Raw genomic sequence first — 53,051 nt, 5'->3', positions numbered from 1 at the left:
CAGACCTCCAGAGCACAGCTGACCAATGTTCTTCTCAGCCCCTCTCACCAGTGCATTTCTCATCGTTTTGGTAAATGGAGTGTCCTCTAAGGCCTCTTACAGAATATAAGCAGGTGAGTTTCCCAGCCTTATGTAGTACAGTTATCCCTCAGTATCCGAGGGGGACCGGTTCCAAGACCCCCAATGTATACCCAAATCTGCGGGTGCTGAAGTTCCTTAAAATGACAAATTATTTGGCCAGGCGCAGTGGCTCACGCCTGTAATCCCAGCACTTTGGGAGGCCGAGACGGGTCGATCACAAGGTCAGGAGATCGAGACCATCCTGGCTAACACGGTGAAACCCCATCTCTACTAAAAATACAAAAAATTAGGCAGGCATGGTGGCGGGTGCCTGTAGTCCCAGCTACTCGGGAGGCTGAGGCAGGAGAATGGGGTGAACCCTGGAGGCGGAGCTTGCAGTGAGCCAAGATGGTGCCACTGCACTCCAGCCTGGGTGACAGAGCGAGACTCCATCTCAAAAAAAAAAAAAAGACATACTATTTGCACATAACCTACACACACCCTTCCATATACTTTAAATCAGCTCTAGATTACTTATAATATCTAACATAGCATCAATGCTATGTAAATTGTTATACTTTTATTTGTATCTTTATTGTTGTGATTTTTATTTATTTATTTTCCAATATTTTTGATCTGCAGTCAGTTGAATCCAAGAATACAGAACCTGTAGACACAGAGAGTAGACAGTGTGCCCATTCTAGCAGGCCTATATTTAGGTGCCAAGCAGAGAAGAAGGAGCGGTTGCTGAGGTGGAAGGAAAACCAGAAGCATGGATGTCGGTGAGCCTCGAGAAACAAGTGCTCAAGAATGAGAGGAGGAAAGGCTCACATGAGGGCCATTAGACCTAGCAAATTTTAGTGAAGTGTTAAAAATAAGAGCACAGTTGGAATAGACTGAGAAGAAAATGGAGGGGTAAAATACTGACGCTTTACTGTGTCAGGGAGCGGAGAAATTAGACTATTGCTGAAGGGGAACCAAGGCCAAGAGAGAGTTTTTTTTTAAAGACAGGGAATATTATATTTGTCTGTTGATGTTCAAATAATGAATTAGAGAAGTAGAAATGTATTGTGAGGGAGAAAAGAGGGGGCTATTTTCAGAATCTCATGTCCTTGAGCAGGAGATGGGATCTAAACCACAAATGCTGGTTGGCCTTTGATGGGCCTCTAAACATCGTTTTATTGTAACTGAAAGGACTGATGGCTCATACCTGTAATCCCAGCACTTTGGGAGGCCAAAGTGGGAGGATTGCTTGAGGCCAGGAGTTGGAGACCAGCCTGGACAACATAGCAAGACCCCATCTCTACAAAAAAAAAAATTCGCTGGGCATGGTGGTGTGCCTGTAGTCTTAGCTACTTGGGAGGCTGAGGCAGGAGGATTTACTTGAACCCAGGAGTTCAAGGTTACAATGAGCTATGACTGTTTCACTGCACTCCAGCCTGGGAGACACAGCCAGACCCTATCTCACAAAAAAAAAAAAAAAAAGGCAGAGCCTGAGCACAAGGATGCAAGTAAGTGGGGGGTCTTGTGGTGACTGATCAGGTAGTTATGACTTCATCTGTTCTTTTCTATGAAGTATGTGCTGGGGAAGGATTGGAGGCCTTCCTAAGTGAGGAGGTGGGCTGGAGAGCCAGCACTCCCTTTAAAGTCGTTCTTATTTCTTGTTTCCTTTCCCATAGTGCCCTCTTTTCATAAGGATTATAAAGGAGTTTTTTTCCTTGGAGGTATAGTTCACAAAAGCTAATTCTTTTTTTTTTTTTTTTTTAGCCCTTGCTACATGAAAGAATGCTTAAGCGTTTGCTTATATATAATAAACATAATGTTTTTGGGGTTTTTTACTCAATGTTTTTTCATTTCTTATTAGGTTTACAATAAAACGGGTTCAAATTTATGGAGGAAAGATGTGACTTGTAACAACACTATACCTTCATTGATTCAACAAATACTTACTGAGTTCACACTGGGTATCAGGCACCCTTCTATAACATTAAGACACAAACTCCCTGGCCACAAGATGTTCACAGGTGACCAACAGGAGACAGGCTGAACTATATTGTGAGAGGAGATAACCAGTACTATGAACAAGAGGAGAACAGAGGGAAATGGAGAATGTGGGGGCAGGAGGGTCGGAATTTTAAAGCAGAGGTCAAGGTAAGCCTCACTGAGAAGGTGACAGTTGAGCAAAGATTTAAAGGACATGAGCGGCTGGACGCAGTGTCTCACATCTGTAATCCCAGCACTTTGGGAGGCCGAGGGGAGGGGGGTGGATCACTTGAGGTTAGGAGTTCGAGACCAGCCTGACCAACATGGTGAAACCTCATCTCTACTAAAAATACAAAAATTAACCGGGCATGGTGATGGGTGCCTGTAATCCCAGCTACTCCGGAAGCTGAGGCAGGAGAATCACTTGAACCCAGAAGGCAGAGGTTGCCATGAGCTGAGATTGTGCCACTGCACTCCAACCTGGGTGACAGAGCAGGACTCCATCTCAAAAAAATAAAATAAAGGACATGAGGGAGTTTCTCGGCCACACAGTTACTTGGTGGGGGTATAAAAGAACAAACACTAGTACTTAACAAACACATTTGTGAGTGATGTGGAGGGAAATCTTAAGTAATCAAAGGGAAAGAATCCTCTGCTTTTACACATTCTAAGGGAATGAAATGACAGATGTGGAGAATCAACTACGGATTTGTCTGAGGTCTATGAAGGAGAGTCACCAGGATATGGAATATTCCCTGAAAAGAAATCCCTTCAAAGAGATTGGTGCAGACATGGGGAAAGATTTGGAAAGACTTAAATAAATTAGTAAACGGAATTCATAATTCCATAAATTAAGGATTGGAACCAAGTAGGGCAGAGAGCTCTGGGTGGGCACCAAGGAAAAGCTGCTTATTACGGGAAGAATGTGGATCACAGTGATGCAGAATTGGTGAGCACACTGGTCAGGGTGAGCCCCTTACTTCCTTGATCACAGCTGTCATTTTTTAATACTAATTGGACAGTCACACAGGTCTTCTGTTTTCTGTTTACATGTTATTTTCCCTAAATTCATCACATCAGTAATATCTAGAGTAGGCACACTTTATTTTTCCTGTTGTACCAATAGTAGCTGGTTGTGTAAAATTCAAGTCCCAAATAAAATCCGATAGTAATCGATTGATGACATCATCATTGGAGTGGAAGTCACAGGTTAAGCCTAAACTAAATTATCCTTACATGTTCAGGCTACGTCTAAACATCTGAGAACCGGTGAGACAGACCTACTAGGAATCTCTTTACCATAAAGAATGAGACGTCGTCCCCTTCAGTAATCAGTCCTCTGAATGGGGAAAGCAAGCCAGTAAGACACGGTGGTGCCGTGATGGAGAGCAGGTGTGATTTTGAGTACAGCATGAAGTCTGTAACTTCACCATCTATTACAGTTCCCATCAATTGTTTCTGGTGTTAGGAGAGAGTAGCAAGTTAAACAGAAAGATGTATTTGTCAAAACACCTGTCAGAGATCAACAAGCTCAGAGCAGGTCTCATTTGAAACTCATGAAAGGGTGCCTCAAAGTAGGGGAGGGAGATTATGCTGAGTCAGTGGAGAACTCTGCAAGGTACAGTCACCTCAAAGCAGGGACAGCGGCCCTGGTAGCTCTGAGAGGTGACAGCGTGCTGGCAGTCCTTGCTCGCTCTGGGGGCCTCCTCGGCCTTGGCGCCCACTCCGGCAGCGCTTGAGGAGCCCTTCAGCCCGCCGCTGCACTGTGGGAGCCCCTTTCTGGGCTGGCCAAGGCCAGAACCGGCTCCCTCAGCTTGCGGGGAGGTGTGGAGGGAGAGGCGCGGGCGGGAACCAAGGCTGCACGCGGCGCTTGCGGGCCAGCGCGAGTTCAGGGTGGGCGTGGGCTTGGCGGGCCCTGCACTGGGAGCGGCCAGCCGGTCCGGGCAGTGAAGGGCTTAGCACCTGGGCCAGCAGCTGCTGTGCTCGATTTCTCGCTAGGCCTTACCTGCTCCGCCGTGGGGCAAGGCTCGGGACCTGCAGCCTACCATGCCTGAGCCTCCCGGACGAGCGCCACCCCCAGCTCCACAGCGCCCAGTCCCATCGACCACCCAAGGGCTGAGGAGTGCTGGCTCACCGCGCGGGACTCGCAGGCAGCTCCACCTGCAGCCCGGGTGTGGGATCCACTGGGTGAAACCAGCTGGGCTCCTGAATTTGGTGGAGACTTGGAGAATCTTTCTGCCTAGCTGAGGGATTATAAACACACCAATCAGCACTCTGTATCTAACTCAAGGTTTATAAACACACCAATCAGCACACTGTATCTAGCTCAGGGTTTGTGAATGCACCAATTGGCACTCTAATCTGGTGGGGATTTGGAGAATATGTCTAGCTAAGGGATTGTGAATGTACCAATCAGCACTGTGTCTAGCCCAGGGTTTGTGAACACACCAATTGACACTCTGTGTATAGCTAATCTAGTTAGGACATAGGAGAACTTTGTGTCTAGCTCAGGAATTGCAAACACACTAATCAGCTCTAAAATAAACCAACCAGCAGAATGTGAAGCTAAATATACGGGAAAAAAAAAAGCAGGCTGCCTGAATCAGTGGCAACCTGCTCAGGTCCCACTCCAGTGTCCAGAATTGGGGGCTCATTAGCCTTACTGACTTAAATAATGAAGCTACAGACCCTCACAGTGAGTACTACAGTTCTTAAAGGCAGTGTATCCGGAGTTTCTTCTATTCTGGTGGGCTTGTAATCTCACTAGCCCAAGAGTGAACCTGCAGACATTCACAGTGAGCGTTACAGCTCTTAAGACACCATATCTTGGATTATTCATTTTTCCTGGTGGGTTCGTGAATCTTCCTAGCTTCAGGAGCGAAGCTGCAGACCTTCACAATGAGTGTTATAACTCATAAAGGTGATATGAGCTTAAAGGGCAAAAGAACAGATACTTTCACAGCATGGAAAAAAATTAGAGCCCGTTGTCGCTGCTAAGTTCAGGGCAGCCTGCTTTTATTCTCTTATCTGGCCCCACCCACATCCTGCTGATTGGTAGAGCCGAGTGGCCTGTTTTGACAGGGCACTGATTGGTGCGTTTACAATCCCTGAGCTAGACACAAAGGTTCTCCACGTCCCCACTAGATTAGCTAGATACAGAGCGTGGACACAAAGGTTCTCCAACGTCCCACCTGAGTAGCTAGATACAAAGTGACGATTGGTGCATTCACAAAGCCTGAGCTAGACACAGGGTGCTGATTGGTGTGTTTACAATCCCTGAGCTAGACATAAAGGTTCTCCACGTCTCCACCAGACTCAGAAGCCTAGCTGGCTTCACCCCGTGGAACCCGCACTAGGGCTGCAGGTGGAGCTGCCTGCCAGTCCCATCCCTGTGTGCCCGCACTTCTCAGCCCTTGGGTGGTGGAAGGAACTGGGCACCGTGCAGCAGGGGGTGGCGCTGGTCGGGGAGATTCCGGCTGCACAGAAGCCCATGGGGTTGGGGGAGGCTCAGGCATGGTGGGCTGCAGGTCCCGAGCCCTGCCCCGCGGGAAGGCAGCTAAGGCCCGGCGAGAAATCGAGCACAGCAGCTGCTGGCCCAGGTTCTAAGCCCCTCACTGCCCCCCGCCCAGCCCAGTTGGCCGCTCCCAGTGCGGGGCCCGCCAAGCCCACGCCCACCCGGAACTCGCACTGGCTGGCAAGCACCGCGCGTAGCCCCAGTTCCCGCCCGCCCACGCCTCTCTCCACATCTTCCCCGCAAGCTGAGGGAGCTGGCTCTGGCCTTGGCCAGCCCAGAAAGGGGCTCCCACAGTGCAGCGGTGGGCTGAAGAGCTCCTCGAGTGCCACCAAAGTGGGGGCCCAGGCAGAGGAGGCGCCGAGAGCGAGCGAGGGCTGAGTACTGCCAGCATGCTGTCACCTCTCAGAAGCTTTGTTTTTTGCAATAAATCTTGCTGCTGCTCACTGCCTTTATGAGCTGTAACACTCACTGCGAAGGTCTGCAGCTTCACTCCTAAAGCCACCGAGACTATGAACCCACCAGGAGGAATGGACACCTTAACAGCTGTAACACTCACTGCGATGGTCTAGTAGCTTCACTCCTGAGCCAGTGAGACCACGAACCCACCAGAAGGAAGAAACTCGGAACACATCCGAACATGATGAAGGAACAAACTCTGGACTTTAAGAAATGTAACACTCAGCACGAGGGTCTGCGGTTTCATTCTTAAAGTCAGTGAGACCAAGAACCCTATTCCAGACACAGCTCTGACATAGAGTGGCAACACTGGTAGCGTGCACAGGAGCAGAGGCAGCAGCAAAGTCTGAGGAGGCCCTCCACTTATGCTGGGCGCCCTAGTAGCAGCAGCAACACAGCAGCGGTGCCACTGGTGGCCTGGCAGAGTGGAATTTGGTTGATTCAGCCCAGCACCATCAGGCTGTGACTTTAGCAGACTGTAGGTAGTGGTGGCAGTGGGTCCAAGCTGCATTTACAGCCCCCAGGACAAGGAGACCTGAAGCAGAAACAATGCAGGAGTAGAACAGCAAATGTCCTAGGTCAGTAGTGTATGGAATCTGGAAGCAGATAGCCTCGTTCAAATCTTGCATCTGCCGTTTGCTAGCGTTTTGAAGCTTTGAGTAAATTACTAACCTCTCTGGGTCTGTTTTCTCCTCAGTAAATAATATCCAGCTCATAGAGATGTTTAGAAAATTAAATGAAAAAGCACAGCTCTAAGGAGGTGATTGACAATAGTAAGCATATGATTTATTTCCTTATCTTTATGACATCTCACACTGGTCCAGACCAAGATTACCTAATATTCAGATTAATTTCATGAACTGCTATATTACTCCAGCAACTCAAATCCAAAATAGATGAAAAGGAAACTAAAGAAAACTGGACAGCCATTGCGGCACCTATTGTATAGTTACAAATGCTGACTACATACCAAAACACTGTTTAGGTGACTTATAATTCTGGAATGTCACATACGAATTTAAGAATTGCTGGCCAGGCGCAGTGGCTCACACCTGTAATCCCAGCACTTTGAGAGACCCAGGCGGGTGGATCACCTGAGGTCAGGAGTTTGAGATTAGTCTGGCCAACATGGTGAAACCCCCGTCTCCAGTAAAAATACAAAAATTAGCCGGGCGTAGTGGTGCGCGCCTGTAGTCCCAGCTGCTTAGGAGGCTGAGGCAGGAGAATCGCTTGAACCCGGGAGGCGGAGGTTGCGGTGAACAGAGATGGTGCCACTGAACTCTGGCCTGGGCGACAGAGCAAGACTTCGTCTCAAAAATAATAATTTAAGAATTGTCATTACTTAACCATGGGAGAGGGTGTGGGCAGACAGGGGACAAAGATTTTCCACTGTGTATTTTCATGGTTTTTCCTTTGAACAATGTCCTCTCTTCCAACAAAATTTTTTGCTTTTAAGTGCCACATAAAGGCAGCTCATGTTCCTTACATCGCCGTTATCAAGAGGCTCGTCATTCAAATAAAGTAACCACTGACAATGCTAATTAATTGGAAGTAAAGAACTGGGCGGAAAGAACGGCTAACCGCAAGCTGCCGGGTCGCAACTGCGGCGGAAGGCGGACTCTCGCGGGAGCCACAAAGAGGCAGCAGCCGGCCACGTGACTTCCCGGTGGCCTGCTCTCCCCACCTCTCCGCGCTGAGCAGCCACGTCGGCGGCGTTCCCTGGTCCAGGGAGGGGCGTGGCAAAGGCCCGTGCGTGGTACGTGTCCCGCCCCTCGCTGCCCGGAGCCCGGATGAAGAGTAACGCCATTACCGCCGGAGCCGCCGAGACCCTTAGCCGACGGAAACTGGACACTGGACCGGCAGCGCCATGAGACTCCTCCCCCGCTTGCTGCTGCTTCTCTTACTCGTATTCCCTGCCACTGTCTTGTTCCGAGGCGGCCCCAGAGGTGAGGCTAGGGGAGTGTGCGGAGGGGATGGCCAGGAAGGAGATGCCAGTGATGGCAAGTTTGAAGTTGGAGGCGGTGGCCGCTCCGGGTCCTGGGGTCCGCGTCCACCCCGCTGGCCTCTCTCCGCCCTCTCCCCAAGCCTAGGCTCGTAGCAGCAGGGGTCCCCGCGGGCGCTGGAGACCCCGCTGCGGCCTGCCCTTTGCACGCGGAGCGCGGGGCCGTGCCCGGGCGACCTTGCTTCGTGGCCGGCCGAGGGCTGGGCTTGCTCCTCTTGCCCTGGACCCTCGCCTGCAGGAGCGGCCAGAACTGGAGGGTCCTCGGCTGCAGGAGGAGGCGCTGGACACGGCTGCGCTCCGAGCGCGCCGCAGCCGGGCTGTTTCTTTTGGCCGCCTCCGGCTCCGCTCCACCCCCAGCCCCTCGCGCTCAGGGCTGACGTGTCTTTAGCTTCCACGCCGGGAGTCCGTCTTCATTCATTTGCCAAAACCCTTGTTTTCTACACATCTAAGCCATCAGAGTGTCTTGTTCAATGGTTATCTGCCTTGTTCACGCCCTGCTTGACCCGTATGTGTTACTAGGAGGCTTGATTTCAGAAAAACTACCCCATCGTCACCCCCGTTATCCGCCCCTGCTGCCAAGCGGACTGAAGAATCCCTGTGGGATGTCTCCCTTCTGCCTTCTTCCTCTCCTTTTCTTTCCATGGAACAATTTTTTGTTTGTGGAAACATCGTATTGTGCTGAAAAAATGTGGCCTACTTCGAGTGTTTTTAATACATAGATTTATTCTTTCAACAATTAACCCAGCAGTTAAGTGTGAAAATAACTTAGCAGAATATAAAAATATGGCAACTTGACTTCCTGCACAGGTTTTGTCATGAACTTCGACTTTCTGATTTGTAAAGTGAAATAATTAGTCTGACTAAGCAACTAGAATTCCCTTTCATTCTGTAAGTTTAAGCAAGCTGTGTGTCTTAACGGTAGTGACAGGTATTCACGAGTTGTTTTGCGATGAAAAGTGAAGTGACTGGCTTCTGTTTAATGGCTAGAAAACCAAGTGGGAGAATTAAACAACTGTTAATGAGTTCATCTGCAGGTTTAGCAAGATTTTTAACTTTAGGAGTCGTTTGCTGGTACTCTTTAAGCTTTTTAAAAGAAAACTTGACAAATGTAGTTTTAGTTTTAGAACTATTTATAACTATTTTCAAGTTGTAAAAACTTTCAAGAAGCATCAATTCATTATCTAAACTGAATTAATATCTTGTAAACATTTTTTGTGAGTAACGGTTTTTGTGTTTGGTTTTTCCAGTTGAATGAAGACTGTTAGACTTCATGGGGACAAAATTGTTATTGGTTAACATTAAAATAATAAAATTGTTTAATATTTATGAAAGACCTTTATATTCTAAAGTGCTCAAATTTAACCACGACTTTAAATTACTGTATCAGACATGGTATTTTTCTTACTGGTTTTTGAAAAGGACTTGTAAGTTATGAATGCACTATTTTAGGCTTTGTTCAGCAGGCAGTGAAATCTCTTTAGTTCATAATGCATGGTTCAGTGTTCTTTAATATTTTGCAATAAATCTTAGCAGCCAGTGAGAACTTAAAAACATGGAAAAGACTGCAAATGCATGGTCCTTAACTGTTTCTCCTGGGTAAAAACACGCTTCCCTTCCCATGTTTTTTATCCACAGAATTGCCACATCATCATTTTTTCTGAGAGATGTTGGAAGACACTAGAACTTTGAAATTCTTTTTATGGTCTTGCCTGAAATAGATATAATGTGACTTACTTAGAGTACTATTGTCTATAAAACTGTGATTTACCTTTTTTTTTGCATTATACCTGTACTTTGTAACACTAAGTTTGAGAAAAAATATCTTAAAACATGTTTGAAGCCACATGCAAAAATAATTGGATTCTTTCTTTGCTATCAACCCTGAAGCTACCAATACAGTTTTTACTAAACAATGTTTTTCATGCAAGCCAGTTTTTACCATGGATATGATTACAGATATTTGTTCCTTGGCTTACAAACTATCCAGTTCTAAGAGTTTCAGCTGTAGTCACCTCTGATAACAGTGTTTCCTACATAGAACATTAGAACTTAAGAATGCTTTATTTTTTATTTTTTTTTTTTTTTTGAGACGGTGTCTTGCTGTGTCGCCCAGGCTGGAATGCAGTGGTACAATCTCGGCTCACTGCAACTTCTGCCTCCTGGGTTCAAGCGATTCTCCTGCCTCAGCCTCTGGAGTAGCTGGAACCACAGGTGTGTGCCACCACACCCAGCTAATTTTTGCATTTTCAGTAGAGGCGGGGTTTCTCTGTATTGGCCAGGCTGGTCTTGAACTCCTGGCCTCAAGTAATTCACCCGCCTCAGCCTTCTAAAGTGCTGGGATTACAGGCATGAGCCACCGCGCCCGGCCAAGAATGCTGTTTTCTTTTAAACGTGAGGGTTGTTTAGTTTGCTTTGTATGGTTAATGACAGGGATTACATTTAGAAGTTTCTTATCTTTGCAAAAAATTATTTTCCTTAATTTGCTTAACAAAGTTGCTTGAAGTTCTTTGTGCTTCAAGGCATCTTTAGTTTGTGCCATTCATTTTTCCATCTCTTGGGCACTTTTTGAAGTTAAACCGCATTTCCCATTAAAAATAACATGGAAGGCAGGGAACAGTGGTTCACGCCTCTAGTCCTAGCTACCCAGGAAGCTGAGGTGGAAGGATCACTTGGGCCCAGGAGTTCGAGGCTGCAGTGAGCTATGACTGCACAACTGTACTCCCAACCTAGGCATCAGAGCAAGACCCTGACTCTTAAAAAAAAAAAAAAAAAAAATTGATATGCAGTTGTTAAGACTACTAGTAAACTAAAATAGAAATATTCTTCGGTGCATTGTAATTGGCATCATTCAGGTGAACTGGGAGATTCTGTTAGTCCAAGGGAAGTTTTTTTTGCCTATACCTGATGTTAAAAAAAGAAATTAGTATTTCAGAGTAAAGGGTAACTGCTTTTTCTGTATTTTATCATTAGGCTCGTTAGCAGTGGCACACGATCTTACAGAGGATGAAGAAACAGTAGAAGATTCCATAATTGAGGATGAAGATGATGAAGCCGAGGTAGAAGAAGATGAACCCACAGATTTGGTTAGTGTTACATACTATTTAATATATGTAAAATGTATGTAATTGTATTCATCTGTTCTCATGCTGCTAATAAAGACATACCCAAGACTGGGTAATTTATAAAGGAAAAAGTTTTCATTGACCCATAGTTCAGCATGACTGGGGAGGCCTCAGGAAACTTACCATCATGGCAGAAATGGAAGCAAACATGTCCTTCTTCACAAGGTGACAGCAAGGAGAAGTGCAGAGCAAAGGGTGGGGAAAGCCCCTTATAAAAACCATCAGATCTTGTGAGAACTCACTTTCACGAGAACAGCATGGAGGTAACCGTCCCCGTGATTCATTTACCTCCCACCAGGTTCCTCCCACGGTGTGCAGATTATGGGAACTACACTTCAAGATGAGATTTGGCTGGGGACACAGCAAAACCGTATCAATAGTACATCTAGAATTTATCCTTACTTACTTATTTTTAGAGACAGAGACTTGCTCTGTTCCCCAGGCTGGAGTGCAGTGGCATGAGCATAGCTCACTGCAGCCTCGAACTCCTGGGCTCAAGTGATCCTCTTGCCTCAGCCTCCTGAGTAGCTAGGACTACCGTCATGCCCCAACAAGCCCGGCTAATTTTTGTAATTTTTTTTTTGTAGAGACAGGGTCTTGCTATGTTGCCCAGGCTAGTCTGAAACTTCTGGGCTCAAGTGATGATCCTCATGCCTCAGACTCTGAAGGCACTGGGATTATGGGCATGAGCCACCACACCTGGCCTAGAGCTTATCTTTATACAAAAATTTAAAATCCCAACTTTTAGAGGTTTGTTAATGTGATCAAAGTGAATTGAAGTTGGGAGAATAGGCACCAGTCATTGAGAACAGAGCATAAGTATTTTCTGGAACAGGGAAGGAGACATGAAATAGTTAACAATTCAGGATCATGGTGACATGAGTCTAGAAGGGTAACAACATAGTAGAAATGGCACTGGACCTCATGGTTTCATAGATTTGGAATACCTGCTGCTTACTTTTCTGACTTATCTCTGTGGGTCTCAATTTCTTTTTCGCTTGCTTGCTTTTACTCTGTTTTTATTCTTTTTGCTTGCTTGTTGTATTTCTGAATCCTTATGTGCCAGGCACTGTTCTTGGTGCTGGATGGGCAAACCAGATATTTTCTCTGCTCTTTCAGACTTTGTTTTTGGGGCAGTTATATGTGTTTTAATGGCAGGGGGTGAGAAGCAGACAACAAACAGTATGTAAAATATATCTGGTGAAGAATAAGGGGGTTAGAGAAGATCTCTTAAAAGTTGTTCAGCTCTGAAATGTTTACTATGTAATACAACAGTAAGAATATTGGGCTGGAATTGGGATCATTGCAGCATGCATCTAGTTAATTTTATTTCCTCTCTGGAACGACTATAATCCATCCTACACAGCTTTTTTTCTTTCTATTTTCGTGTCATACTTGAACCTGGAACCTCTCATGATTCCAGATTTTGTCATTTCCTTCAAAATTAAACCACTAGTTCCCTATTTTCTTATTTCAGTATCAAAATATTTATTCTTATATATAGATTTCTGCTTCTTTTTTGACTTACTTTCATTTTTATGGAATATGTCTTCCAACTAAGCAAATCTGTTGCTATTTTATTGGTGTTTTTGAGTTATCATTTTTATGCTTCTGCACCTACTGTTTTATCTGGATAGGATGTCCCTAGTAATTTGTGAACTCTCCTAATTTCCCCCTCTTTAGGAACTCCTTACTGATTATCTGTGAGTCAAGCCTTTCATATGTATGTATACACATACCTTTAGGGTTTATGTTAAGACTCCACGTCTTCAACCCAGCCTGCATTAAGTGAATAGCTTTAACTAGATTAATACATTTCTGCTGCATTGTTGTTAATAAATATTTGACTAGTTGTGGTAAGATAACTTAGAGTGATGGTTGGAAGGGACTCCATCTAGGAATTTAGGATTAAAGATGGTATTTGGGGCACTGAAATTTGGGCATGTACTGAAATTTATTGATGAATTATATCGTTACCAATTATATGAAATTACTTGTGCTCTCTGGCACTAGAATGTACTTATTGTGGAGGAAGAGGGTAGAAGAGAGATGCTGAACGCTGTGAGGCACGCCTGTAATCCCAGCACTTTGGGAGGCCAGGACAGGAGGATCACTTGAGCTCAGGAGTTTGAGACCGCCTGGCCAAAATAGTGTGACACCATCTCTACTAAAAAAATTAGCTGAGTCTGGTGGCTTGTGCCTGTAATCCTAACTGTTGAGGCAGGAGGATCACTTGAGCCCAGGAGTTCAGTGTTACAGTGAGCTATGAGTGTGTCACTGCACTCCAGCCTGGGTGATAGAGTCAGACCCTGTCTCTAAAAAAAATTAAATAAATAAGTAGAGGGTAGGGAGTAGAGAAGGGAACTGTTAGATCCTTGATAGCCTTGTGTCGTTGACCAGAACTTTTCCATATCTTAATTTCTCCTGTCTTGAGAACCATTAGAGGAAAAAGAACAACTCTGATTATCCACTTTCTACCCTGGCCAATTAGTACAGAAGTGTTAGTACCCTCTGCTTTGTTACTTATCTCAAATCAGAAAATAATTAAGATAGATTGAAATAGAAAGGCAGGAAAAGTATTACCTTCCATTGTACTAGACCACACCAGCAGGGGTAGGCTTGTGTGTAGACTGTCTAAGAAAGATGGGCCCTCAAAGGCAAGGCTGCTACAGAAGTCACCTCCAGAACTGAATGAGCTAGAAAGTTCACCTACTGCTGCTGTTCCCAAGATTTCTTTATCACCCTATACTCAGCTGCCAAGGCATCAAGGAATTGGGAGATATGGAAGGATCCTTTGCCACTGGGCCAGTGTCCTGGAGTCAAGTGAAGGAAAAGGGGGTTTTTCATAAGATCTAAGATATCAACAGCTGGTTTAGACACAGGTTATTGGTTTAGAATTTTTGAGGGCAAACCTTTTTTTTTTTTTTTAAGTCACCTTGGGCTTTCCCCCACCCCCCCACCACCCAGACAGAGTCTTGCTCTGTCGCCCAGGCTGGAGTGCAGTGGCGTGGATCTCCGCTCACTGCAAGCTCCACCTCCCGGGTTCACGCCAGTCTCCTGCCTCAGTCTCCCGAGTAGCTGGGATTATAGGCGCCCGCCACCACACCCGGCTAATTTTTTGTATTTTTAGTAGAGACGGGGTTTCACCATGTTAGCCAGGATGGTCTCGATCTCCTGACCTCGTGATCCGCCCGCCTCGGCCTCCCGAAGTGCTGGGATTACAGGCATGAGCCACTGCACCTGGCCTAGTCACCTTGGGCTTTTCTAACCCGTTGATTATTCTTTTACTCTATAAAACTGGGTCGCAATGGAACTTGCCATCATTCCTGAAAGGTTTTTTTGTCCTCCCCATAGAAATGAGAGAGGTTTTTGTTTTAATTTTTATTAAAACAAGAGCTGTAGTAGTAATAACACTAACTAACTTAAAAAAAATTATTTAGCCAGGTGCAGTGGCTCACGCCTGTACTCCCAGCACTTTGGGAGGCTGAGGCGGGTGGATCACGAGGTCAGGAGATCAAGACCATCCTGGCTAACATGGTGAAACCCTGTCTCTACTAAAAATACAAAAAAATCTGCCGGGTGTGGTGGCGGGCACCTGTAGTCCCAGCTTCTTGGGAGGCTGAGGCAGGAGAATGGCGTGAACCTGGGAGGCAGAGCTTACAGTGAGCTGAGATTGTGCCTGGGCACTATACTCCACTACACTCCAGCCTGGGCAACAGAGCGAGACTCCGTCTCAAAAAAAAAAAGTTATTTAAAGTAGATGATATATTCAAATGGCTCAGAACTTACAAGGTACAGAATATATGATGAAAAGTTTCCCTTGTGTGCCTTCCAGCCATGAAGTCATCTCCCTGTAGGCAAGCAGTACCACCAGTTTCTATACTCTCCTCTGGAGATTGTTTGCAATAGCTGAAATATTCTGGAGTTTTACCGGGTAGCAGATACTAAGCGTTATACATCTTACATGCTGAATAGCTGTAAGATAAATGAGTTACTTAGTTTTCCACAATCAGTGTTCCAAACATTTGCCATGTTTAAATCCCTGAATGAGTTTTCAGTCTTGGCAGCAACATTGCCTTCAGTGTCAGAAAGTGAAGAAGGCCATCAAGCATGAACTCTATCAGATTTTGTATTTTCTACTTCCAAATATATTATTCACCCATCGTTCTGCATTTTCTTCTTAATAATGAGTTGTCCTTGTTCTCTTCTAAGGCTAACCCTTCCACCTGTGTTCATCTCTTCCTGCGGAATTTTGTTACATTATTCTTTCCTTTTGTTACGTCAGGCATTAATCCTCCTCAGTGATTTGATTCTGTTAAGCCACACATCTGCTTATACTGTTCATCCACATTTGCTGCACCTACTTATCTTTACCAACACCGGTGGCTTCTTGAAAGAGAAACAGGGACAGCTTTTCTCTTCTGCTCACTTCACATTTATTCTCTATCATGGTCTGGTCCCATATATCTAGTAAAACTAGTATTGCTAAGGTCACCAGCAACCTAATTGCCTAATTCCTTGTTTTCCGTTGTTATCCTGTTGTAGCTCTTTTCCAGCTCTTCACAGGATAGTTTCATCTGAATGCTCCATAAGTACTTCACATTTTATATGTCCAAATCTTTTGCCATGTGTCCTATCTCCATAAACTCTTTATTGTTTTGATATGGCTCCAGTGATTCAAGCTGTTGTCCTGTTACTTCTTCCGTTTGTTTTTATTCCAAAACCCATTAATCAGATATCAGGGATTTCTCTTGCTGAAATATACCCTGTTCCTGTCTATCCCTGTCATTTATGGTTTCAGCCTCTCTGTCTCTGTTCTCTTTTCCTACTTATGGGTCTCTTTTCTCAGAATAGAAACTTACTCTTACTAAATGAATGAAATCATTAAGGATACTTAAAATATAACTTATAACACAGTTTCACAGTCATTGAACAAGTGTGTTTGAGTGCACTCTCTCTTAAGTGCATGAGCTGGATGGTGGAGGATTTTTAAATTATGAGATAATCTTTGCTCTTGACAAGTTTTATCTATTGGAGGAAGGAGTATTTTATGTAAGTGAAAAGTTAAATGCCAATAAACAATGGCATCCTGAAGCATCTCAATTTATTAAGAGTCTGGATACTTCAAAGGTGTGACTGTCTCTAATCCATATTGATGCCTGGAGAAATGATGCTGCACTGTTTAAAGTTTTAAATAAAATTTGTTCACATTTTAAAAAAATTTGTTGAGATACAGTTTATGTATCATAAAATTCATCTGTTTTAAACATACACTTAGTAAATTTACCAAGTTCTGCAACATAAATTCAGTTTTAGGACGTTTCTATCAACCCAGGAAGATCTCTGGTCACACTCTTTTTTTTTCCTTCAAAATTATGTGACTGATCCTCACAGGAAAATTTTGTTAATTAGAATGGAAATCTCTGTAGGCTGTTAACAAGGTACTTGAGAGCAGGGGTGGGCATAATGTGGTTGCAAGCCACATCTAGCGATCCCCATTCATTTACGTATTGTCTGAGGCTGCTTTCACACAGTAGCCCCAGAGTTGAGTTGAATAGTTGCAAGAGAGGTCTGCAAGGCCGTATTTGCTATTTGGCCATTTACAGGAAAAGTTTACCAAACTCTGTTCTAGAACCTTGGAGTTCACAATATGGTCTGAATACCAGCAGCTTTGGCATTTTCTGGGTGCTTGTTAGAAAGAGAATGATAGGCTTTGCCCTAGACCTGAATTAGATCTGCAACGTCCCCAAAGAATTGGTAGGCACATTACTGTTCAAGAGGCACTGCTCCAAAAGTTCTGTTTTAATTAATGAGGTATGATGAGATTCTTATTGCTAATCCCAGCAAAGCTGTAGAGAAGCAATATTTCTTCCTAACATAAAGTGAAGTCTTTATTGGGGCAATCTCAGCTCATGCAACCTCTACCTCCCGGGTTCAAGCGATTCTCCTGCCTTAGCCTCCCGAGTAGCTGGGATTACAGGCACGTGCCACCACACCTGGCTAATTTTTGTATTTTTAGTAGAGAATGGGGTTTCGCCATGTTGGCCAGGCTGGTCTCGAGCTCCTGACTTCAGGTGATCTGCCTGCCTCGGCCTCTTAAAGTGCTGGGATTATAAGCGTGAGCCACCGTGCCCGGCCAAATCTTTATTTTTAAATAATGATTTTTTTTTCTCCCATAGTAATCTCCTCTTAATTGTTCTTTTTCTTAGGTAGAAGATAAAGAGGAAGAAGATGTGTCTGGTGAACCTGAAGCTTCACCGAGTGCAGATACAACTATACTGTTTGTAAAAGGAGAAGGTAATACAGAAGTATTAGTTTTAATTCAGATGTAGGCATTTTAAAACGACGAGCTTGTTCATATATATCTGAATACCCATATCTGTAAAGTAATATTGTTGGCATTTAAAGGGAATACGTAGGTGATATAGACACAATAAAAAATAAACCAAGGGGAAAAAATAAAATAAATACTACCTAGTTTAACTAGAAATTGACTGTCCTTTTCAAAGATTTTGTTTTTGAGACAGGGTCTGGCTCTGTCACCCAGGCTGGAGAGCAGTGGCCCCCTCTCGACTCACTGCAATCTTCACCTCCCAGGTTTAATCGATTTTCCTGCCTCAGCGTCCTGAGAAAGATGATGTTTTAAAACTTTTTTAAACTGCCACAGCAAAGTAACTTTGTCTTTTTTTTTTTTTTTTAAGATGTAGTCTCGCTCTGTCACCCAGGCTGGAGTGCAGTGGTATGATCTCGGCTCACTGCAACCTCCGAGGCCTCCCGGTTTCAAGCGATTCTCCTGCCTCAGCCTCCTTAGTGGCTGGGATTACAGGCACGTGCCACCACGCCTGGCTAATTTTTTGTATTTTTAGTAGAGACAGGGTTTAACCATGTTGGTCGGGCTGATCTCGAACTCCTGACCTCGTGATCTGTCCGTCTCGGCCTTCCAAAGTGCTGGAATTACAGGCATGAGCCACCGCGTCTGGCCCTTTGTCACATTTTGAGTGTTAACCATTAATGAGATACTTAATTTTTCCAATATGGTCTAGGTTAGAGCCTAGGTTTTTTTTTGTTTGTTTTTTGAGATGGAGTCTTGCTCTGTTGCCAGGCTGCAGTGCAGTGGTGTGATCTCGGCTCACTGCAACCTCTGCCTCCCAGGTTCAAGTGATTCTCCTGACTCAGCCTCCTGAGTAGCCGAGACAACAGGCACGCTCCATCACGCCCAGCTAATTTTTGTATTTTTAGTAGGGATGGGGTTTCACCATGTTGGCCAGGATGGTCTCAATCTCCACCTCATGATCCGCCCGCCTCTGCCTCCTGAAGTACTGGGATTACAGGTGTGAGCCACCACACCCGGCCAGTGCCTAGGTTTTATTAAAAGAAAATAATTATGGCTGATAATTTATCGAGGGCTATATTCTCCATACTTGGCATGTATTATTTAGTTCTGACAAACCCACTGAGCGTAGTCATTGTCGAACTGAAGTTTGGAGAAGAAACTGGTCAGGGCTCCCGGTTCATAAATAGATTGGAGAACACAGGATCCAGACCTAGATCTGTTGGCCCCACAGCCTGTGCTGTACTCAGTGAAACTCAGCTTTGTAGACTACCGTATAATTATTGAAGACTTAATATTGAAAGTTATGGATTTTCTTGGTCTTCTTACATTTTCTGTTTTATTCTCATGTGCTTTTGAACTTTATGCCTGTAGGAAGTATAATTTTATTATGCTTTTTTTCTTCCATTTTTGTAGCTACATCCTTGGGTCTTAACCTTCAAATTTGCATTTTGATTAATTGCTTAACGTGGATTGGGATTGCCTGATTAATTTTTATGTTCTAACAGATGCTAGTTTTCAGATGAAACTCTTGGACTTTATCTTTTCTTCATTCTTCTCTCTATTTACCTGCACAGATAACACTAAGCTGGAGGTGAAGGTGACTTCACCAACACACGTAACCCTGCTGCTTGATTATTTCACTGCCAAAAATACGCAACTCTTTTTTACCACATGATTTGGATGTGATCTGGTCTGAAATTGAGACGCTTATTTGAATGCTTATGTGGGAGTGCTAGCGTACAGACAAAAGGGTTTCAGCCTATACAGCAACTTGAATCAATTTCTAGTTAGTGGGTGACTGGAGTGCTCTATTGGAAGGGATTCTGACACCAAAGTCCACATGAAAGGGTGCCAGAATCCATTAGTAATGCCTTTTTAAATATTTTGTGCTCTTTCCATGTGTTCTAATTTTCTTGTCTCTATTTTGTTTCTCAGATTTTCCAGCAAATAACATTGTGAAGTTCCTGGTAGGCTTTACCAACAAGGGTACAGAAGATTTTATTGTTGAATCCTTAGATGCCTCATTCCGTTATCCTCAGGACTACCAGTTTTATATCCAGAATTTCACAGCTCTTCCTCTGAACACTGTAGTGCCACCCCAGAGACAGGCAACTTTTGAGTACTCTTTCATTCCTGCAGAGCCCATGGGCGGACGACCATTTGGTTTGGTCATCAATCTGAACTACAAAGATTTGAACGTAAGATCCTCTAAACCTTCTTTTTGTTTAAGTTAGAGATGGATGGGGGCGGTGACGTTGTTTAATAGAATATATCTGTTCATTCAGTTGCCTGTTTTGTGGTTGAACCTGTGATAGCCACCAGGGAAGCAAAGATAAATTGCACGTTTCTTCTTCAAGTCTAATCCAGTGGGGGAGGCATATGAAAACAGGCACTAGAACATGCTGATAAGTGATGCATACTAGAGATAAGGGGAATAAGGTGCTATTGTGTGGGAGTGGAAGTGAAAATGGAGATGTAAGTAAAGCTATGAGCCGGATCTTAATGGGAAAAGGAGCAGTAAGACACACAATGGAGTCTACAGCTTATTCAGATGTTAAGATCTGTAGCTGGGTACGGTGGCTCACACCTGTAATCTCAGCACTTTGGGAAGCTGAGGTGGGTGGATCACCTGAGGTCAGGAGTTCGAGACCAGCCTGGCCAACCTGGTGAAACCCTGTCTCTACTAAAAATACAAAAATTAGCTGGGCATGGTGGCAGTCGCCTGTAATCCCAGCTACTCGGGAGGCTGAGGCAGGAGAATCACTTGAACCTGGGAGGCGGAGGTTGCAGTGAGCTGAGATCGCACCATCGTACTCCAGCCTGGGCCACAGAGTGAGACTCCATCTCAAAAAAAGAATAAAAGATCTGTCAAATAATTTGTTTTGTACCTCCTTTTGTTGCTTGCATTTTGCCCATTTTACTACTTCTGTTTGTAAATTTAAAGACTGTCTATAACTGTTTTCCCATCATTTTATGTACTCATAGATAAAACAGAACCACATATTTTCAATGTAGTTTCAGCAGCAAGGTTTATCATTTACTTTTTGATTTAGGAGAACCAAATGTCCTAATATAAGCTCTGATGCCTTATGATTTTTAATAGTGTATATATATATCAGTCATCAATGACTGAATGAGAGAACCCTAGTAGAAATAGGTCCTCTAAATGAGAGCACATCTAAACCATTCCTCTGTCAGAAAGTTTTCAGACGAGGAAATTTTATTTTCTCTTGGAAGCTAATTCAACCTTTTCATTACCCTGGTGTTAACATGTTTACCTTGTGTCTGAGTTAAATTTCTAGTGCTGCAATCAAGTTTTCTTTTTTCTGATTACTTAGTAGAGAAAAGGAAGTATTTTCATCCTGTCCTCAAAATAATAACTTACAGTTATTACTTAACTCTATAGTTAAGTTGCTTAAAGAATTACTGATTTTAGCTTGTTTTTGAGTAGAATAAAATTTAATCCAACAGGTATATATGTAGTTTTAGTTCCTTCTTTTAAATTCACCTGTACCACTTTTTTTTAATCTGTGTATTATTCCTGAAATTATCAATAGAGGAATGCAAATTGAAGGATCTTGAAGTAAAACTTACATAATTACAGTTTAGCAGTAAGTGACAGTTTTGACAATGTACTACCTTTGTGAAGAATAGCTATGTATTGCCCCAGTGAGTCTAATGCATTTGAAAACTGAAATTGTGAACTGATAAAATTATTTCAAGATCACAGCATAAAAATATTTTCATACCTAAAGTGACCATCCCATTTATTATGAAGAAATTGGTTTCCAGCCCACTGTCTTTTTTTTTTTTTTTTTTTTTGAGGTGGGAGTTTCGCTCTTGTTGCCCAGGCTGGAGTGATCTCGGCTCACCGCAACCTCTGCCTTCCGGGCACAAGTGATTCTCCTGCCTCAGCCTCCTGAGTAGCTGTGATTACAGGCATGCACAACCATACCCGGCTAATTTTGTATTTTTAGTAGAGAGGGGGTTTCTCCATGTTGGCCAGGCTGGTCTTGAACTCCTGATCTCAGGTGATCTGCCTCGGCTGGCCTGCCAAAGTGCTGAGATTACAGGTGTGAGCCACCGCACCCGGCACCACTGTCATTTTAGAACATGAATTTAACTTTTGTTCCGATCCAGTTCTTAAAATGACCTGCTTCTGCAGCTGCCGCTGTACTCTTCCTTCCTTGTTTTGAAGGATTGCAAACAACAGAAGGTAAAGCTTGTTGACGTAAGAATGCTGTGAGCTTTGTTTCTTTCTGCACATTTTATCTCATTTTTATTTTACTCTCTGGGTCCTCACACCACCACCCCTACCCCAGAAGAAAATTCAGGGGACAACTTTGGCAAAGTTGGTGACTTTTTTTTAAGGGGTGTGGATCTCGCTATGTTTGCTAGGCTGGACTCACAAGTCCTGGGTTCAAGCAGTACTCCTGCCTCAGCCCCCGAGTACCTGGGACCACAGGCATACGCCATCTCACCTGGCCCAGAGACTTTTTATTTTATGTGAGAAAATAACAATGTTGAGTCCCTGCCACGGAATATTGCAGTTACATATGAATTTGTTGAGTCTTCTAAGTGATGGGAAGGCTATATTCAATCTGTTAGAGTAACTGTTTTAAGTAATGTTACATGTTTTACTTCCTTTATTGCATTTAGATTTTTCTGATTATTTTATTTTCTTAAACAGGGCAATGTATTCCAAGATGCAGTCTTCAATCAAACAGTTACAGTTATTGAAAGAGAGGATGGGTTAGATGGAGAAACGTAAGTGAAAGTTGTAGTATGGAGATCTTGATTTTGCTCGTAAAGTAAGACTGGAAAGCTTGCTCTGTTTCAGCATTGTTTTAGATGTTGATGATGGAATGAACTGTATAGATATGGTGAAATCCTTACGATATTCATTCATACTTCAGATGATTCTTATAACTATAAAAGTCAAATTAGGAAAGATAGTTGAAACTGATGGAAGAATCTCTTTAAAAGTTAGTATTGGCTTTCTGTCCTTCCTCTCATCTAAATTTTCTACCTCATGCTTATAAACTGTTCACCAGCCTAAAGTAAGTCTCGTGCCTCGGAAATTACTATTGAAAACATAAGTTAGAAGATTTTATCTTGAAAAATGTAAGTGTTCTTTCTGAATGATGAATCTTTTTTTACTCTAAACTTACATATAATTCACTTAAGGTGATTTTTAAATTGGATTGTGCAAAATAATGTAATATTCCAGGGAGATGAAAGCTAATGCAATTATTTTATAAACCGAGCTGTTGAATAGAGCATAAATTGTAATTCTATTTTCAATTATAGAGTTTTTTTTAATTGACTAATTGCTCTTAAAGGTAATTTATAAAACAACTGCCTGGATTTAAGTTGAATACAAAGCATTTTATTCCTTTTCGCCACAAGTTATTTGGAAAGCTTCTATCATGTGTTATAATTATAGTTGTAATTAGCCGTGGTATTTCCTCTGAATTAAAGACAGTTCATATTTTCTCCTTTTGTACCAGAATCTTTATGTATATGTTCCTTGCTGGTCTTGGGCTTCTGGTTATTGTTGGCCTTCATCAACTCCTAGAATCTAGAAAGGTAATTATGGATGAACACCTCTTACAGCCGTGTTTCAAAAGTTGTTAAGTACTAAGTTAAGCACAGTCTAGTTCTTCAGCCTCATACTGTCACTGTGGGTTTGTATACGTAGAACTTTGTTGTACCTTTTTAAAATAAAACCTGAAGCCTTAGATATGTAAATTGATTCATTTAAACTTACTTTCTTTTTTTTTCTGGAGACAGAGTCTTACTTTGTCACCCAAGGCTGGAGTGTGCAGTGGTGTGATCTTAGCTCATTGTGGCCTCAACCTCCTGGGCTCAAGTGATCCTCTCAACTCAGCCTCCCGGTTAGCTGGGACCATAGGTGTATGCCACCACACCCCGCTAATTTTAAAATTTTTTGTAGAGGCAGGGTTTTGCCATATGCCCAGGCTGGTCTCAAACTCCTGAACTCGAGCAATCTGCCCACCTTGGCCTCCCAAAGTTTTGGGATTACAGGTGTGAGCCACTGCACCTGGCCTCATTTAGACTTTCATGCACACACACAATTAGTGTCCTTCGTGCCCTCCAGAGTGATCTTTACCTTTGGATTGGTATTGTAGCTCTTAATGCTAGAATTTTTATTCCCTAAACTCAGATTTTATTGTTCTGTTTACTATACTTTTTCATGGGTATGCTATTTTATCTGCAAGTAACCTAGCTTTTATATTTTCTTTAATATTCTTTTTTTTTTTTTTTTTTTTTTTTTTGAGACAGTCTGGCTCTGTCATCCAGGATGGAGTGCAGTGGCACAATCTTGGCTTACTGCAACCTCCGCCTTCGGGGCTCAAGTCATCCTCCCACCTCACCTTCCTGAGTAGTCGAACTACAGGTGCATGCCACCACACCCAGCTAATTTTTGTATGTTTTGTAGAGACAGGGTTTCGCCATGTTGCCCAGGCTGGTCTCGAACTCCTGGGCTCAAGCTGTCCTCTCATGTTGGTTTCCCAAAGTGTTGGAATTGTAGGCATGAGCCACCACACTCAGCCTGCGTTAATACTCTTAATTATAGAAACAATCCTTAATTAATAAACAAGTCCTTTCATTGGAAAAAGAACTAATACATTTTGTTCTCTCAGTCAAAATTCTGTTTTTGTGGTTAGAGTAATAAAATGGTAACACCTAGGGTCTGCCACGATCATGGTTCTCACTCTGGATTCATTCCCTACCACATCCTTATTTCCCTCCTCTTCCCCATTCCCTCACTCACCCTCCTCCTTTCCTTCCCTCACTCACCCTCCTCCTTTCCTTCCCTCCAGCCTACAAAAACAAAACCTATACTGTTTCTCTCAGTGGGAAAATATAAACAATTTTATCAAATATGTTAATATAATTCATTAGACCCTAAACAGTTGCTAATCATTTTGGCGATTATTTATTAAGCCTTAAGTCAGGCAGTCAAATCTATATTAAAATTAACAATGAATGTTATTAATAAGCTCTTTCTCTTTAAAAGAGAAATACTTTGTGTTTAAATGTTAATTTCTAAAACTCGCTTTGCCTCATTGTCATAATGGTTGGAATTTTTGCTGTAAATTTATATATTAGGTATAACTGCATCTCCATTTTTCTTCCATTTAAATGAAACTATTTTTAAGTTATCTCTCCATGTACTTAGGTTCTAACTTAGGGATTATATAATTAATACTGTTTCTTATGTAGATAAACTGAGGTTTGTTGGTTTCTTGGGGTTTTTTTTAAAGCAAGGCTAAATGAGTCATTTTTACTTTCTAGCAGTTTTGCTGTAAATACTCTAGGGAGAAAGTTTGAACTTCTTAAATTGAGGTGGTTAGCTTAATGAGATTTTATGGTTTCGTTTTGTTTTGTCTGTGCCAACTGTTTAATTGTATTTAGCTTACGATGCAGAAACTGCCTGCATGTAACATATCAGCAGTTATCCTGAATTTTGTTGAATATAGAAATAAATTTATTCTTTGATTACAATTTGATTCCTAAAGGGAAATAAAGTCATTGTATAAATAGATACTCTTATGTGGTCCACCAATGGTACAGTAACATGAACCTTTATAGCAAGGGGAAAGGTCTTTAAAGCCTGAAAATAAATGTGATGAAGATTTATTCTTTATCATCAGTACTAGACATGATTTTCTCCTTCCCTTTAATAAAGTATTTGAGTAGAAGTATGTTCTAGGAAGACTAGAAGAGAATATAACTTGTTTACCAAGATATTTAAATTAAGTAATTTGATAGGTGTTTTAAAAATTAGAGTAAACAGCTGGTCATGATAGTATGTGCCTATAGTCCCAGCTACTTGGGAGGCTCAGGCAGGAGGATTGCTTGAGCCCAGGAGTTCCAGGCAGCCTGGGCAACATAGCAAGACCTCAACTCTTTTTTAAAAAATATTAAGTAAATGGTATAATGGAACTCCTTTAAAATATGTCTTTATGTTCTTTTAGCGTAAGAGACCCATACAGAAAGTAGAAATGGGTACATCAAGTCAGAATGATGTTGACATGAGTTGGATTCCTCAGGAAACATTGAATCAAATCAGTAAGTAGTCTTACAGACTCGGCTGGGAAGTTTTTCTCTTAATTGGAAATTAAATACCTTAGATTTAGTTTAAAAAAAAACTTTCTCAGTACTATTTAACATTCATCTTTTCCATTACTTGTGTAGAATCTAGTATAGTGATTAATTAAGACCTTAAAGGTTTATTCAGTGTGTAGTCTTCTTATGCTTTAATTTGGAAATTCTTCCAGATCTGCAACTTATTTATGAATGTGTGAATTTTCTGTGTTCCTAATCCATTTCCTGTCTCTTTTCTTTCTGTTGCTTCAGTGCAGAGTAGAAGAGGTGAGGCATTTAATTTTTTAATGGTTTTTGCTAGAGTATTGGGGGCTCTCAAATAGCACATAAATATTTTACATCAAGTTTAATGAGTAATGGAACAATTTTTCTTACTACATTTTATTAGAAAAACTACCCAGTATAACTTGAAAGAATAAACCTAAAATATTACCTGACAATTTATTTTACAGATACATTTCAGTTTTATTACATATTCAGTTAAAATACTAATCTTTATAAAAGAATATAGAAATGTTTCTTCAATTGTAGGACATTTTAAAAATGTTTATTATAAAAGCAATACAGCCTCATTATAAAAAATTAAATAGTACAGAAGTGAAAAAAATAAGTCAATTCCTGACTTCATTAATCCTATTTATTTATTTATTTATTTGAGATGGAATCTTGCTCTGTCGCCCAGGCTGGAGTGCAGTGGCGCGGTCTTGGCTCACTGCTACCTCCGCCTCCTGGGTTCGAGTGATTCTCCTGCCTCAGCTTCCCAAGTAGCTGGGATTACAGGCACGTGCCACCACGCCCAGCTAATTTTTTTTGTATTTTTAGTAGAGACAGGGTTTCACCATGTTGGCCTGGCTGGCTTCGACCTCCTGACCTCAAGTGATCCGCTAGCCTTCGCCTCCCAAAGTCCTGGGATTACAGGCGTGAGCCACCACGCCCGGCCCTAGTTTTCATAAATGGTATTATGTTTATATTTTCCATTAATTTCTATATATCTATAAGCATATACGCCTATTGTTTTTATGTGAGTATTTAGTTCAGATTGCATCATGCTGTCTACAACTTCAGTTTTCATACCTTAGATGTCTCTCTGTAGTAACTACATAAATATTTACTAAACTGTTTGTAACAACTAGACAATATTATTTTATGTATATATGTATGTCATGATAGATTAAACCTGTTCTGTATTGGAAGGATATTGGTTACTTTTATTTTTTCACTCCTACAGATGATACTGTAATGAATATTCTTATATATAAATTTATAGGATAACTTCTTAAAGGTAGAGTAACTAGGTCTAAGATTAAATACACTGAATTTTTATGGAAGGGACCCCATTTCCCTCCTAAAAGGGGAAAAAAAAGGTAGTGCCCATTTATGTTCTCAACCATGCACAATATTGCCTATTTAATCTGTCGGTATGATACAAAATGAGTGTCTTACTGTTTCATTTGCATTTCTTTAAGAATGAGGTTCAGCTCCTTTATACATATTCATAGTTGACCCTTGAAAGACACAGGTTTGAACTGCTTGGGTTTCACTTTATATACAGATTTTTTCAATATAATTGACCCTCGGTATATTGGTGGGTTCCACATCTGCAACCAAAAGCAGATAAAAAATACAATATTTGGCCAGGCGTGGTGGTTCGCACCTGTAATCCCAGCACTTTGGGAGGCTGAGGCAGGAGGATCGCCTGAGCCCAGGAGTTTGAGACTAGCCTTGGCAACATAGTGAGACCCCCATCTCTACAAAGAATGAAAAAAAAATACATGTGTTGACGTGCGCCAAGGCTGAGGTGGGAGGATTGCTTGAGCCTGGTAGGTCTGTGATTGCTCCACGATGGTGCCACTGCACTCCAGCCTGGGTGACAGTGAGACTCTGTCTCAAAAAAAAAAGGTGGGGGTGGGGAGGAAAGGAAATCATTGAGGAGCTAAGCTCTGAGGATGCAGAGGCATAAGAATGATATAATGGCCTTTTGGGACTCGGGGAAGGGTAGGAGGGGAGTGAGGGATAAAAGACTACACATTGGTTATAGTATACACAGCTTGGGTGATGGGTGCACCAGAATCTCAGAAGTCACCACTAAAGAACTTACCCATGTAGCCAAACACCATCTGTCCCTCAAAACTATTGAAATAATAGTAAAATAAAATCTATTTAAAAAAAAAAAAAAGGAAATCACAGTTTTTGCAGGATACCAAACCTAAGTACAGGGAAGGCTTTTTGTATCCACCGGTTCCTCAGTGCTGACAGCGGGACTTCAGTATGCCTGGATTTGGGTGGGGTTGCCGTGGGGGAGTAGTCCTGGAACTAATTTCCTGCAGATAATAGAGATGACTGTATTGGCTAGGGTTTCTTTTCCTGTGAATTGGCTGTTCAGGTCCTTTTCCATTTTTAAATTGTTTTCTCTACTGCTTTCTGTGAGCTAGCTGTCTCTTTCTGTGAGCTAGCTGTCATATTGCAGTATAGCAGTTGCTTTATGAAAGGTGCGTACAAAGTAACAAGAGCACAGGACGAGGTCAGCACTAGACCCGAGTCTTGAAAGGTTGGGTGAGAAGGAGTCTTTAAGGTTTTATGAGCTATGCTAACAACTTTTGACTCCTAGGTCAAAGAGAGCCACTTTAAAGGAGAGGAATTACAATTGTGTTTTAAAAATTATGGTAAGCTGGGCATGGTGGTGTGCACATGTAGTCTCAGCTACTGGAAATGTTAAGGCAGGAGGATCGCTTGAGCCCAGAAGTTCGAATCCAGCCTCGGCCACATAGCAAGTCTCCCATCTCTAAGAGAAAAAAAAGAAAAGAAAGGAAAAATTAGGATCACTTTGTGGAGGACTGCAAAGGAGCTGCTGGAAGCAGGGTTACCAGTTCCGTGATTTCAGTAAAGCACAGAAGTCACTGGGGCCTAAGCTGAGGCAGTGGTGATGGGAGTAAAAGGGAGTAGAAGGATGTTTCACAGGTGGAGTAGGTGGGGTTTTTTATGACTGGATGTGTTAGTGAGGGAGAAATGAAAGAGCATTCTGAACTTAGGCAACTGGGTGAAAGCTGATCCCATTAATGTCCCATAATCTAGGAAAGAGAAGCATGGAAGGCTGAGGAGAGATGTGTTTGGATTAGCTATGCTGAATGTGAAAAACTTTTGGGACTCCCAGATAAGGATGTCCAGGAAACGTTTGAAAGTTCTGTTTCAGAGCACAAGTGAATCAAGATTTGGAAACATTGGGACATATAGCATCAGTGGTAGCTCAAGTCATGGGAGCTACACATCTGTTTTTTTTTCTTTTGAGACAGGATCTCACTCTGTCACCCAGGCTGGAGTGCAGTTACGTGATCGTGGCTCACTGCATCTTCGACTTCCTGGGCTCAATCCGCCCACCTCAGCCTCCCAAATAACTGGGACTACAGACGCACACCACCATGCCCAGCTGAATTTTTATATTTGTTGTAGGGAGGGGGTTTCACCATGTTGCCCAGGCTGGTCTTGAACTTACGGGCTCAAGTGATCTGTCCACCTCAGCCTCCCAAAGTGCTGGGATTATAGGTGTGAGCCACCATGCCCAGCTCACATCTGCATATAACAGTGATGCTCACACAGATGGCTGTTAAATCCTAGAGTACTTTTTGAATCCTCAAAAGACTATGTTCAGCATACTGCTTATTTGAAAAAGTTATTTAGAGATTGGTCGTCTGTAAGGGCAGTAGTTCCTAGTCTAACCTTTTTGAAAATCTGATAAAAGTTGTAGACTTTCTTCATCAGAAACATTTGTCTGTACTCACAGCTCAATTTTAGGTAAGTTGAAGAGCCCCTGAAACCATCCATTAGTAACCTACTTAATGAAGTAGTGAGAGCAGTTTTCTGGGTTTTTTTCACACTTGAAAAGTGAGGGCAGTTTTCCTGTGATATGTAGGCTCTGTCTTAATATTTTAGCCCTTAACTTTTTTTTATTTTTCTGAGACACGGAGTCTTGCTCTGTTGCCCAGGCTGCAGTGCAGTGGTGTGGTCTCGGCTCACTGCAACCTCCGGCCCCTGGGTTCAAGTGATTCTCCTGCCTCAGCCTTCCAAGTAGCTGAGATCACAGGCGTGTACTGCCACACCTGGCTAATTTTTATAGTTTAGTAGAGATGAGATTTCATCATGTTGGCCAGGCTGGTCTTGAACTCCTGACCTCAAATGATCTGCCTGCCTCAGCCTCCCAAAGTGCTGGGATTACAGGCATGAGCCACTGTGCCTGGCCTTAGCCCTTAATCTTAAGGAGATTTCTTTGAAGCAAAATGTGTAGTCTTTAAATATTCTTGGCTGGGCCAGGTGTGATAGTGTGTGCCTGTAATCCCAGCTACTTGGGAGGCTGAGGCACGAAAATCGCTTAAACCCAGGAGGTGGAGAGCAGAGATCGTGCCACTGCACTCCAGCCTGGGCGACAGAGTGAGACTCTGTCTCAAAAAAAAATAAATATTCTTGATAAACATTTACACATTTTCTAGGCATGGTGATCTCATAATTTGGGGGGTGGGAGATCTTTTGAACAGATTTTTTTTTTCCATTTTATGAAATGCTTACAGATAAGCCCCATGCTTTGGTGAAAATCACTTTCTAGCCCTTCACTTTTTTTAACTGGAAAAAATGATTTTTATTTCTAACTTATTCTACAGTATACAAACATACCAAAAAAAACAATACGAAATCAATGAATGCAAAATCAATCAAAATCAATACAAAAACAATTATACAAGTAATTTCTAACTTATTCTAAAATCTTCCTAATATGTAAAGTACCCCCCAGAAAGTAAGACAAGACAATAATAGAGGGAAGGTACATACATCCAGCCTTTCACTTGTTGAGGAAACTTATAAATGACACCTCTTACCAAATGGAAGTAGAAAAACCCACCACAAATGTATTTTCTGTTAAATAGACCCTACTGAGAATCTAACATATGGGAGATACAGCTTGTGTGCATAGAATTGTTTTAGCATTGAAATACTGATTTCCTTTATTCTGCTGCTTATTCCAGGTAAATTTATGAAATTGAAAAATTATGCAAACTGCATGACTGCATTTGTAAATACAAAATCAGCAGTTTTTAAGTGTTTACTTATGCATGTATAAACTTGGTTAAGTTACAGAATTGAAGATTTTGCATGGTGTCTTCAGCAGTACAATAACCAAGTTTAAATCTCTTACCCACCCTAATTGCAAAACAGTTTCATTTTAATTGGAGTTACCTCTTGAAGGATTATGTTAAAGATTGTTTTTAAAACCTAGAGCTAGATAGGAGGCATTCATTATTAGATGGTATTCACATGTGTGTGTGTAACTTAGTGGTAAAGTTGAAGGTAAATACTTTTTAACATGTCTTTTGAATTCAATATACTTATAATAGGCAAGCTTAAAACTTTCTCTTTTCTTCCAGATAAAGCTTCACCAAGAAGGTTGCCCAGGAAACGGGCACAGAAGAGATCAGTGGGATCTGATGAGTAAATGTTCCTTTGTGCAACAATTCGGTCTTTACTTAACCTGCCCTAATATTTTTCGGCCTGATGGGAATTAGTGCAGAGAAGCCATGTCACCATAGAAGGCAACTCCTACTTGTGTGTGGACTGAGCAATCAGAGTCTGTGGCGATAATATTGCTGAAAATGCACTGCATTCATTTTTCTAAAGTAACAAATTTGGTTTTTTTTTAAACCATTAAAATCTATGTGTGTGCGTGTGTATGTATGTGAGCAGTTGGTCTTACCAGAATCATTGTTGAACTACCTGAAACAAGTCTTTAGAATACTAAATATAATGCTGTTGTCTCTTCCTTTTTGACATTTTCTGATTTTTTCCCCCAAAACTCAGTTAATATTTACCCACTATGATTATTGATGTCCTGCCTTGAACAGTTTTAAAGAAAACAATTTTTGGAATAGCTCAAATTTCAATTGATGGCACAAATTAGCATTTTGTTGTTGTTACTGTATTACAATTAGTATTCTAAAGGCAGAAGCAGAAGTAGCTGCTTTTTAGCAATAGAATTGTTTCAGTATTTTGCTGCTGTTTAATGCGCATCTTCAGAAAACTTCCCAGTGGCTTCAAGGAATTTGGGGATCTCTCTGGCAACAAATTGTGAAACATGAAATTTCTGCTGACTTTAATATATGAAACCTAATCCTGCCCCCTTTTATAACAAAAAGAAACTAGTACATTTGTGAAAATTGTGTTGTGTTGTCCATTGTTGCTCTAGTTCTGACCCAGAGGTAGCTCTGGAGTGATTTTAGACCTACTCACTCAGTTGTGTGTAGGTTTTTTTGTTTTGTTTTGAGAGAGAATTTTTCTCTCCTTAATAGAAGCATCCTTTTTAAAGAGAAGTTGCCTTGGTCCACACACTAAGCAGAAAACCAAGTTATCAGGACAGAGATATTTCCCAATTACTCCTAATCAATGAAGAAAGTGAGTTGGATATTTTTAAAGCAGTTAACTAATTTTTTCTTACCTAATCTTTTGGGAGTTTTGCTTGGTGATATAACCTTTTTAGTTAATCTGAAAGATTCCAAAAATTGTTCTTAAGTGCTTGAGACTGGAACCAAAATTAAGTTGTACTTCATAAAATCCTCTTATAGAGTTACTCTTGCCCTAGATTGTAAATTAAGTTTGGCATTATTGTCAGACTGGATGGAGGGTGAAGTAAAATAGTATGAACAATTAAGAGGCTCTCCCCCTCTTGTCTTTAAGCCATATTCTCCCACATGTATTTTGTAAGAAAATGTTAAGTCAAATTTTAGTGGCTCTTTAATTCCTGACCTCTTCATTCTCATTTTCAGTATAACCTCCCCTATGCTCATGCCCACACAGACAAGAAACAAAACGAAATACACGCAGAAAAAAGTCTTTCCAAACTGTTTTAAGTATTTAAACATCTGAGCCAAAGCAGATAGAAGTTATTGTATAATTGTTAATCACTTTGCAAATAGGGGCTATCAAATTACCTATATTGGCATTGCTGGATTATAAACTCTATATCTGTAATATAAAGTGTTTGAGTTTTTAATTGGGCTGTTATGATCAGTAGTTTATTTTGAGAAAGCTCTATGAGCTCTAAGTAACTGCATGGTTTTTTGTTTAATGTAATATAGGAGACCCTTCACATTCCCAAGGAATATATTCCAAAACATTTTTGTGAATATCTAAGTTTGTGAAACTACTAGGGCATGATACAGTAAGGTGTAATTACAGAATTTACAAAATGTAAATGGCCTCTACAGAGTTTTATGGAATACCTGGTACTAACATAGGCAGTTGCAAAACCACACTGAGTTACAGCTGTCAGCCCTCCTCATTCCTAAATAACTTGCCTTACATATCAGCCCTCCCACTTCTGAAGTTCAAATTAGTGCCTCGGAAATGTAGAATTTATTATTTGTCATTTTTTTTTTTTTAGCATAGATTGAGAACAGTTGAACTCTTAAATCCTCAGATGCCAGGGGTCTGCTCTAGCATCAGTAAGTATTTAGCAGAAACTAACTCCATAATGAATGGAATTCAATTCCACACATGGTTTGTTCAAGCACACTTAATAAGTAGCCTATTTTTTAAATGTCTTTTTAAAATGTAAATATTTGGATGAAGTTTTTCTTTGTTTTGATATATTCATTTGCTACACCAACTATGTTTTCAGAATTCATCTTTTGAACAACTTGGTTTCAGAATATGTAAAATGACTTTAAGGATCTTGTGTATCAAACCTGTCCCCAGATGTGTGAGAATAATGTGTTCATAAAGCATGGATCTCGCTTTGGTTGTATAGCTTCCTCATTTACTTCATGGTCTTACATAGCTGGTGACTTTCAGGGCTAATCTGCCCTCTAAAGCATTGTCCCAGGAGAGGAAAAGGAAATGGGACCTCAGAAGTAGAAGCCTCAGGGAAGGAGTAAAGTAGAAATCAGAAGAAAAGAAGCTTCACTTGATAGTAATAAGGTTTTTAACTTCAAGTAACTTCAGAAAATGTGATTTTGATAAGAGGAAAGGGCAAATTTAGACCTTAAAAAATATGGAAGAACTACTGCCTTAAAAGTGCATTTGTAGCACATCAGCCTAGAACTGTATCATGGCTGTGCTGGGGAGAAGTAAATGGTGGTAATGTAACATTGCCACCTTTACTTAATGATGTGTTATTTTCCAGGTACAGTAGATCAATATAGTAATAGGCGAGCCTCATATATAGCATTCATCTTGTACAATGATATCCATACCCTTGATATGAAGGAAAATTGACTTGGTTTGTGCATTTGAATACTGAAATAATTTTTTTAAACTCAGTGACACATACCATCTCTTGCCAAGACTAGACCCTGTATTTTAGTTCCTAAATTAGATGTTTAAATTTAAAAACATTTTCAGATGTACTTAAGTACTTCCATAGTACTTTTTTTTTTTTTTTTGCCCCCTGAGACGGAGTCTCTGTGTCACCCAGGCTGGAGTGCAGTGGTGCGATCTCGGCTCACTGCAACTTCTGCCTCCTGGGTTCAAGCAGTTCTCCCTGTCTCAGCCTCCTGAGTAGCTTGGATTACAGGCGCCCGTCACCGCACCTGCCTAATTTTTGCATTTTTAGTAGAGACGGGGTTTCGCCATTTGGCCAGGCTGGTCTTGAACTCCTGACCACAGGTGATACGCCCGCCTTGGCCTCCCAAAGTGTGCTGGGATTACAGGCGTGAGCCACTGTGCCCGGCCCACTGTTCACTTTTTGAATGGCATCATTTTATAGCTGTAGAACTAAAATCAATGTTTGCCCCAATTTTCTTAAGTAAAACTCTACTTTGAACTCTTACCTCCAACTTAGTAAAAAGCAGCTTCACACACAAACAAGATTCTTACTGGTGGAATGTTAGGTTTCGTTGTTAAGTTAATCTGTCTATAAGCTCATCCTTAGAGGATATTTGAGGAGGAAGAACACCTTGCAGCTGACTTGCAAACATCTAAATAATTTATTTCGGGTGCTTATGAATGTTACTAATGGATTTTGTATGAATTTTTATCCCTTTTCATTTATACAAAAACCTGGGCTTTTATGTTAATTATATCATCTGAGGTTCTAAGGGTTTTTTTTTAGATTTTGAAATTTAGGGATAATAGCTCTTAGGTTTGGGTACCACTTTGCTGCATTTTAAGAAAGTGGGAAGGGAACTCATTTATTAAACATCAATCACGTGCTGTGTTCTGTTTGTTTTCTAGTCATCATATCACACACCTTTACGACAGCTCACTGAAGGAAGGTGATACTGTTCCCATTTTGTAGATGGAATAGACAAAACCTGAATTTAAGTAGCTTGCTCAAGGTTCCATATTGAATATGGAAAGTTCAAATTATCTCAGTAATGAATATACCATATATACTTGCTGTATTGTATCCATGATAATTCAGTTACCCACAATACCCTTTTAAATTTCTGTTAATGACATACCTTTAAATGTCTCCTTGATGAACAGAATCATGGTCTTTAAAAACATTTTCATGGGTTGATTGCATTTTCAAGCTCTAAAGGATTGAAAGATAAATCTTCACGTTAAAGGTGAGAGTGAAGTATCTGCTCTTGGGTTATAGAACCAGATAGTACTAGAACTAAGATTACAGGGTAAAGCTGCTTTTATCTTTTTTCTTTTTCTTTTTTTTTTTTGACATGGGGTCTCACTGTATTGCCCAGGCTGGAATGCAGTGGCATGATCTCAGCTCACGGCAGCCTCCGCCTCTTGGGCTCAAGCGATTCTCCTGCTTCAGCTTTCCAAGTATTTGGGACCACAGGCGCACACCACAGGCCTGGCTAATGTTTTTGTTTTATTTTTGGTAGAGACGGGGTTTCACCATGTTGCCAGGCTGGTCTCGAACTCCTGAGCTCAAGTGATTCACCCACCTTGGCCTCACAAAGTGTCAGGCTTACAGGCGTGAGCCACTGCGCCCGGCTCACAGGGTAAGGCTTCTGTCTGGTGTGTTGTATTACGGATTTTGCTTAATAGGCACAGTGAGGCATTAAAAAGAAAATTCAGTATGCCTGTAGAAAGGATAATCCTTGTTTAAAGTCTCCAAATTGCAGTCAAAGATGTTTTGACTGTGCCTTTTTTTGTTCCCCTGCTGTCCCTTATGTAGACTTCTGTCAGTACCCATGGCAGCCTGTCATCTTGTTGACATCTCCTTCTGGACTGTGAGCTCTGTATCTGGCTTGTTTTTCATCCCCAGCTTCTAGTTCACAATTAGGTAGAACCCTATTACTCTTTGAAGAAGGAACAAGAAAATGTGGGCCAGTTTTCATTTGCCATTCTTCCATGTGAGTTAGTATGGTTCGTAAGTATTCCTGGTGATACGCTAGTATTGGCAATTCTGTGAGGTTGAACAAAGGGGTGGTATGGTGTGCTAGCATGGGAATTAGGAGACATCTGGGTCTTGACAGTGCCCTGGCCACTAAGCAAAGGCAGTTCATCCTTGGAGTCTCAGTGTGCTTTTTTGTTAATTGAGATATGCTTGAAGTGTCAGCCCTAAATAGTCTGATTCTGTGACCTACAAACCCTTACTTAATTCAGTGTTACTATAAATGATTCTTCCCTTAAACCTAGTTTTTACTTAGCAAAAGAGAAAAAAAAAAAAAGGAAACGCTCATGTCAGGCTGCCTGGGTTTGAACCCCAGATCCCCTCTTAGTTGGAGGCAAGTTGTATGATGCTTCAGCTTTTGGTGCCTGCCTCCTAAGGTTGTTAGGAATTACTGTGTGTAGCTGCTTAGAACATTGCCTGGGTCTCAGTAAGCCGCTTAAGTGACTGCTCTCATTTTCGCTGTAAAGCACCATACTGTAATAACATCCCATGAAGCATGGGGCGGGGAAGAGTATATGGTACCTTATGGACTTTGATATGGTGGGGTAGTAGGTAAATTCTGAATATGTAAGCTAAATAGTATTCTTTTTGTAACTAAAGGATAAAAGTTTTAAGATGGGCATGTAATATGGCTAGCACTGGATTTTAATGATGAACCAGAGTAATAAGGCTGGCAAGGGGAGTTTTTGTTTTGTAATAAATCTCTTTCTTACACCTGCACATCCAGTTCTTTTTAAAAACACGTTTGAAGAGGCTCCGTATTTCTCAGTGAAGCTGTTGGGGTTCATGTTATTTTTAAAAATCATCTTGCAATTTATTTCAGCATCAGACTGAACCACCCAAAGAAAATTAGTCTATTTCTGAACAGTTTTTTCAGAAACCTTATTGGTCTGATCACCCAACATTTATAGAAATAGGCGCTTAAGGCCTAGAGGCATTTCAGAAAGGAGAATGAGAAATACTGTGGTCAAGAGTAGTGTTCAGATGGAGAACATCCAGCATCTGCTCTGCCCTTCCACACACATCCTCATTTCATCTTCACAACTGCCCTAGGTAACCTTGTTATCTGTAATGAAACAGCCTCAAGGAGCACAGAGGCACTCACTCCTCACGTTTGGTCTGTTGCCGTTTCCGGCTTGGTTGGAATAGGGTAGGAGCCTTTTGGCAGGGAGCACATTCTCAGTAATGCAGAGTGCACGCACCTGGGTTCTAGCTTCAACACTTAGGATTTGCTTGATATTTTGTATTCTCTGAGGCACTGCCTGTATTTGTTTCTGCTATCACAGTCCAGAGTCAAGCTTCATGTATAAAGACTGGGCAGGGCACGGTGGCTCACTCCTGTAATTCCAGCACTTTGGGAGGCTGAGGTGGGTGGATCACTTTAGGTCAGGAGTTCAAGACCAGCCTGGCCAACATGGTGAAACCCCATCTCTACTAAAAAATACAAAAAGGCCGGGCACGGTGGCTCACGCCTGTAATCCCAACACTTTGGGAGGCCAAGGTGGGCAGAACACCTGAGGTCAGGAGTTCGAGACCATCCTGGCGAACATAGTGAAACCTCGCCTCTACTAAAAATACAAAAATTAGCCAGGTGTGGTGGTGCATGCCTGTAATCCCAGCTACTTGGGAGGCTGAGGCAGGAGAATTGCTTAAACCTGGGAGGTGGAGATGGTGGTGAGCTGAGATCGTGCCACTGCACTCCAGCCTGGGAGACAGAACGAGACTCCATCTCAAAAAAGAACAAAAAAAATTAGCCGAGCGTGGTGGTGCACGCCTGTAATCCCAGCTACTCACGAGGCTGAGGCAGGAGAATCACTTGAACCCAGGAGGAGGAGGTTGCAGTGAGTCAAGGTTGCACCACTGCACTCCAGCCTGGGTGACAGAGTGAGACTGTCTCAAAAAATAAGTACATAAATAATAAGTAAAAGCTACTAACAATGAAAAAATAAAGAAATAAAGACAAGACTGTCTGGAAAATGGCTCTCCTAAAAGGACCGGTTGCCATCATCCACAGTGGAAGATTCAAAGCAGTTGGTCCTCGGTATGTATGAGAAGCGGATTTCATTCCCTTGAATTCTACAGAGCAGTTCATTAGAGTGAATGCATTTTAAGGCCTTGCATTTGATATGTCATCCAGTTCATAATCAAGTTGCCTTTTTCTGGCTAAAACATAATGATTATGTATTTTTCTCATTTGGTCCTACAAGCTGCTGGCCCTTTGTCCCTCCACTGTGGGAATCAGATCTAGAGCAGGCTGAGCCTGCAGACACAGCAGTGGCCAAAAGGTCACTCTAAGTGTTTTGTCTCGACTCCTTACTTGAAGTCCACCCAGCTAGCACACATCTGGTTTATACTGAAGCCCCCTGCCTAGAAATACTCATTTCAGGAACCAACAGTAAGCATCTGTGACCACACAGGCTTTTTGACTGATGGCTTCCCGGATCTGGTTTCAAGGGATAACCCCGTCTGTGTGCATCTGTGGTCTTCTCTCTACAGCGAGGACTTTGCAGTGCCGCTTGTGGCCCACACAGGGGGCTCAGAGCTGAGTCTGAACTGCTTCACGGTCACCAGCTCCTGTCCCTTCCAGTCTTGAGAGGCTTTTCTCTCCAGATGGAACCTTTCCTTCCCGCCGTTTTCTCGGTCTCTGGCTGTTTTTCTCCTGTGCCCGTCTAATTGGACACCTCCTGGCTTCCATCTCTGTGGTTCGCCTGCCTCACTTCCTGTTCTGTTGTTTTTCCGTTTTGTCAAAATATCTCCTATGTTCTTGGCTTCCTTTTCGTCGCCAGGTTTTCAGCTTTCCTTCAGCTCTTCTTCTAACATGGCTTCTGCCCACAAAAGCCTGCTCTGTCAGGATCTCATGGTTCTCCACTTGCCAGAACCTTCTTCAGCCTCAGTTCCTCGGCCTCAACTTGTGTGTTTAACCCATTGACCACCACCCCCCAAATTCACCTTCATTTCCTTGACCCTGCTCCTCACTCCTTTTCTGTTGAGGAATCTGTTGACTAACTCCAAGCTCACTCAGGCTCACCATCCTGCTCTCTGCACCAGCCTTTCCAGAGCGTGCCAGTTCTCATGGCTTCATCTGTTAACTGTTGATCACTTCAGTCCTGATTTTTAGACCTAAATGGTTTCCTTAACGCCATTCTAACTGCCTGTGACTCATTTTCACTTACAGTGTTTATTGTAACGCCAAACCAACAAATCACAGGTGCTTGCTTCTCTCCGTAAATCTCCCAGTCTAACTTTTTGTCATTCAACATGACTCGTTTATCCAACCTGAAATCGCATAGAGCCCCAAGTATGGTGTTTTGTACATAGGTATTTAATAAGTGACTTCCAGTTTTGGCTCTGCTATGAATAAAAAGAGATTTCAGTTCTCTTCACTTTGAAATCTAACAACTCAGAGAACATTGGAGAAATTGGAATTCAGTTGGGATGAAATACTTGTGGTTTAAAATATTTCTGTTCATATTTTCTAATTTATTGCCGGAGGTCTTGGGTCTTCTATTTGAGTTCTAGTGCTTGCAAACTCAGTGTGATTTCTGTCAGGATATCTTAGGTTTGTTTGTTATGAAACTTATGCAGTGTGAGGTTCTATCTGAAAATGTTATTTAGCTATCTTCTGGGACTATTTAATGAAAGTGGGGTCATGAATCCTTAAAATTCTTGTGCAGCTTTGAGAAACATTTCTGTTATTTGGGTATCAGTTTGTAAGTGTGGTAAAGCCAAGATGGAAACGAGCACTTTGCTTTCTTGGTTGTTGTTACTGGTCTAACCTCCTGCTTGAACTAGTCTGCTGTCCTGTCAAATGCATCTTTTTATTTACATGTCCCTTAAATTAAAGCTGATCATGAAAGTATTTGTGTGCAACATGAAATGTTTTCTAAAGTTCCAGTGCGTATTCCTGCTTGGTCTCAAGACGCACGAGGAATCCAAAATAGAAGCAAAAAAAGAAAAGAAAAAAAACACAATTTTGATCGGAATGTCCTCCTGGAAATTATTTAAAAGTTTGGCCGGGCACGGTGGCTCACGCCTGTAATCCCAGCACTTTGGGAGGCTGAGGTGGATGGATCACAAGGTCAGGAGTTCAAGACTACCTTGACCAATATGGTGAAACCTCGTCTCTACTAAAAATACAAAAATTAGCTGGGCGTGGTGGCACGCGCCTGTAATCCCAGCTACTCAGGAGGCTGAGGCAGGAGAATCACTTGAACCCGGGAGGCAGAGGTTGCAGTAAGCTGAGATCACGCCACTGCACTTCAGCCTGGGTGCTTCCGTCTCAAAAAAAAAAAGTTCACACATTTTTAGACATTTCAGTGATGTTTTAGAATAAAGGTGATTTAAGATTGGTTTTACAGGCACTGTTGGGCTGTCAGCTAGTTGGCTTTTCAGATGATGATCATAAAGACACTCCCCCTCACGCAGGTATACGAGTAAGTAAGGTCTACCCCACCCACACTCCCATACTGAGTTTCCATTCCCAATAATTGCACAGACTGCATACTCTGATCGCTTATTAAACATTTCTAAGGAAGCCGAGATGGATCCTTGATGTAATTTTCTCATCTGTATACCCACCCAGTAAGTCAGTAGCACCTAAGATTTCTTTCCCTTCAAGATTGTATTCTAAGCAGTAGAATTAAAGTGTTCTTCATAGAAAAAGTAACTTTTAATTAGAGGCTGTGCAAACTCTGGAGAATCAGTCTTTGTTACCAGATAATAATGTTTTTAGCTTTTTCTGCTGAGAGGAAAAAATGCTTTGAAGAATAAAAAATACTAGAGCATAACAAGCTTGGGGAGTTAGGAAAAAATATATTAGGGCAGTAAGAACCAGCATTACGTCTTCTCTGCAATGCTTGAAACATTCAGTATTAAACTTTGGATTAATCCAAAGTCTGAAGAGAAATACACCAAAATGCTAAAGCCGTTTTTGGTTAGGATAGTGGACTTTTTTTTTCTTCTTCAGAATGTTTGTAATGAGCCTATATTTTATAATGGAAGCAATAAATGCAAATGTGAAATTTATCTGAGCCTCCTACAGTGAGTATAATAACTCCAGTGGTTGTGGATAGCTTATTTGTGGCCCCAAAAGAAACGGAGCCACTTTTTAAAACTTGGATGCATTGTCACTACATAGTGAAAGAAAATCAAGATTTTTTTTTTTTTTTTTAAACAGTGTCTCACTCTGTTGCGCAGCTGGAGTGCAATGGCGCAATCTTGGCTCACTGCAACCTCCGCCTCCCGGGTTCAAGCGATTATCCTGCCTCAGCTTCCTTAGTAGCTGGTATTACAGGAATGTGCCACCACGCCCAGCTAATTTTTGTATTTTTAATAGAGACAGGGTTTCACCATGTTGGTCAGGCTGGTTTCGAACTCCCAACCTCAGATGATCCACCTGCCTAGGCCTCCCAAAGTGCTGGGATTACAGGTGTGAGTCACCGCGCCCAGCCCAAGATAGAGTCTTTTTTTGTTTTTGTTTTTTTGACACGGAGTCTTGCTCTGTCGTCCAGGCTGGAGTGCAGTGGCGTGATCTCGGTTCACTGCAAGCTCTGCCTCCCGGGTTCACCCCATTCTCCTGTCTCAGCCTCCCGAGTAGCTGGGACTACAGGTGCCCGCCACCACACCCGGCTAATTTTTTTGTATTTTTAGTAGAGACGGGGTTTCACCGTGTTAGCCAGGATGGTCTCCATCTCCTGACCTCGTGATCTGCCCACCTTGGCCCCACAAAGTGCTGGGATTACAGGCGTGAGCCACCGCACCCGGCCCCAAGAGAGATTCTTAATAGAAAACCCTTGAAAGTATTTCTCCTTTTCAGGGACTCAGCCTTTCTCTTTGCTGTTTGTAAAAACATGAGCTCCTCTCTGCTGCCGAGTTGGTGCCAGGCCAGTGCTCAGTGCAGCCACTCCTGCCCCACCCCCTTGCCTCTCGGGCTTTATGCCCACAAGAGTCCAAGCCACTCTATCAGATCCTGACTCTTCTCTTCTGGAAACTCTCCTCTGGCTTCCACTGGCATCTAGGTGAGCACAAGTGCTCCACCACTGCCTGCAGGGCTCTCCAGTATCTCGCCCTCCCTGCCTTGCCCCTTCCTGTGCTGCCCTCCAGGCTTCCTGGCCAGCCACCTCCTCATCTTCTACCCTGCCAGGCTTGTCCAGGATCAGGGCCTTGGCAGTAATCCCCTCTGCCCAGGTCTCAGCCCCCATCTTCCCTGCTCTTAGTCTTCCTGAAAATTCCCCTCATGGAAGGCCCCACACACCCTGCTCTGTTCTCATTATCTTCACCACTATCAGAAGTTACCTTGGGCTGGCCGCAGTGGCTCACACCTGTAATCCCAGCACTTTGGGAGGCTGAGGTGGGCAGATCACTTGAGGTCAGGAGTTCGAGACCAACCTGGCCAACATGGTGAAACCCTGTGTCTACTAAAAATACAAAAATTAGCCCGGTGTGGCGCGCACCTGTAATCCCAGCTACTTGGAAAGCTGAGGCAGGAGAATCACTTGAACCCGGGAGGCAGAGGTTGCAGTGAGCCGAGATCATGCCACTGCACTGCAGCCTGGGCGACAGAGCAAGTCTCTCTGTCTCTCAGCCTGGGCGACAGAGCGAGACAGACTCTCTCTCTCTCTCTCTCTCACACACACACACACACACACACAGAAGTTACCTTGTCCTTCCATTGCCCGTCACCCCTTGTGAATGTAAGCTTATGACAGCAAGAATTTTGTCACCAGCTCACCAAGTCTTAAAACAGGACCTGACACACGTGGTAGGTGTTTCATGTGAATTATTTATCACACTGTGAAGTAGGTGTATCTCCATTTTGCAAATAAGGAAATTGAACACAGGTTAAATTAACTTGCCAGGAATTCCACAACCGTTAAGTGGCAGAGCTGGACACAGGTTTGTGTGTCCTGTTCACAAATGCGTGCATCTCTGGCTGGGAACTTGCAGGGTTATGGATCAGACTGCTCCACCTTGAGAAGTTGAAATGGCATCTTGGTTGTACATTGCAGCTCAAACCAGGAAGCATTTACTAAAACAAAAACTTAACGGAAACTGGCAAGCAAGTGCATAGGCGTTGCTATAGATGGTTTCTGTGAAATTCCATTAGGTGAGTTCCATAAAGGGAAGTGAAACAATAGATCACAGCTGTAGCTTCAAAATAAAAAGTTGGTTCCTAAATTGAGTGAATTGTAATCTTAACTATTTTCTCCTTAAACGCATAATGACAAAGTTACCAAATTCCCAGTGGAAACAACTCCGTAACATATCACAGGCGCACAAAGCTGCCACACGAACCCCGTGAGGAAAGAGACCAAAGGAAAACTATTTGTTCAAGCTCCCTTTGAGTAGTGCCTCACGTCAGGAGACTAGCTGTGTCTTTAAGAATTTGTAAAAGGAGGCTGGGCACAGTTGCTCATACTTGTAATCCCAGCACTTTGGGAGGCCAAGGCAGGTGGATCACCTGAGGTTAGGAGTTTGAGACCAGCCTGGCCAACATGGTGAAACCCCGTCTCTACTAAATATGCAAAAATTAGCCAGGCATGGTGGTGGGCGCCTATAGTCCCAGCTGCTTGGGAGGCTGAGGCAGGAAAATTGCTTGAACTCAGGAGGTGGAGGTTGTAGTGAGCCGAGAGTGTGCCACTGCACTTCACCCTGGGTGACAGAGTGAGACTCCGTCTCCAAAAAAAAGAAGAGAATTTGTAAAAGTTGGCTGGGCACAGTGGCTCACGCCTGTAATCCCAGCACTTTGGAGGCCAAGGCGGGAGGATGACTTGAGCCCAAGATTTTGAGACCAGCCTGGTTGACAGAGTGAGACCCCCATCTGTGTTTTAAATTATACGTATGTGTTTTTAAAAAAGAATTTGTAAAAGTATACTTCTATGGTTTTGTTTGTTTGTATGTTTGTTTCTTTTTTGAGATGGAGTCTTGCTCTGTCACCCAGACTGGAGTGCAGTGGCACAGTCTTGGCTCACTGCAACCTCCGCCTCCCAGGTTCAAGCAATTCTTCTGCCTCAGCCTCCCGAGTAGCTGGGACTGCAGGCAGGTGCCACTACCCCTGGCTAATTTTTGTGTTTTGTTTTTTTTTTGAGACGGAGTCTCGCTCTGTCACCCAGGCTGGAGTGCAGTGGCACGATCTCGGCTCACTGCAAGCTCTGCCTCCAGGGTTCCGGCCATTCTCCTGCCTCAGCCTCCTGAGTAGCTGGGACTACAGGCGCCAGCCACCACGCCCAGCTAATTTTTTATATTTTTAGTAGAGACGGGGTTTCACCGTGTTAGACAGGCTGGTCTCGATCTCCTGACCTCGTGATCCACCCGCCTCACCCTCCCAAAGTGCTGGGATTTCAGGTGTGAGCCACCGCGCCCGGCCCACTTCTATGTTTTTTGAGTCAGAGCCTCGCTCTGTTGCCGAGGCTGGAGTGGAGTACTGTGGCGCCATCTCAGCTCACTGCAACCCCCGCTTCCCAGGTTCGAGGGATTCTTGTTCCTCAGCCACCCAAGTAGCTGTGATTACAGTCACATGCCCCCATGCCCAGCTAATTTTTTTTGAATTTTTAGTAGAGACAGGGTCTCGCCGTGCTGCCCAGGCTGGTCTCGAACTCATGGCCTCAGGTGATTCTCCCAACTCGGCCTCCCAAAGTGCTGGGATTACAGGTGTGAACCACCATGCCCAGTTCTAAGTTTCTCATAAGGGAATAAATAGTTACTCATGTCTGTGGTTTTTTTGGTTTCATAATTTTAAATCTGTAGTATTTCTCCTCTGCAAGAGTTCCCTAAATGATGTGAAAACATGTTAAAGCATACCTGGTTATCCCCAGGCTCCCTTGATGCCCGTCCGATGAGTGTGTTTTGCTGCCCTCTGCTGCTCATGGGCGGTACAGCGGTGACTGAACAACCCATTCCCAGGTCTGCCCCTTGGTATTGCCAGAAAGCTGGAGAAGCCTGGGAAGAAGACAAGACTGTTAGGAATCATTCTCTCCTAAAGCAAACCCCCTACTCCAACCAGCCTAACAGCCTGTGCTCCACCCCTACCCCAGAATTAAAATGAAAATGAAAAATGCTGCTTTTGCTAAGACATCAGTGAAATAATCTCGGATTTTTTAAGTAATTTGAATGGTTTGTGTTGGTAGAAAGATGAATGCTGTGAGACAAGCCCGTCGGTCATCTGTAGAGCTGCCTGACCACGCCCAACATGTGCTGCAGCTTGCCTCCCAAAGGAGCAGTCTTTGAGGACAGACAAAGCTGGCCACCTGTCGACTTTGCCTCTGTCATGTCCATACACGTATACACACAGGATGACTTCAGATGAACAAATCAAATATTTTCAGTTGCTGGACAGTCAGTAGTATAGTATGATGGTTAATAGCTGTTGGAGGCCAGGCACGGTAGCTCCAACAGTAATCCTAGCCTGTAATCCCAGCACTTTGGGAGGCCGAGGCAGGAGGATCACTTGAGGTGAGGAGTTCGAGACCAGCCTGGGCAATATAGTAAGACCCCATCTCTACAAAAAAATTTAAAATTAGTTTTTTATGTATTAAAAAAATAGCTGTTGGAATTAGCCCTTGTTTGAATCAAAACTTACCCACTCAGTGGCTAGATTACCTTGGGCAAGTCACTTGTCTCAGCCTGTCTCTTCATATACAAAATGGGGATAATAGTAACTACAGTTATTAGTTATCCTAGGAATATTAATAAAGTCCTTGCTGTATGTCAAGGGTTTTACTTTTTAAAGGTTCTACATGTTAAGAAAAAGCTGATCCCAATGCCTGGCATAGAGTAGCCTTCAAATTTTCACCACTAAGAATATTTATTTATTCATTACATAAGCCATGTTTATTTGTCAGCCAACTGAAAACCACTATCAGCAACTTATTCCTCCCTGTGAACTTCTGGTAGAGGCCTCTCATCTACTTAATGTTCGAGTTGGAAAGAATCTTAAGAGTCATCTAGTCCAGCTCTTTGCCCAATGCAGGACCCTCTTCTCTAACCACCTGTATGAACACCTCTACCTGGCCAGGTGGCCTGTCTTTGGACAGCTCAAATACTAGTTCCTCCTTGAACCCAAATCAACTTCCCTGTTGATGTCGTACTTCTGCTCTGCAGATCTTCTTAGAAAAAAAAAATCTGCCTTCTGTCCCTTACAACAGCCCTTTATGTGTTTGAAGAGAGCTATCACTTGTTTCTTTGTGAACAATCATGTTATCCAGGCCAAGGGAAAACGTCCTGCAACCTACATGGGTCTTTTCAAAACTATATTCCGGGGCCGGGCGCGGTGGCTCTTAATCCCAGCACTTTGGGAGGCCGAGGCAGGCAGATCATGAGGTCAGGAGTTTGAGACTAGCCTGGCCAACATGGTGAAACCCCGTCTCTACTAAAAATACAAAAATTAGCTGGGCATGGTGGCACGCGCCTGTAATCTCAGCTACTCGGGAGCCTGAAGAAGGAGAATTGCTTGAACCTGGGAGGTGGAGGTTGCAGTGAGCCAAGATTGAGCCACTGCACTCCAGCCTGGGCGACAGAGCGAGACTCTGTCTTAAAAAAAAAAAAAAAAAATATATATATATATATATATATATATATATATATATATATATATATTTCCATAGAGCAATTTTGTTTTCAAGGAAACACTGCCTTTATTAAGATAATTGTCTGGCTCCTTGAAACCTTACAGATTCTATTGAATTATGTAAATTAAAGGGTCCAAGTGATGACCTGAGATAAAAGATGGAAATGATGGCCATAAGCTCTCTCCCTCCAAAACACGTTACTTCAGCAATTCCTTCCTGCTCTGCGGCACTTGCAAAGTGCCCCGAGACTGGGGGTAAAGGGTGGGGCTTCCTTGAAGTGCAAGGTTCAGGATGCCATCCCCAGGGAGGCTCTAACACTGGGCTGGGGCCCAGGAGTCTGTATTTTAACAAGTGCTGCTGGTTTTCCCACAAGCGTGCTGCACACCGTTATCCAGGGCAAGCTGTGGCTGACAGCCACAACGTCCCTAAGCAGCCATGTGGCAGGCTGGCACCAGCACGCCGAGGGCGGGGGGAGCCTGTGTCTGATGAGGCTCCTGCTGCCCGGCCGTGTTCCGTGCCCCCTTCCTGATACTTCTCACCCTTTGTTTCATAGCTGCAAGGTCACCTGAAATGGGTGGGGGCTGCTGCCCCTTACTGAGCACTTAGCTCTGACCTGGGACCCTCAAAGCATTTGACTTGTGTTCACTCGTCCCGTTCTCTATCTGAGAGCATTTGACTTGTGTTCACTCATCCCGTTCTCTATCTGAGAGCATTTGACTTGTGTTCACTCATCCCGTTCTCTATCTGAGAGCATCTGACTTGTGTTCACTCATCCCGTTCTCTGAGAGCATCTGACTTGTGTTCACTCATCCCGTTCTCTATCTGAGAGCATTTGACTTGTGTTCACTCATCCCGTTCTCTGAGAGCATCTGACTTGTGTTCACTCATACCGTTCTCTATCTGAGAGCATTTGACTTGTGTTCACTCATCCCGTTCTCTATCTGAGAGCATTTCACTTGTGTTCACTCATCCCATTCTCTGAGAGCATTTGACTTGTGTTCACTCATCCCGTTCTCTATCTGAGAGCATCTGACTTGTGTTCACTCATACCGTTCTCTATCTGAGAGCATTTGACTTGTGTTCACTCATCCCGTTCTCTGAGAGCATTTGACTTGTGTTCACTCATACCGTTCTCTATCTGAGGACATTTGACTTGTGTTCACTCATCCCGTTCTCTATCTGAGAGCATCTGACTTGTGTTCACTCATACCTTTCTCTATCTGAGAGCATTTGACTTGTGTTCACTCATACCATTCTCTATCTGAGAGCATCTGACTTGTGTTCACTCATCCCGTTCTCTGAGAGCATTTGACTTGTGTTCACTCATCCCGTTCTCTATCTGAGAGCATTTGACTTGTGTTCACTCATCCCATTCTCTGAGAGCATTTGACTTGTGTTCACTCATCCCGTTCTCTGAGAGCATTTGACTTGTGCTCACTCATCCCGTTCTCTGAGAGCATTTGACTTGTGTTCACTCATCCCGTTCTCTGAGAGCATTTGACTTGTGTTCACTCATACCGTCCTCTATCTGAGGACATTTGACTTGTGTTCACTCATCCCGTTCTCTGAGAGCATCTGACTTGTGTTCACTCATACCGTTTTCTATCTGAGAGCATCTGACTTGTGTTCACGCATACCGTTCTCTATCTGAGAGCATCTGACTTGTGTTCACTCATACCGTTCTCTGAGAGCATCTGACTTGTGTTCACTCATACCGTTCTCTACCCGAGAGCATCTGACTTGTGTTCACTCATACCGTTCTCTGAGAGCATTTGACTTGTGTTCAGTCATACCGTTCTCTATCTGAGAGCATCTGACTTGTGTTCACTCATACCATTCTCTATCTGAGAGCATCTGACTTGTGTTCACTCATACTGTTCTCTGAGAGCATCTGACTTGTGTTCACTCATACCGTTCTCTATCTGAGAGCATCTGACTTGTGTTCACTCATACCGTTCTCTGAGAGCATCTGACTTGTGTTCACTCATACCGTTCTCTGAGAGCATCTGACTTGTGTTCACTCATACCGTTCTCTACCCGAGAGCATCTGACTTGTGTTCTCTCATACCGTTCTCTATCTGAGAGCATCTGACTTGTGTTCACTCATACCGTTCTCTATCTGAGAGCATCTGACTTGTGTTCACTCATACCGTTCTCTATCTGAGAGCATCTGACTTGTGTTCACTCATACCGTTCTCTGAGAGCATCTGACTTGTGTTCACTTATACCGTTCTCTATCTGAGAGCATCTGACTTGTGTTCACTCATACCGTTCTCTACCTGAGAGTATCTGACTTGTGTTCACTCATCCCGTTCTCTATCTGAGAGCATTTGACTTGTGTTCACTCATCCCGTTCTCTATCTGAGAGCATTTGACTTGTGTTCACTCATCCCGTTCTCTATCTGAGAGCATTTGACTTGTGTTCACTCATCCCATTCTCTGAGAGCATTTGACTTGTGTTCACTCATCCCGTTCTCTGAGAGCATTTGACTTGTGTTCACTCATCCCGTTCTCTATCTGAGAGCATTTGACTTGTGTTCACTCATCCCGTTCTCTATCTGAGAGTATTTGACTTGTGTTCACTCATACCGTTCTCTATCTGAGAGCATTTGACTTGTGTTCACTCATCCCGTTCTCTGAGAGCATTTGACTTGTGTTCACTCATCCCGTTCTCTTTCTGAGAGCATTTGACTTGTGTTCACTCATCCCGTTCTCTATCTGAGACAGGTTATGATATCACCATTTTAGAGCTGAGCAAATTGAGGTATAGAACGGTAAGGCCGCCCAGCTAGTGAGAAAGGCAGCCAGGATCTGGACGTGGGTAGGCTGGCCCCAGGAGTGCCCCCACTCTCTCCAGCGAGCGGCAGACCCAGCCAAACACCCGTATTCCAGAGGCACCTGGAACTCCATATGGGGACTGATCATTTTCCTTCCCTAAACCACTTTTCTTTTTTTTTCTGGAGACAGAGTTTTGCTCTTGTTGCCCAGGCTGGAATGCAGTGGTGCGATCTTGGCTCACCAAAACCTCCACCTCCCGGGTTCAAGCGATTCTCCCGCCTCAGCCTCCCGAGTAGCTGGGATTACAGGCATGCACCACTATGCCTGGCTAATTTTTTATGTTTTCAGGAAAGACAGGGTTTCTCCATGTTGGTCAGGCTGGTCTCGAATTCCCGACCTCAGGTGATCCACCCGCCACAGACTCCCAAAGTGTTGGGATTACAGGCGTGAGACACCGCGCCCAGCCCCCAAACCACTTTTTCCTGCAGTATTTCCTGTCTCGGTTGGTGCCATCGCTTCCAGAAGAAACTCCCTTTCTGCAGACCCCCTCCATCCTCCTGCCTCTTAACAGTCTTTTATATCCAGCTCTTCTGCGGCCCTGCCCTGCTCTGGGCCTTGGGAATGTGTGGCAAGCTCTTGGTTCCCGTGTGCTGCCCCGTGTGGGTGTGGTGCCAGCCTTTGGCTGCAGTGCTATGAGAGCCCTGCCCCACTCTCCCAGCTGCCAGTCTGGTCCCCTTCCAGCCCACCACCTGAGCTGCTTCTGTGGTCATTGTCAAACAGCATTCTGACCCTGTGCTCTCTCCTGCTGGAAACCTTCTAAAGGTTCCCGCAACCATCAGGACAAAGTTCTCCACCATTAGCCTCTGCCTGCCCTTTGGCCCTTCTGTCTCACTGGTCCTGCTGTGAATTTGTACTCCAGCCCAGCAGCTCATTCCCTGTGCACACCACACTGGTGCCACCTCCTGCCTGCACAGGCTGCCCTCTCTCCCAGACTCTCTGCCACCTTCAAACTTACACAAAAGTTACAAAATAGTATAAAGAAATTCCCTATACCCTTCACCTTCACCCAGATCGTGGTTAGCATTTCACCATATACAAATGCACACACCCACCATATGTATATTTTTCTGAGCTCTCTGGGAGTGAATTGCAGATATACTATTTCCCCTTTCCCCCAAATACACCAGTGTTTACCTCCTAAGAACAAACATTCTTTTTTTTTTTTTCCAGAGACAGTTTTGCTCTTGTTGTCCAGGCTGGAGTGCAGTGGCGTGATCTCGGCTCACCGCAACCTCCGCCTCCCAGGTTCAAGCAATTCTCCTGCCTCAGCCTCCCGTAGCTGGGATTACAGGCATGCGCCATCACACCCGGCTAATTTTGTACTTTTAGTAGAGATGGGATTTCTCCATGTTGGTCAGGCTGGTCTCAAACTCCCGACCTCAGGTGATCCACCCGCCTCGGCCTCCCAAAATGCTGGGATTACAGGCGTGAGCCACCGTACCCGGCCCAAACATTCTCTTACATAACTAAACTACAGTTATAAAAGTCAGGAAATTTAACATTTTTGTAATGGTTTCTAAACTACAGGCTGTGCTCAGATTTCACTAATTGTCTCAGCAATCCTCTTGATGGCTATTTTTTTTCCTGGTTTGGGATCACGCAGTATGTTTAGTTGTCATGTCTTGGTTTCCTTTGTTCTGGAACAGCCTCTCTTTCAGCGTCCCTGGCATTTTTAAAGAGCACAGGCTAGTTGTTTTGCAGAGAGTACCCCAGGGAGAGTTTGTGTGATCCTTCCTCTGGATTAGATTCAGATTCCGCCTTTTTGGCAAGAACAGCCCTGCAGCAATGCTCTGGCCTTCCCAGCTCAGCATCTCAAGGACCACATGGTGCTGCTGGGTTGGCCCCGTTACTGGTGATGTGGATACTGATGACTTGGGAATGGTGGGGTCTTATTTATTTTTTACAACCTCCGTATTCATGACCCCTCTTCTAAGAAAGCTTGCGTAGACCCCTCCAGGCACCCACAGTTAGGGTAGGTGTCTGTTCCCTCACCTGAGTCCTGGGTACAGTGCCTCGCCTGCACTGACCAAGCCATCTTGGTGTGTGTCTCTTCCCCCGCTCGACTGCAAGGCTCAGGGGACCTCATCTTGCTCACGATGGTGCCCCAGCTCCTATGGGCCTGGCACATAGTAGGCACTTAATATATTAAGATTTCTTGAGTGAATGAAAGAATGAGTGAGATTTCGGAGCTGATTGAGTTACAAAGCAGAAACCTCCAAATCTCTCCAGATAGGTCTTTGTGTGTGGTTTTCACTGTTTTACTCGTGAAGCATGGCTAAATGTTGGGGTTTCTTTTTATGCCAGATTCTCACTGAAAGCATGAAACTCTGATCAAATCCCAAGTAAAAAGCATGATATTTATCCTTCCTTTGGGGAATCACAGAATGGACCAGTTTTAGAAACTTGGAACCCCATCCTAGATTTTTCCATGTGTTTCTTCATGGGAGGGTGGATGGGTGTGAGGGGAGAGTCTCTGGGTCTTTGATTGTGGGAACTATTTGGCCTGGACAGAGCAGCAGAGAGTCTTGGGCCCCCTGCCCTGCTGCCTCTGTCCAGCCACACACTTCATGCACCAGTAGGGAAGTGCCTGGCGGGGCGTCTGGAAGCCTCTCAGGAGGTCACTGTCTCCCTTTGCTCTTTCAGACGCAGGAGGAGGGAGATGCACTGATGACATCGGGCCGCTCCTGCAGCTCGGGCGCCTCGCAGTCTCCAGGTGCAAGGCCAGCGCTTCCGCCGTGGCTGCTTCAGGACATCCCCCAGCACAGCCGCTCCTGGAGACCCGGCCATCTTTTCTGCATCGTTTTGCAATTTGTGAAACTTAGGACAGCAGCCGCCTGTTCAACCGGGCCCTCCGCCGGATGGCTCTGGGAAGTCACCGCTGGGCATGGCTGTGTCACTAGGGCTTTGTGGCTGATGAATAACAGCTGTCGTGTGCTGTTTCTGGGTGGAGATGTCCCAGGAAACCAGTCCTACTCTGCCAGCCAGTAGGATGGGGATGCAGGTCCCGCCAGCAAGGACTGGCTGAACCGTGCGACCCATGCAGTAGGGCCCTTGGGTCAGCTGTCCCCACCCACTACACTGATGGTGAATGAGGCCAGAAGACAGGGGGCTCTGCGTCAAGCCCACCAGCCCCTGCCATGTGATGGTTGCAACGCGTACCTTAGAGCTTCCAGTTCCGTCTTAGGACATTTTCAAAGATGAGCGTCCTCAGGAGGGGCGGTGGAGGGGGCATGTCTGGAGGGACCTGAGGCACGGGGAGCGCTCGGTGCCCAGGCCGAGCAGTGCCACATGTGTGCACGAGTTATGCCTGCAAACACGGGTTACGCCTGTGAGACCAGTGGGCTCCTTCCAGCCGGGCTGCCTGAGGCCACTGTCTGTGTGCTGGTGCCCACTGTGAGCTCCAGGGCGCTCTTTCCTTGTGCTGACGTGAGTGGAGTTGAATTGCCCTGAATCAGATTAGACTGAAATAAATTGAATTGAAAGGCCTACAAATAAGTATGAATCTCTTGCTGAGTGCCAGGCTCTGGGGAGTCACAGCTGAGTAAGACAGCCACTGCCTGTCTTCACACTAGCTGGGCCCATAACTAATATTATGGACTTGCAGCAAGAACATATTGGGGGTGGTGGGTGGGAGTGGGGAGGGGGCGAGAGGCTTCAGGAGGAGGAGATCTTTGAGCTGAGCCTTTGAGAATGGGAGTGGGG

At 43.5% G+C, this 53,051-nt stretch overlaps 1 protein-coding gene across 3 annotated transcripts; it reads left to right on the top strand.

Annotated features, from left to right (window-relative positions):
- The first annotated feature begins 7,675 nt into the window (after positions 1–7,675).
- Positions 7,676–52,841, top strand: SSR1 (signal sequence receptor subunit 1). Of its 3 annotated transcripts, XM_034961407.3 has the most exons (9): positions 7,724–7,959; positions 10,986–11,098; positions 17,347–17,434; positions 19,407–19,669; positions 22,162–22,238; positions 22,982–23,060; positions 25,478–25,571; positions 31,019–31,082; positions 51,993–52,841. In XM_034961407.3, exons 1-9 carry the CDS (start codon positions 7,881–7,883, stop codon positions 52,015–52,017), a joined length of 882 nt encoding a protein of 293 aa, XP_034817298.1. In that variant the 5' UTR covers positions 7,724–7,880; the 3' UTR covers positions 52,018–52,841. The 3 variants fall into 3 exon arrangements, with proteins under 3 accessions (XP_003819221.1, XP_034817298.1, XP_063461208.1); XM_003819173.5 differs by lacking the exon at positions 51,993–52,841 and having other exon boundaries at positions 7,676–7,959; positions 31,019–33,380; XM_063605138.1 differs by lacking the exon at positions 25,478–25,571 and having other exon boundaries at positions 7,768–7,959.
- Positions 52,842–53,051: the final 210 nt, after the last annotated feature.

The sequence above is a fragment of the Pan paniscus genome, chromosome 5 (genome assembly GCF_029289425.2).
Source record: "Pan paniscus chromosome 5, NHGRI_mPanPan1-v2.0_pri, whole genome shotgun sequence".
In the NCBI taxonomy this organism is placed as follows: Eukaryota; Metazoa; Chordata; class Mammalia; order Primates; family Hominidae; genus Pan; species Pan paniscus.
The sequence above is the reverse complement of the archived record's forward strand: the minus strand, read 5'-3'. Positions and strand labels throughout refer to the sequence as shown.

What these genes read in the sequence shown, in the direction of transcription:
- SSR1 (XM_063605138.1), top strand. Translation starts at nt 7,881, where the DNA reads ATGAGACTCCTCCCCCGCTTGCTGCTGCTTCTCTTACTCGTATTCCCT. An exon ending in AAGATGAACCCACAGATTTG is followed by an intron (nt 11,099 to 17,346) that starts GTTAGTGTTACA and finishes TCTTTTTCTTAG; the next exon opens with GTAGAAGATAAAGAGGAAGA. An exon ending in GATGGGTTAGATGGAGAAAC is followed by an intron (nt 22,239 to 22,981) that starts GTAAGTGAAAGT and finishes CTTTTGTACCAG; the next exon opens with AATCTTTATGTATATGTTCC.